We start from the raw sequence: 70,936 nt of genomic DNA, 5'->3' as shown, positions 1-70,936 counted from the left end.
GACACGTTACATCCACGTTTGATCTGTGACAATCTGAGCTCAAATCACTTTTTCAACATAAACCAGGGTAAGACAAACTGAACCAGTTCTCACTACTGGCCCTGTGGAGTCCAGTTAGCCTGACCCCCGTTAGCCTGACCCCGTTAGCCTGACCCCAGCTTGTGTGAGGAGGACCAGCGCTGCTCATTATTTAACCTTCGTTCACTGAGCTCGTGTTTTCTTTCACAGCAGGTAGCAGCTGACCGACTGTCTGCAGAACCACAAAAAGCACTATTTATATTTTAAACACAGCAAAAACCACTACAGAAAATGTTCCAGGACTTAACCAGCATCAAGTGTGGTTTTTACTGAGATGAGTCTGAGACCAGAGTCCACTGTGTCTCTCTGTGGACTCAGTGTTTGTAGGTGTCCACCTGGGAGCTGAGTGTGAAGGTGAGGACCTTCCCACCCTGTGCAGTTTGACCATCATTCATGGACATGTCCCTGTCTGCTGCCTGTTCCAGAGGACGACCAGCTGCTAAACGGACTGACCCTGAATCAGCCTGTCAGGACACACAGACTCATCTGTCTGGAGAAAATCAGGCTTCGTGTCTGAAATGGAAGAGCTTGTTAAAATATCTGGCAGTGATAAACCTCCACGTTTCCTGACTCTGAACAGTTTGGGAATGTGGGTCCTGGAAACCACCTGGCAGCTGAAACAGGAAACTTCGTCCGTCCTCGCTCATCGCTGAGAGTCCAGGACTGAGCACTGAGTCACCGTCGCTCACCACTTTACTATTTGATTTTAGCAGCGAAAGAAAACCATCTGTCATAAAAATGATTAACGTTAATTAATCATGAAAGAAATCCATAATTTCACACCTTGATAAAGTGAAAATTCAGAGATTCTGTCCTGGTTGTAAACGTCAGTCAGCTGATCCCAAATTGAAGATCAAGCTCTGAATTTCTCAAACTGTTTGACCTGAATCATTTTAAGGTGTAAAATAAAGGCTGAATGTAATTTCACATTAGTTCATTATCATTTGTGAAATTCATATTTTAGTGTTTTTCCTCAGACTCTGACCCAGACCCTCCACTTCTCCTGAAGCAAAGACCTTCATCAGGGATAAAAAGGTTTATTTTTATTTCTACAGGCTGGACGTCTGAGCTGTGACTGATCAAATCGATTTTGAACTGGCCTGAACAGATTCAGCTACAGAAACAACAACCTGGAGTCCAGAAAGGGCCAAAGCCAAACCAGACTGGTCTACCTGGTCTTTGTTCAACCTGAAGCTGTGATAGACCTGAACCAGAGGAGCCACATCATGACCCCAGCTTCATCCTGCTGCTGTGAATCAACCAGCAGCTCCGACGTCTTCACCGGCTCTGAAACTTTCTGGAAGCTGAAACTGTGACGGTTCGTAGTTTTCCCCTGACGTCAGATTTCACAGTAAGTTTATCAGCTGCTTCTCTGCTCAGTCTGACTGAAGTGACAAGTCTCTGCTGTGACCTTTGACCTCTGCTTCTAACAGTCTGGTTCAGCGATGAAGCTGAAGCCGCAGCAGAATAAATCTTCAGGGATTTGAAGAGAATCCTGAGAGTTTGTCAGAACGTAACATCGAGAAACTGAGAATAAAACCAGCTTTTGTTCCTTTAGTTTTCATCTTAAATAAACAAACCAACCAGTTTAACAGAACCTCCACTATATGAAGGGCTTTTATTTTGAAGAGAACACAATGCTCCTGATGCACTTCCTCTTGTGCAGCTGATTTTGGTTTGAATCAACTGAAGAAGAAAAATATAAAAATAAAAACTATGTGAAAACTGAAATCCAACAGTGACTCGTTCTTGTTACTGATTAAATTAACTGAAAATATTAAATTATTATCAGATGATGGTTAAAGACTAACAAACTCAGGAAACAGTTTAAATTAAACAAGTGTCAACAAAAATAAAATAAATACACGAACAGACCAGCTGCTGCGCACTGATCCGAGGATTATGGTCCTTGTAGTTCATCAGCCCAACAGAGCTGATTGTGCTGCGTTCAGGTTCCATCAGTCACATTTCATAAACAAGTGAATCATAATTATTCGTAACGAAGATCAGCAGCAGCCTGGGAACCATCCAGGACTGAAGACGTGTCAGTCAAACAGAAACTAAACAGAGCGGTTAATGTGAAGTCCGGAGCCGCTCCAGTCTGTGTTTCAGCTCTCGACTCCTCTTCCTCAGCTCGTCCTTCATCTTCAGCAGCCTCCTCTCGTCCTCCCTGACCTCCGTGATGAACTCCACCGCCTTCTTCAGGATCACCACCTTGGCTGCTTTGTCGTTTTTGGCCACCGCTGGGATTTCGTCCCTCAGAGCCAGGAAGCTCCTCTTCAGCTCGTTTCGCCGCTGCCTCTCCAGCACGTTGTGAGTCCTGCGCTTGTTGTCGCTATCGTCGCCGTCTGACCGCGGACTCCAGCACCTGTTGCCGCCGCCCGACCTCAGAGTCAGGCAGCTGAGCTCTGCTTTGATGCGTTTCACGGCAGGCGGCTGCTCGGGGCTCGCCGAGGGCTGCTGGGCGGCGTAGTTATGCTGGTGGATGTTGATGTGGGAGCGTTTCAGGACTACTGGGGAGGGGTCCGCCCGCCGAGACGCTTTCCGCCTGTCCACCGTCACCACGTCGATCTCGTCATCATCATCATCATCTTCCTCCTCCTCTTCTTCTTCTTCTGAGGAAAAGAAGGAGACCTGGAGTCAGTGCTGGTGCTCAGTAAAACTGGTACAACCGACTGTTGACATATTTCTGAATAATGAGAATTCCTGCAGCACTTTAAGGTTACACAGTTTTAGCTTTGAACATGTGAGGCAAAAGGAAAATGCACTGTGTCCTTTACAAACAAGAAGCTTTTTGTGTTTTAAACTGCTGGTTCGATAACGATGAGTGTGTCCTAGTGAGAATCTAAAGGAGTAAAGCTGCCACAGGATTTTTATAACATCAGCACCTGAGCACACAGAACCACGCAGGACTGAAATGTTTGAAAATCTGCTCTGGTTGTGTTTTAAAGAGGAAGGGATCACTCGGCCCCTGCTGTGGTTCTGTACTCCAGCCCTGGTCTGACCGCTCGGGTTCATTCACCTGTTCGTCACCGGTGACCTCACTGTGTTTGCAGGAGTCCGTAATGAAAGGGACCGACAGCCATGGACTACTGAGGAATCTCGAGTTCTGGGTCAAACTCAAAACACTGGATCCCAGAATGAACCAGGTGACCCAGATTGTTTATCTTGGAGCCTGAGCTGACACGACTTTACGGAGTCATCAGGGTTATTTTGGCGTCAACAGCCTCAGGAGACATTTCTGCTGTTTTACTGAGCGTGACGACAAACTGCCTGTAGTGTGTCAAACCTGGTGGACTGTCCCTTTAAACTGCAGTGGTGTTAGTGTTATAGAATACACTGGACTAAAAAAAGTGACTTTCCAAAATAAAAGTCTGTTCCCACCTGATTCACTGTCACTGCTGCTGAGCGGGGGCGAGTCCAGACCCAGCTCGGACGGCACCTCCATCTCTGATCCATCGCTGCTCTTCTCGTTCAGCGTGGTGTAGGGAAACACCACAGAGGGGTCGATGCAGTCTGTCACGGCAGCGTGGAGGTCCTGCAGGTACCCCGTGTTCGCCTGAGACCTGCTCCCCCGCTCATCAGCTGGTCCGTCTGTGCTGCTGTTATTGTTGGTGGAAGCGCAGGTGTCCTGACGGGCCCGGAGCGACGCCAGCCTCTCAGACACCACCTTCTCCAACTTGGTGGCAGCAGCGAAGCTACTGCTCCACATGCAGTCCTGGATGATGAAGGACTGCAGGAAGGCAGCGGAGGGGTTGCAGTCCTCATCCAACAGCTCAGAAACAGCCTCTAGGTGGTCGGCGGCGGACAGTGGGACGTCAGACGGGGACAGTGTCCGGATGGGGGACAAAGGGGGCGTTGGCAGCAGCTCAAACTTCTTCCAGATGTCCTCGCCGGGTCCTGGGAGGTGGTGGCTGCGAGGAGGAGGGTAGAAGTCCTCTTCCTCACCGTCCATGAAGAAGTACGACTGGGCCATGTCAGAGTCAAAATCCAGGGTTGTGCTGGATGTGGATAACACCGGCGGCATTCTGGCGGCCTGGAGACAGACACAACATGAGGTCAGGCTCAGCAGCTTTCACTGGACAGGACTGTGATGGTGCTACGTTTGAGGGACACCTTCAGTTACTCAGAAATGTTGTACTTGATTAACGTTTCTCAACACATTAGAAAGAAATATTTAAATCTCATCCTGGTCACAGAGACATGCAGCTGAACACAATGAGCTGAGAGTCACTGGAGTCTGAAATGACTGAGCACACAAGTATTTGCATATACAGGGAGATCCCACACAGCTGCCAGGGCGAGGCTCCTGTGTGAACGCTTAGCAGGACAGAAAGGATTTCAAAATAAAATGCTTCAATGCGAGCTGATGCTGCAGAGAAAAGATTTGAAACCACTAAACTAAAGTCTGAGATCACAAAGTCCCAGAGTGTGTTGCATGGAGGGCCTGTTACACCAAACTCCATTCAAGAATCAGGCATTTTAACGTTGTTTACACAGTGTTATCACTTTAACAGGAGGCTTTAATTGGTGTGTAAATAACCAGGGAGTAGTTCATGGTCATGATGTGAACTCAGGTTGTTAAAGTGTCCAAACGTCATGAAAAGGCAAAGTGTGAGACGACAGCAGGAAGTAAACAAACTGAATAAACTGGTCATTTAGGTTTATCTGATTATTGCTCCAGGTTAATGAAATAAATTCTATTCTGTAGAAAGAACCAAACACCACAGCCCAAAAGTAAAACCCTTAAAAGGTCCATATGTTCTAAACCTGGAGCTCAGGGAAACTGGAAAAACCACAACATTTAAAAAAAAACTGTTAATGATTAAACGTCTCAGGTGTTATCAGGTAAAACTGAACTCAGTGACCCTGCACAGTGTGGAGAGACGGGCTACTGACAGGCTACTGACAGGCTACTGACAGGCTACTGACAGGCTACTGACAGGTACCTCAGCTGTGAAACTGCTTGAACAACAATGACGGTTTTTACCGAAAAGTGCCGGAAAGCGGTTCGTGACCTTGGTATAAACTAAAGTGTAACTTGAGCAAAGAGCCACAGTACAGAGACCACACCAAACCTCATTCATGAAAAACTAGTTTATGGATTGTTTTGGCTGTTTGAGGTGAGGACTATCAAACGGGACTTAAATATAAAGTGTAATTATTAGTGGAGGACACTCGACACTTCGGCATATAAAGTGTGACTGTGTGTTAATGAATTCCTCGACAGCTCCTGCTCTTGTTCCATATGGACGAAACTCTAACCAACATTTCATGTTAAAAAAAGTCCCACTGTTACTAAAAAAGGTCGTTTCTGTTAAATATAGTTTGGTGTTTCTGTCAGTTTCAGAGACACGTGATTTCAGGGTCAATCACTTCCCAAATAATGATTGTTTCTCTGCACAAACACTACCCGCCGCCAGTCTCCGTTATCGAAACACTCAATTCTACATTGAAACTAAAAATGTATGAAACTAACTACAGTTATTCAAATAACATTGACGGATATTGTGTAAACTACCTGCAGCTGTAAATTCGGCATGAGTTTAAAGTGGTTTGGAGATAAACTACAGGAGAGAAAAGTCCTAAAATGAAGCAACGAGCAGAACAACCGTCCAACAACCGTTAGCTGCCATTGAAACTCACCGTTATGACTCAGAATAAAGTTGACGAGTCAAATCCAAACGTCCCGGAGACCGAAGCTGCAGGTTCGGACTGATTTTTATCCAAAGTCCCGTTTGTCTTCTCCCAATCAACAACCGGCACAGTGATCGATCAAACTTCAGTATCGATCCCTGCTCCCTGACGTCTCAGCGTGACTCGGTTCGAGCAGCTGCTGCCCGGACCTTTAATACCCGCGTCTTCATCCGCGCTCACAGACATTTTCGCGCCAAACAAACAAACGCGCCAAGCTACGTAGAATCACATCTTCACGTGCTACCGCCAGCGCGAACAATAACGGAGACTTGTTTTAATGTTAGATCATTAATATCGATTTAATCACTTTAATCAATACTTTGAGTTAAAACGGTGCCATGAGGCGAGTTTGATCGGGGGACTATTTTACTCCGCGGATGAAGATCTAGGGAAGCGATGTAGCGCTGACAGTAAATGATGCTGAGGAACAAAGTTCCGGGAATTCAGCTCAGCGCAGTGATTAGGTCATGTAAACAACAACAACACAACAACAACAAAACATAAACAAAACAACAACTAAACAAAACGAAACAGATCATTTCTAAGGCTAATTAATGGAAATGTAAATATTATTATTGAAATTGTATCATCAATTAAACAGAAACTGAATAAATGTAAATATTAAAATAAACATAATAAAAATAAACCCGTACAGAAATAAGAATAAAATAAATCAACAATAAACCAATAATAATAATAAGAATAATAATAATAAATCAATTAAATTAAAATAATTAAATGAAATAGTAAAACGTATTGGAAGAATGAAAAAAATCTATTTAAAAAACAATAATCAATTAAAATATAACTAAACAAATTAAGAAATCACTCCAGAAATTCCTAATGACATAACCATAAAGCTGAGGGGGTGGAACACAGGTTCTAAAACTCAAACACAGACTGATATAAAACCAGATCAATTAGAAACAACATAAGTGGATCATGTAAAACACCCTACTAACATAAAAACATGGCTGCAGTGGAACAACCTGGTATCTGACCATAAACACCAACAAACAGGTAAATCTGAACTGTTTGTCTGTGACAGAGTTAAATCAGATATTTTCAGCAGGATCAGCTGACACATAAACACATCACAGTTTAAATCTGTTACCTCTGCTGTTTGAAACAGTCTGAACACCTGCTGAATCTGCCAGGTGTATTTCTTTATTTTGTCCTGTTCATGTTTCTGGGTGCTGGACACACATTCACCCACATGACACTGACTTTACCTTCAATCAAATGTGCCACAGCAGAATGACTTGACTTCTGCTGCCCCCTGCTGGCTGCAGGGACACACTGCTCCACACCTGGAGTGGTGGTACAAGCAGCAGTAGTACTAGTAGCAGTAGTAGTAGTAGCAGTAGTAGTAGTAGTAGTGGTAAAAAAAAAAAAAAGTATTGGCAGCAGTGGACAAAGTATTCACATTCTTTTCTTAAGTGACATTAAGTACTGATGTTATAGTGTAAAAATACTCCAAGAAAAAAAGGTTGAGGCCCCACCAAAGGGTCACCAGATAAGTCTGAGGGGTCGTCACATGATTCCTGGGAAAGGGAGGAGGAAGAAACATGGTCCTGATTCATTCATCTGTTTCCAGTTCCTGGACTTTCGTCTGATTTTTTTTTATTTTTCTTTGATTAATTTCATAAAACCAGGGAGCAACAGCAGATTTCAGTTTATCAGCTCACATTTTTCAAGAAAACTGAATCAAATCAGTCACAGAAATAAGGAAACAACATGAGGAACGACATGAGGAGAGTGAGGCAGGAACATCAGTCAGTGTTTGGTGTGTTGGCACATTTAATTTGAAGGTGTAGGGCAGAAGATACAACAAAGAAACTACTAAGAGAAAAAGTTCCCTCCCCCTGGGATGAGTGTGACCATCCAGCATTCAGCATCAGGCCCAGGTGTGACCTGTACTCACATCCTATACTTAAGTACAAGTACAGATACAGTACATGTAAAAGTAGAAGTACTGACTCAGCTCCTTTAACTCCTTTATCCAGTAAAAGTAAGAAGGTTCAGGGTCTGAAATGTACTTAAGTAAAAAGTTAAAATGTTTTTTGTCGTCAGTGACCCACAAAACATCTTTAGGTAACTCAGCAAAACTAAAAAGGTTCCACACAAAAAAAGGGACATTCTTCTTTTATGAACAACCTGCTCAGAGCTGGTACAGGGAACAAAACACATGCACCCTGAATCATTTTTGAACAGGTCTTTAAACACGACCGTGGATGGGGAATGTCTGGCTTTTCCCAAACTGCTGCATCGTCGTCGGACTCGGCAACACTCCCTGGATCCCTTTGTTCCACTTCTACAATTAAAATCTACATCATGCTGCCTTGATATTTTACCAACAAATTTTTTTAAAAATGTTTTTAACAGCTTAGCTCCAGATGTATTGCAGATTGTCAATAGTTCTCTTCAGTCAGGGCAGTTTCCTCAGGCCTTAAAAACTGCTGTTATAAAACCTCTTCTTAAAAAGCCTAATCTAGATGCTTCAGCAGTAAGTAACTACAGGCCAATATCAAATCTTCCATTTCTGGGAAAAATAATTGAAAAAGTAGTTTTTCAACAAATTCACAGTTTTATGGTGCAAAACAATCTTTTTAATGCACTTCAGTCTGGATTTCGCGCTCACCACAGCACAGAGACTGCACTTATTAAAATTTTAAATGATTTACATTTAAATAATGATGAATCCAAAACCTCTGTTTTAGTACTACTGGATCTCAGTGCTGCATTTGACACAGTTGATCATGATGTGCTGCTTGATAGACTAGAAGCTTGGGTGGGAGTTACTGGCTCAGTGTTAAATTGGTTAAAATCTTACTTACAAGATAGAGACTATTTTGTCTCACTTGGTAACTATGAGTCTGAGCGAACAAAAATGAAATGTGGGGTTCCTCAGGGGTCTATTCTTGGTCCTCTCTTATTCAATATTTACATGCTGCCCCTTGCTCAGATTATGGAATACTACAACATTGACTACCATACCTATGCAGATGACACCCAACTTTATATATCAGTATCATCTCATGATTATAGTCCTCTAATTTCATTATGTGAGTGTATTAATCAAGTCAAAGAATGGATGTGCCAGAATTTTCTCCAGCTCAATACAGACAAGACAGAAGTGATTGTTTTTGGCCCCAAAAATGAAAGGTCAAAGGTCATTGCTCACCTTGACTCCATGTCATTGAAAGCTACAAATCAAGCCAGAAACCTTGGTGTAATCATTGACTCAGACCTGAATTTTAACAACCACATAAAATCCATCACTAAATCTTTCTATTACCACCTGAAAAACATTGCTAGAATAAACAGTTTTCTGTCATTAGATTATTGTAATGGCTTGTTCACAGGTCTTAGCAAAAAGTCAATCAGGCAGCTGCAGCTAATCCAGAATGCTGCTGCCAGAGTCCTTACAAACACCAAGAAACTGGACCATATCACACCAGTTCTCAGATCACTACACTGGCTTCCCGTTAGTCAAAGGATAGATTTTAAAATCTTATTGCTAGTTTATAAAGCACTAAATGGTTGTGGACCAAAATATATCCAAGATGTATTAGTTCCCTATGAGGTTTCCAGACACCTCAGGTCATCTGGGACAGGTCTACTGTGTGTTCCCAGAACCAGAACCAAACAAAGTGAAGCAGCATTCAGTCACTATGCTCCTCACTTGTGGAACAAACTTCCTGAACACCTGAGGTCTGCTCCAACTGTCAGCTCATTCAGATCAGGACTGAAAACCCTGTTGTTTCCTGCTGCCTTCGAATAACTGTTCATCCTTGTTTTCTTAATGTGCTTTGACATCTTATTTTAATCTATTATCTATTATTTGATTTAAATTTTTTTTATTTTAAATGTCTTTGTTTTTAAAATGCTATTTTACATGCTTTTAATGTAATTATCCATCCATCTTCTATACCCACTTTTCCTGGTCCAGGGTCACGGGGATCTGCTGGAGCCTATCCCAGCTCTCTCTCGGGTGGAAGGCAGGGGTACACCCTGGACAGGTCACCAGTCTGTCACAGGGCCACATAGAGACACACAAAGACAGACAACCTCACACACTCACACTCACTCCTACGGGCAATTTTTAGAGTCACCAATCAACCTGACATGCATGTTTTTGGACTGTGGGAGGAAACCGGAGTACCCGGAGTAAACCCACACAAGCACAGGGAGAACATGCAAACTCCACACAGAAAGGCCGGGATGCGAACCCACGACCTTCTTGCTGTGAGGCAACAGTGCTAACCACTCAGCCACCATGCTGCCCTTTAATGTAATTATATGCCTTGTAAATCAGTTTGAATTGCGTAGTGTATGAAAGGTGCTATACAAATAAATTTGCCTTTGTTCCTCCATGTCTCACAGTTTTCTCTCTATCATAACCTGAACACACCTGAACATTTCCCTCTAGTTAGTTACGTCTTTACGTCGTGTCGTCAACCACAGAGGCTGAAAAGGTAACGAGCCTGTTTAATGTAAGAAGTAAAAAGTACAGATATTTGTGTTTAAATGTAGGGAGGAAAAGTAAAAAGTCCTCAGAGAAATAAATACTTAAAGTACAGATACCTGGAAAATCTACTTAAGTACAGTAACAAAGTATTTGTACTTCGGTACCTCCCACCTCAGGTGACCAGTCCTGCAATGGAAAGATGACAAGATGAAAATGAGAAGTTTAGAGGAGCAATATGTCTTTGCTGAACATCTGAAATCTCCCACATGGACTGTGTTTGACACTTTGACTCAAAAGTTGTATTTTTGTAAGTGAAGTTTTTATATTCGAAAAACTAAACGTCAAACAGAAGTACTGCATTCAATGACTTCCATTTAAAGGACAGGGCACTCATTTGAAGACAGTGATGTTTATATTTGGAAAGAGAAGATAGTTGGTTTGAGAGAGGGATCAGAGAAGCTAAATATGTGTCCAAGTGGAAAAACTTTAAGCCTTAACAGGTGGAGGGCTCAGACATAACCTGTCCTCAATCTACCAGGCTGCTCTTTCATCTGTTCCCAGGAAATTAAGGAACACATCAAAAGTCTTCCAGGGAGGACACACTCTGCAGCCAGTTGGTGAATCAGAGGAGTCACATGAGTCCACCTAATAGATCCTAAGGACCCTCACCTGAGCTCACTCCATTTGTTCACCTAACGAGCCTATTCAGATCAGGTGTGAAGTGAAACCAACTCAGGAGTGTGGGTCTAAGGACCCTCACCTGATTTACATAGTCCACCTAATGAGCCTATGGGACTAGGGGTGGAGTGAAACCAACCTGGGAGATAAATTGGAGTTTCCATACCAGCTTTTCCTTAGACCGATGAAGCCACTTGGATTAGTGGTGAAACGTTTCAACGTTAAAAAAGTCTAGATGTCATGACTCAGCCTCTAGATTAGTTGTAGTAGTTTATAGGAGCCACCAGGGGGAGGCAGAGTAACAGAAATAACCTGACAGCAGCAGTGAGTTTCCATGGTGACACGTTGTCAACAGGAAGAGCAGCTCGTTTGTCCAAGTGTGTTCATTCATCGACACGTCAGACAGGAAACGACTGTTGGCAGCAGTAACAGTAGTAGTAGTACATGGTAATACTAGCAGTAGTGTCAGCAGTAACAGTAGTAGTACATGGTAATACTAGCAGCAGTGTCAGCAGTAACAGTAGTAGTACATGGTGATACTAGCAGTAGTGTCAGCAGTAACAGTAGTAGTAGTACATGGTAATACTAGCACTAGTGTCAGCAGTAACAGTAGTAGTACATGGTAATACTAGCAGTAGTGTCAGCAGTAACAATAGTAGTACATGGTAATACTAGCACTAGTGTCAGCAGTAACAGTAGTAGTACATGGTAATACTAGCAGTAGTGTCAGCAGTAACAGTAGTAGTACATGGTAATACTAGCACTAGTGTCAGCAGTAACAGTAGTAGTAGTACATGGTAATACTAGCAGTAGTGTCAGCAGTAACAGTAGTAGTACATGGTAATACTAGCAGTAGTGTCAGCAGTAACAGTAGTAGTACATGGTGATACTAGCAGTAGTGTCAGCAGTAACAGTAGTAGTAGTACATGGTAATACTAGCACTAGTGTCAGCAGTAACAGTAGTAGTACATGGTAATACTAGCAGTAGTGTCAGCAGTAACAGTAGTAGTACATGGTAATACTAGCACTAGTGTCAGCAGTAACAGTAGTAGTACATGGTAATACTAGCAGTAGTGTCAGCAGTAACAGTAGTAGTACATGGTAATACTAGCACTAGTGTCAACAGTAACAGTAGTAGTACATGGTAATACTAGCAGTAGTGTCAGCAGTAACAGTAGTAGTAGTACATGGTAATACTAGCAGTAGTGTCAGCAGTAACAGTAGTAGTACATGGTAATACTAGCAGTAGTGTCAGCAGTAACAGTAGTAGTAGCACATGGTAATACTAGCAGTAGTGTCAGCAGTAGCAGAAGTAGTACATGGTCTTGGCAGCAGAGGGCAGCAGTGTGAAGGTTTTCCTCCTGACAGTACAAACAGTTTGTATTTTGTGAAGTTCAAATGAAACTATATTAAAAAATGTATTAAATAATCTTCAATATGTATAACACGAAATACTATATATATTATACAATATTATACCCTCTTCAGTAATACTATTAAATATTTTCTACAAAACAGGAAGGAGATAAATTTGCTTTCCTCAGTCAAAGAAAACAGATTATTTCTAATATAAAACTTTAGATACTAAGATGTTTTAGTTTATTGTGACTTTTTATGACATAATATTAAACATTAAAATTGATGATGAAATAGTAATTATTTAGAAATAAGCTTTTGTGAGAATTATAATTATTTTTAAGTTAATATTAGAATATTTTATTTAAAAACACCTTGAGACAAAGAAAAACAAACTCCAACATATAAACTTTTTTTATTCATATAAAACTTTTTAAACAAATTTCTTTCTTTTCTTATCAGTAGACAGACAAAATTTTAAATTACCAGACATTCAGCAGAAAAGGAAAAGGGAAAAATATAAATATTTAAACATAATAAATATGCAAAGTGTTGTAAGTTAACCAAAAATATTCAAATAGGAATAAAACTATTTATATTGTACAAAATATTTGAAAGATAAAGGTAAAAATAAAATTCAATGTTGATTTTTCTTCATTTTACGTCCAACTTTCAAATTAAAATTTACATAATCAGTTTTAAATTAATATATGAATTTAATGATCTCTGGAATTTAGTATTTAAAAATATACTGGAAAAGTATTGTAGTGACGTAGCAGTTTATTATATTTATGAAAAATAGGCAGAATGGAAAAAAAATATGATGGGATTTGACACCTGAGCTGTAGAGTAAACAAATAACTAAACCACCAACCTCAGTGTGTTTGTGGAAACATTTTTATATCTCTCGATCACTGCACCACTGAGAGCTGAGCTGTCAATCAACAGCTGCAGCCTCATCTGTGGGCCCCAGGGGCTGATGGGAGGTCTGAGGACCCGCTAGAAACCACGTGGTCCTCGTCTGATCTCACAGCTCGTCCTTGTTTGGCCTCAGCTGCATCAGAGCGCCACTTCTCCCCAGGTTCACCAGAGGAAACACCACTGCACAAAATGCTTTTCCTCCCAGCTGCTGCTCTGTGCTGTCTGTGTTCAGGTGAGTGTTTCCAGCCAATCAGGAGCCAACAAACTCCACCTGTAACAAACACTGTCACACTGACCTTCATCTGTCTGTTTCTCTACAGCGCTGGTTGTCATGGCAGCAGAGCTGACCCAGGACCAGTTATCTCTGACCAGGAGAGTTAATCAAACTGTCTCATTCAGCTGTGCAGGAACTGACCAGTGTGACTATCCTTATGTTTTCTGGTACCAGAAGAAAGAGACAGAAACATTCATAGTGATTCTTGATATTCACAGGAATAATGGTGCCATAGATAAAAGGTACAACCATCCTCAGAAAGATGATTTTTCAGCTGTGAAGAAACAGAACGGCTGTGAGCTGCAGATTCAGAAAGTTAAACCCTCTCATGCAGCCACCTACTACTGCTCCTGTTGGAAGGATGACTCCCACAGTGAGAAATGATCCCTGCAGCCTGAACAAAAACCAACAGATGTCAAACAGTGTTTGTGACAGGAAGAGAGCAGTAAACCACAGCCCAGGGTCACATGTTTCACCTCCATCTCAGCCACAGTCATAATGATTCTGATGACAAAATAATAAAAATTATTTTTTATCCAACAAGAACAAAACATCTAATATTAGGAAAATAAGAGATAAAAGCCAAACAGTCCAACTCCACATATAAACTGAAATGAGCCCTCAGAATAAAACTCTGTCTGTTGTGTGTCTGTGTAACAGGAATAAAACATTTACATATTTTACATTTGTTTCTGAACTTCAGACTTCAGGCAGTCTGAGGTTTATTGTCCATATTCCAAGACAAACCACCTGGTTTGAATCATTTAGCAGATTTTAATAAATGTAAACAACAGTTAATTACTGTGAACATGACAAACTGTAACTCTAATAAAAATATACCAGTGTGGCAACATGTTTACTAATGTCACCTGGTTCTTTCATAATAACGTAGATCAAATCAAATTTATTTATAAAGCACTTTCCACTGAAACAAATCACACAAAGTGTCAAATAATTAACATCAATGGATAAAAACAAATCAGTAAGGAGCAGAATAAAGCAGAAACCAGCTGAGCGGCAGAGTTTTGGACTGACTGAATAATCCAGAACAAATGTCTTTCAGTGTCGTCCTTTGTGGCCCCGGCTGCTTTGGCAGGAAATGTTGATGAGTTTTTGTGTGGGTACGTAACACAGAGCTGAACTGGACAGCCGAGCTGAGGATAATCGACTCAGACTCCCCACTGGAGGCGTAGGGAGACCAGCTCCACTTGAGTCCACCCGCCACCCACAGATCCCTCTTTCTCCCTGTTCCTCCTCACCTCAGGGCAGCAGTGGGGAAATCAATCACAGACTTTCTGTAGTTTAAAGGATGTTTCCAACAAGCTGTGATTTAGTCTGAGCAGTCCTCCACTGTGTCTCGTCTGGTTTAGATGTGAACTCACTGGTTTGTATTGCTGCTGTGAGGGAAAACTTCACCTCAACAGACAGTACGTCTGCTACCTCCCCGTGTGAATCTACAAAGACGTTTGACACTGCTTTGTGTTTCAGTAGGACGCAGACGAAAGGACAGGTAGTCACACAGACGTGCTAATCATATTACTGACCACTGTGTATTCACTTCTATGTTGCCATGCCGACGTGATTTACATGTGACTGACTGATGTGTAAATTGAAACAACTGAGCTGATATAAAAGTTTGTCATTTCCTTTGTCCTGGATCAATCGGTATCGACCGGTTGTGCAGAACGAATGCTCTGCTGTGACTCTGCTGCTTTTGTCTATTAAACTTCCAACTTATAACCTGAGATTCGTCTCCTAGTAATTTTTGCCACATGCGTGTATGGATTGAATATGTGCAGCTGTTGTCACACAGCAGCCTTATCTGAGGATCTGTGGACAGCACCACAGCACTGAGAGCTGAGCTGTCAATCAGCAGCTGCAGCCCTATCTGTGAGCCCCAGGGGCTGATGGGAGGTCTGAGGACCCGCTAGAAACCACGTGGTCCTCGTCTGATGTCACAGCTCGTCCTTGTTTGGCCTCAGCTGCATCAAAGCACCACTTCTCCCCAGGTTCACCAGAGGAAACACCACTGCACAAAATGCTTTTCCTCCCAGCTGCTGCTCTGTGCTGTCTGTGTTCAGGTGAGTGTTTCCAGCCAATCAGGAGCCAACAAACTCCACCTGTAACAAACACTGTCACACTGACCTTCATCTGTCTGTTTCTCTACAGCGCTGGTTGTCATGGCAGCAGAGCTGACCCAGGACCAGTTATCTCTGACCAGGAGAGCTGGTCAAACTGTCTCATTCAGCTGTGCAGGAACTGACCAGTGTAGCAGTGATTATGTTTACTGGTACCAGAAGAAAGAGACAGAAACATTCACACTGATTCTTGATATTCACAGAAATACTGGTGCCCTAGATAAAAGTTACAACCATCCTCAGAAAGATGATTTCTCAGCTGTGAATAAACAGAACGGCTGGGAGCTGCAGATTCAGAAAGTTAAACCCTCTCATGCAGCCACCTACTACTGCTCCTGTTTGAAGTCTGGCTCCCACAGTGAGAAATGATCCCTGCAGCCTGAACAAAAACCAACAGATGTCAAACAGTGTTTGTGACAGGAAGAGAGCAGTAAACCACAGCCCAGGGTCACATGTTTCACCTCCATCTCAGCCACAGTCATAATGATTCTGTGAAAACTTAGACCAGAGTTTAACCCTGAGCTGAGAGAAACTTTTCTGGTCCAGGAACAGAGATCACTGAAAGTCCCAGTAAGTGACTCTGGGAAACTAACCTGCTCTCTGGCAGCTTTTCTCCAAGAAACTCAGAGTTTTTCTGTCTCCTCCTGTCAGTCTGCAGAAACTGTCAGGCCACTTCATGTCCTCGTTCATACGGTTCATATGGACGCTCTGATCGGAGTGCGTTCATTTTCACGTTTGTGTGTTGGGAGAAGCTGATAAAAGTCCTGATCAGACAGTTGCCAATAACTGATCTCTACGGCCGTGACCGTGTTTACGATCAGTCAGTCAGTGTAAGGACAGAGATCTCCCCTCACAGCTACAGCCTGGATTTATCCTCATGTCAGAATAAAATCTATAGGCTGCACAGTCTTTATCACACTGACACTGTGGGGCCAGGCCTGTTAGAACAACTCTCATGTTCATCACATCTCCTCCTGTCAGATCTCCACATATGATGGAGCATTAGAGCTAGAAGGGAAGATTTGATTTTTCATGTTGACAATAAAGTGGAGACATTGAGAATAAAAACTAATTATAATGTTCATGTATAAATAACCTGCCAGCCAGCAGGTTAGTTTCACTGAAGAATAGTTTGTGGTAACTGACTGAGTTTAAATAATCGGAGTTTCCCTCAACTCAGGGTTCAACTATTCTGAGTCTGTCCTGAACCTGCTTTCTGGAATACCCCTGTTTTGTTTGGGGTTTTCGGCTCTAGTCTGAGAACTGTTGACCAATAAAGTTGTCAAACTGAGAGAACATTCATAGCCTGTTCTTTGAGGGACGCTCGATTATTTATAAAGTGCTTTCCAGCGATACAAGTCACACAAAGGCCAGACTAGTAATTAAAACACCAGGTAAAAGAAATCAGTGAGGAGCTGTCAGGAAACCACCAGGTGAGGACCCAAATGCAGACAAAGAACCCAAGAGACGAGACAAGACAGTCTGGGGACGCTGAATTTATTAAAGTCCAGTGAAGACAACACTGACCAGCACTGAAGACAATAAAGTCCAGGATGGAGGGAAGATCCACGTACAGGTGGAAAAGAAAAACACAACAGACAACACACTGAACCAACAACTAAAGGCAGAATGACTGAGACTGAAATACTATACAAGACACACTAACAAGACACAGCTGAACCTAATCAATACACTAACGACAAAGGTAAAACAAACAGCGGTCAGGAAGGACAGTGACTGCAACCAGCCACCAGGGGGCCATCGACTTACGACTTCACCTCTGGGAGCTGTCAGGGCGGCCATCTTTGTTTTGCAATGTCATATTAGTCAATCATATTAAATTAGTGTTTTATGATTTTCCTATGGCAAAGTTTGGTTTGGTCACAGAAACAACTTGGCTAGTTCCCTCAGTTCCCTTATTTTATTGCTGCTCAGTCCTTGTTTGACCTGAAGTCAATGACAGTGAGATTCACCAAAGGATCAAATCTGTAATATTCACCATCAACAACACGACACATTTATTTCATGTTTCTGTTGATGAGGTTTATGTGGAGCTGGATTTTAAATAATTAGCATCAATACAAATGTCAGTGTCATTTTCAATGAGTTCTTAGTTTAGCGTGTTAGCATGCTAACACTTGCTAACATGCACATTTCTCCTAAAAACACGTAACAACAAAAGGTGATGTGAATGTCATTGGTGCTGCAGGTATTTGTTGATAAACCAAAGTGTTGGACACATTCAAATGTCGACCTGATGGTGGCGCTGGATGAAAAGTCCGAGGATCAGCAAAGTTATTACGGTTCATCCTGAGGGGAACATGAACGTGTGAAGCAGCTGAAATAGTTGTTGAGATGTTTCAGTCTGGACAATAAAGAGAAGAAAAGCAGAGACAGTCGTGTTGATCTGAACATTAGAGAAACACATGATGGAGCTGAAACATGAAACTGGTTCATAATCTGGACTGGTTCACCTCAGCTGACACATTCAGCTGCACCAGGTTTTTGTTGCACTCTCTCTCACTGTGGGGGGATATGGGTACCGCATCTTTGGCTCTGGAACTAAACTGGTTGTAACAGGTAAGAACAAACTTTTCTTTCCCTTCAGTTGTTTTATTGTGAAGTGTAAAATGTGTTTAAAGTCAGTTTCTGCTGCTTCAGACTTTCCATGTTAGTTGTCCATCATTAGTCCAGAGTTCCTTCTGCAGCCGTTCTTAAATGAAAAAGTTCAACAACATGTGAACAGATGTTTAAATGTCAGTGCACACCAGAAGGAATTCTTGATTTCTGCAGGAGCTCAAAGAGTTTTAAGAGTCCAGAAAGTTTTCTATTGGAACTGGGCTGTGGATTCTCATCAGCTGCTGTTTAATGAAGGCTCACACTGCTTTTCTTTTCTCTCTTCTCTCTCCTGAAAGAAATGAAATTCCACATGAATGATTGTGGAGGATTTTCCTGCTCAGTTGACTTTTTGAACAAAATCTGGAATTAATCAAAGTGAATTTCAGTGATGAGCAGGATTCTTCACATTCACTCTCAGTCTTTACAGTATTTAAATGTTATTTTACTATGAAGGAAATTATACTTCAATATAGTCTTGGAATAAACATCTTTAAAAAAATGTACAAATTTTAATATTTTACATTGTAAATATTGATTTAGTAATAAAAATATTAATCTACAGGAAAAATCAGTATTGTGTATAATAACACACATATCTGTGTAATGAACATTAAAAAGTTTAGTAATTAACATTATTAATAAACGTAAAGTGTATATAATACATTGTGTATTAGTTCTACAGTATAACACTCATATATATGATTCTGTTTTACAATTTAAATATTTTATAAAAGGTTAATCATGTATATCTGATGAATGAACCTCAATTTATGGAAGAGTGAAAATGTGGAAAATACTTTAATAATGAGGAAAAATATTTTAAATCAAGACAAAATTTAATTGTATTGAGCTTTAACTCTAACGACTGTTTCCTGAAGTGCAAAGCAAAAACTACAAAAATAAATGATTAAATAAAATGCAAAGTAAATTACAGTATAAAAAACTATATATGTATATACCTGCCTGAACAAAGCAGCAGGTTCAATATCCAAACAACTTGCAGACAAAATATATGTATTTTCTTAATTACATATGTTTTCCAGTTATAACTGTCCAATACAGACTTTCTAACATTTATTGAACTACACCATGACTTTACTATAATGTAGAGTTTATTCAGATTTTAATGATGGTAAAAAACACTAAGTTGAGATTTTATTATATTTAGTACAAAATGGAATTTAGTGTAAATATAAAACATTTTGTAACTGAGGTTTATACAGAGAAATTAAAGCTGTGTAGAAAAGAAAATATAAAAACATGTTGACACTAGTTTAGTCAAACCAAATCTATTGTAGAAAAATGTGTTTGTATTTTTGTTAGGAATAAATTCTTTAATACGACAGTAAACCCTCGAAATTCACAGGGGTTACATTCCTAAAGCATCTGAGAATTGTGAAAAACTGTGAATTTTGGATGTGGTCAAAAAAAAAAAAAAAGCCTATAAATGCCTAAACCCTAAATATGTCCCCAGACATGCTCCCAAAACACTTTAATTTCATTTCAAACTCAGATTAATACATTATTAGTAAATAACAGAAATTAGTAAATTGTGCTTAATAATTTAGCTCTAAAATCCATGAAAAATTATATGTTGCCATGAAAAAAGCCATAAAAAACTGTGGAGGATATTTGTGGTTTCTGCAAACAACTGTTAGTTAGGTTCTAAGTAAAAATCCATGAACGATGGAGACAGTGAACTCTGAACCGCGACTTCACGGGGTCGACTGTATTTATATCAGGAAATATCTGTTCATGCTGTTAATCTTCTGACTGTCAGTGGATTTTAAAAACAGTCAAATATGTGATTTAAACTATTGCAGATATATTGATATAATATTGTGCTGATACATATATTCTCATCTTCTGATATTTAGATGTTAAATTGAAATGGACAGAGTTGAAATATTGCTGCCATCTTTGTCTTTGCTGTTGTTGCTGCTGTCAAACTTCAGATGAGCAGGTAGTGAAGCCTGTGGTGAGCGTGTACCCAGCAGCATCCAGAGCCCACCTGGAGGGGAACAGCTCCCTGCTGTGTCTGGCCTCAGCCATGTTTCCTCCTCTGGTCCGGTTCTCCTGGAAAAGACAGAAGGAGAACGGCCAGCTGGAGGAGCTGCCCCCTGCTGAGGGAGAGCAGCTGGAGCTCAGGGAGTCGGGACACACCGCCGCCATCCTGCTGGTCCATCAGCCAGAGAACAGCAGGTATAAATACCGCTGCTACGTGGAGCACGAGGGGGGCAGAGTGGAGGCCCAAACAGAACAAGGTAATGGAGGCTTGGTGACTGTGTTCAGCAGTGATTCAGCTTCATGTGGAGACGCTGTCAAACAGAGCAGAGCAGCAGAGGACTGACATTTGTCACTGCAGCTCCAAACATTTGACTCCTTTTCTGTTTCAGAGGTTCCAGCTCCAGCAGCCTCCTGTCCTCCAGAGAGAGAGCCAGCAGACCTGCCAGCTGTGCAGCAAGCTGACTGTAAGAGCAGCTGCTGCCTCTCTGCATGGACAGCTCCAGTGTTGTGCTGCAGTTAGGGCTGCATATCAGTCTGTTGACTTTCTGCTCAGCATTGAAGCACTGACACATATACTAATATAGACTACACTAAACCTGGGCCTTTGAGGCTGCTACAACAACTTTAGGGACTAGATCTCAAAGCTCCACTGATTCATCTTTCTACATTCAGAATGAATCTAATGACTGTGTGTGAAGTCAAAGGGCAGACAGGAGTTTGTTCACTTGGTGTGGAGTTCTTCTGCCCCCAAGTGGCTGCACAAACACAATGTATGAGTCCAGCATCAAACTCATAATAACCTGTGTCTGTTTCAATCCTTTTCTGTTGCAGTGGTTCCCCTGGATCCTCTGGATCCTGTCCAGTCTGAGTGCAGGGTGAAGCTGCTCTGTCTGCTGTACACAGTGCTGATAGTGAAGAGTCTGCTGTACTGCTGTGGACTCTCTCTGCTGATGAGCCTCAGAAACAAGGGACCGTCCACCTGCTGCTCACATGCTGACTGACTGTTTTCTGCTCGCCTTTTCTCACCGTCACATCTCATCCCTTCATCTCATTCATCACTTTCAGCACTTTTCACAAATGTCACTTATATCATGTTGTGTTGCTTTGGACAATGTTTCTCTATATGCACATGTTTGATACAGTCATTGGAAAAATGATTTTGAAGCTTTTCTTCTTTCCTGCTTTTAATTGTGACCTGAACTGAAAATAAAGCTTAATTATCAGGTGTGTGGCAAATATTTTACTGTTTGTATGATTTTTGCTGTTATTGTGTTTCTTTTTCATACATTATGCAGAGAGTGGCAGGTTTGTCAAATTCTTTCAGTGTAACATTCTCAATAAACTGAAAAATCAGTGTCTGTGTTAAATAAACATATTTGTTTTTTGGCTTTAAGTTTGATTTTAGAGGAAGAAAATAGAAATGGATTCAACTGTGTCAGTGAATTCACTTTGTTCAGAAATATTTCTAAAAATATCCATCCATCCATCTTCTATACCCGCTTTTCCTGGTTCAGGGTCACAGGGATCTGCTGGAGCCTATCCCAGCTCTCTCTCGGGTGGAAGGCAGGGGTACACCCTGGACAGGTCCCCAGTCCATCACAGGGCCACATAGAGACAAACAACCTCACACACTCACACTCACTCCTATGGGCAATTTAGAGTCACCAATCAACCTGACATACATGTTTTTGGACTGTGGGAGGAAACCGGAGTACCCGGAGTAAACCCACGCAAGCACAGGGAGAACATGCAAACTCCACACAGAAAGGCCGGCATGCGAACCCACGACCTTCTTGCTGTGAGGCAACAGTGCTAACCACTCAGCCACCATGCTGCCCATTTCTAAAAATATTTTTAATAAAATGCAAAGAACAAAAAAATTATTAGGAACATGAATCTGTGATATATGGTCCAGTAGATGTGGGTGTTGTCAGAAGGATCCATGTTGTGTTTGTTATTTAGCACATTTACCATATTTTCCAACTGTGTCAGTGTTGATGTCAAACTCTACGCTGATGACACTGTTGTTTACACACATGAATAAAACACCATGGAAAGGTAAATAATATTTTTATACAGTATCAATTAATTTACACCATATTTCAAATGTATATTAAGTCACATATACAGTATGAGTGATTTTCTAGACACTGAAAGTCTGTTTAAATTTATATATATACTAGGACGTTATTTACAAGCTGCTTAAAAATTACTGCTGTGAGGAAAAACATAATTTATACTGAAAATAAAACTTTAGTAGATGTTAAACATGATACGATTGAGTTTAATTTAGAAAATGACCAAGGAAACAAATGACCGACAGCAGGGCCACACTCTCCTGTTAGGACCCCAGAGCAAAGGCAGCTGTGGACCCTGCTCAGGCCCAACACAACTTTACAGAGGTGTTTATTTTCATCACAGCAGTTCAACATGAAATGATCATTTTCTCTGTGGCTGATGGCGTCCTGGTACAAAACCCGACCTGAGACCAGGCACTTTGAACACATGCTGACACTTTAATAAACAGCAATAAATAACTACACACAGTAACAACAACAATATCAACAATCCTGCAGGTGAGTGATGCTTTTTTCACAGACTTCAGAAATGATTATGCTTCGATTTCTGTCCTGGTTGGACAGTTCAGGTTAACTTCTCTAGACCAGTGTGTGACACAGTGTGTTTTACTAAACTCACCACCAACCTCAATGTGTCTGTGGGAACATGAATGTCTTTTGTATTTCTGCATCTTCGTGACCCAGATTTTTTATTTTCCATCAGATTCAAATCAAGATGCAGAAACTTTTCCCTGAACAAGTTCAACGAAACAGAAAAGTATGTGGGAAAGAATCATTTAGAAAAGACGTGGAAATAATGAACTTTTAATTCTTTAGTTTTCCTGCCATGAAATGATCATTTTCACTGTTAAACTCAACAGTTTGTTATTTTTCTTTCTCATTTAAAACCTCAGACTCAACAGAAAACCACACCACTGAGAGTTGAGCTGTCAATCAACAGCTGCAGCCTCATCTGTGGGCCCCAGGGGCTGATGGGAGGTCTGAGGACCTGCTAGAAACCACGTGGTCCTCGTCATGATCTCACAGCTCGTCCTTGTTTGGCCTCAGCTGCATCAGAGCGCCACTTCTCCCCAGGTTCACCAGAGGAAACACCACTGCACAAAATGCTTTTCCTCCCAGCTGCTGCTCTGTGCTGTCTGTGTTCAGGTGAGTGTTTCCAGCCAATCAGGAGCCAACAAACTCCACCTGGAACAAACACTGTCACACTGACCTTCATCTGTCTGTTTCTCTACAGCGCTGGTTGTCATGGCAGCAGAGCTGATCCAGGACCAGTTATCTCTGACCAGGAGAGCTGGTCAAACTGTCTCATTCAGCTGTGCAGGAACTGACCAGTGTGACCTTAGTTATATTTTCTGGTACCAGAAGAAAGAGACAGAAACATTCACAGTGATTTTACGTTTTGATAAAAGCAATCGTCAAATTTATTCAGGCTACAACCATCCTCAGAAAGATGATTTCTCAGCTGTGAAGAAACAGAACGGCTGTGAGCTGCAGATTCAGAAAGTTAAACCCTCTCATGCAGCCACCTACTACTGCTCCTGTTGGAAGTTAAGCTCCCACAGTGAGAAATGATCCCTGCAGCCTGAACAAAAACCAACAGATGTCAAACAGTGTTTGTGACAGGAAGAGAGCAGTAAACCACAGCCCAGGGTCACATGTTTCACCTCCATCTCAGCCACAGTCATAATGATTCTGATGACAAAATATCATCTTCCTTTTAAACTCATCTTTACTTAATACAATTAAAATAAACAACATGCAGAACTACAACTGATCCAATATGAAGAAACTGATGTTTCATGAGTGTCTGAACTTCAGGACAATGTCTGAGGTTTATTGTCCATATTCCAAGACCAACTGAAAACACTGCAGCACCTGGTTTGAATCATTTAGCAGATTTTAATAAATGTTAACAAGTCATTGTCATGAACACAACAATGTGTTGGGGTCTTCCAGAAAGCAGGTTTAGTGAGAACTTAGACCAGAGTTTAACCCTGAGCTGAGGGAAACTTTTCTGGTCCAGGAACAGAGATCACTGAAAGTTCCAATAAGTGACTCTGGGAAACTAACCTGCTCTCTGGCAGCTTTTCTCCAAGAAACTCTGAGTTTCTGTGTCTCCTCCTGTCAGTCTGCAGAAACTGTCAGGCCACTTCATGTCCTCGTTCATACGGTTCATATGGACGCTCTGATCGGAGTGCGTTCATTTTCACGTTTGTGTGTTGGGAGAAGCTGATAAAAGTCCTGATCAGACAGTAGCCAATAACTGATCTCTACGGCTGTGACCGTGTTTACGATCAGTCAGTCAGTGTAAGGACAGAGATCTCCCCTCACAGCTACAGCCTGGATTTATCCTCATGTCAGAATAAAATCTATAGGCTGCACAGTCTTTATCACACTGACACTGTGGGGCCAGGCCTGTTAGAACAACTGTCATGTTCATCACATCTCCTCCTGTCAGAGCTCCACATACGATGGAGCATTAGAGCCAGAAGGGAAGATTTGATTTTTCATGTTGACAATAAAGTGGAGACATTGAGAATAAAAACTAATTATAATGTTCATGTATAAATAACCTGCCAGCCAGCAGGTTAGTTTCACTGAGGAAGTGACTGTGGGAACTGACTGAGTTTAAATAATCGGAGTTTCCCTCAACTCAGGGTTCAACTATTCTGAGTCTGTCCTGAACCTGCATTCTGGAATACACCTGTTTTGTTTGGGGTTTTTGGCTCTAGTCTGAGAACTGTTGACCAATAAAGTTGTCAAACTGAGAGAACATTCATAGCCTGTTCTTTGAGGGACACTCGATTATTTATAAAGTCCTTTCCAGCGATACAAGTCACACAAAGGCCAGACTATTAAAAACACCAAAAGAAATCAGTATGAGTAAAAAGAAATCAGTGAGGAGCTGTCAGGAAACCACCAGGTGAGGACCCAAACAAAGACAAAGAACCCAAGAGACAAGACAAGACAGTCTGGGGACGCTGAATTTATTAAAGTCCAGTGGAGACAATACTGACCAGGACTGAAGACAATAAAATCCAGGATGGAGGGAAGATCCACATACAGGTGGAAAAGCAAAACACAACAGACAACACACTGAACCAACAACTAAAGGCAGAATGACAGAGACTGAAATACTATACAAGACACATTAACAAGACACAGCTGAACCTGATCAATACACTAACGACAAAGGTAAAACAGACAGCGGTCAGGACAGACAGTGACTGCAACCAGCCACCAGGGGGCCATCGACTTACGACTTCACCTCTGGGAGCTGTCAGGGCGGCCATCTTTGTTTTGCAGTGTCATATTAGTCAATCATATTAAATTAGTGTTTTATGATTTGACAGTCCTATGGCAAAGTTTGGTTTGGTCACAGAAACAACTTGGCTAGTTCCCTTATTTTGTTGCTGCTCAGTCCTTGTTTGACCTGAAGTCAATGACAGTGAGATTCACCAAAGGATCAAATCTGTAATATTCACCATCCACAACACGACACATTTATTTCATGTGTCTATTGATGAGGTTTATGTGGAGCTGGATTTTAAATAATTAGCATCAATACAAATGTCAGTGTCATTTTCAATGAGTTCTCAGTTTAGCATGTTAGCATGTTAGCATGCTAACACTTGCTAACATGCACATTTCTCCTAAAAACACGTAACAACAAAAGGTGATGTGAATGTCATTGGTGCTGCAGGTATTTGTTGATAAACCAAAGTGTTGGACACATTCAAATGTCGACCTGATGGTGGCGCTGGATGAAAAGTCAGAGGATCAGCAAAGTTATTACGGTTCATCCTGAGGGGAACATGAACGTGTGAAGCAGCTGAAATAGTTGTTGAGATGTTTCAGTCTGGACAATAAAGAGAAGAAAAGCAGAGACAGTCGTGTTGATCTGAACATTAGAGAAACACATGATGGAGCTGAAACATGAAACTGGTTCATAATCTGGACTGGTTCACCTCAGCTGACACATTCAGCTGCACCAGGTTTTTGTTGCACTCTCTCTCACTGTGGGGGGAGATTGGTACTACCCTATCTTTGGCTCTGGAACTAAACTGGTTGTAACAGGTAAGAACAAACTTTTCTTTCCCTTCAGTTGTTTTATTGTGAAGTGTAAAATGTGTTTAAAGTCAGTTTCTGCTGCTTCAGACTTTCCATGTTAGTTTTCCATCATTAGTCCAGAGTTCCTTCTGCGGCCGTTCTTAAAAGAAAAAGTTCAACAACATGTGAACAGATGTTTAAATGTCAGTGCACACCAGAAGGAATTCTTGATTTCTGCAGGAGCTCAAAGAGTTTTAAGAGTCCAGAAAGTTTTCTATTGGAATTGGGCTGTGGATTCTCATCAGCTGCTGTTTAATGAAGGCTCACACTGTTTTTCTTTTCTCTCTTCTCTCTCCTGAAAGAAATGAAATTCCACATGAATGATTGTGGAGGATTTTCCTGCTCAGTTGACTTTTTGAACAAAATCTGGAATTAATCAAAGTGAATTTCAGTGATGAGCAGGATTCTTCACATTCACTCTCAGTCTTTACAGTATTTAAATGTTATTTTACTATGAAGAAAATTATACTTCAATATAGTCTTGGAATTAACATCTTTAAAAAAATGTACAAATGTTCTTATTTTACATTGTAAATATTGATTTAGTAAGAAAAAATATTAATCTACAGGAAAAATCAGTATTGTGTATAATAACACACATATCTGTGTAATGAACATTAAAAAGTTTAGTAATTAACATTATTAATAAACATAATGTGTATATAATACATTGTGTATTAGTTATACAGTATAACACTCATATATATGATTCTGTTTTACAATTTAAATATTTTATAAAACGTTAATCATGTAGATCTGATGAATGAACCTCAATTTATGGAAGAGTGAAAATGTGGAAAATACTTTAATAATGAGGAAAAATATTTTAAATCAAGACAAAATTTAATTGTATTGAGCTTTAACTCTAACGACTGTTTCCTGAACTGCAAAGCAAAAAGGAGAAAACTACAAAAATAAATGATTAAATAAAATGCAAAGGAAATTACAGTATAAAAAACTATATATATATATATATATATACCTGCCTGAACAAAGCAGCAGGTTCAATATCCAAACAACTTGCAGACAAAATATATGTATTTTCTTAATTACATATGTTTTCCAGTTATAACTGTCCAATACAGACTTTCTAACATTTATTGAACTACACCATGACTTTACTATAATGTAGAGTTTATTCAGATTTTAATGATGGTAAAAAACACTAAGTTGAGATTTTATTATATTTAGTACAAAATGGAATTTAGTGTAAATATAAAACATTTTGTAGCTGAGGTTTATACAGAGAAATTACAGCTGTGTAGAAAAGAAAATATAAAAACATGTTGACACTAGTTTAGTCAAACCAAATCTATTGTAGAAAAATGTGGTTGTATTTTTGTTAGGAATAAATTCTTTAATACGACAGTAAACCCTCGAAATTCACAGGGGTTACATTCCTAAAGCATCTGAGAATTGTGAAAAACCGTGAATTTTGGTTGTGGTCAAAAAAAAAAAAAAGCCTATAAATGTCAAAACCCTAAATATGTCCCCAGACATGCTCCCAAAACACTTTAATTTATTCTCAAACTCAGCTTAATACATTATTAGTAATAAATCAGTGACGGAAGTTCGTAAATTATATTGTTCTTAAAAATTTAGCGTTAAATCGCTTAAAAAATTATATGTTGCCACAAAAAAGGCCATAAAAAACTGTGGAGGATATTTGTGGTTTCTGCAAACAACTGTTAGTTAGGTTCTAAGGAAAAATCCATGAACGACGGAGACAGTGAACTCTGAACCGCGACTTCACGGGGTCGACTGTATTTATATCAGGAAATATCTGTTCATGCTATTAATCTTCTGACTGTCAGTGGATTTTAAAAACAGTCAAATATGTGATTTAAACTATTGCAGATATATTAATATCATATTGTGCTGATACATATATTCTCATCTTCTGATATTTAGACATTAAATAGAAATGGACAGAGTTGAAATATTGCTGCCATCTTTGTCTTTGCTGTTGTTGCTGCCGTCAAACTTCAGATGAGCAGGTAGTGAAGCCTGTGGTGAGCGTGTACCCAGCAGCATCCAGAGCCCACCTGGAGGGGAACAGCTCCCTGCTGTGTCTGGCCTCAGCCATGTTTCCTCCTCTGGTCCGGTTCTCCTGGAAAAGACAGAAGGAGAACGGCCAGCTGGAGGAGCTGCCCCCTGCTGGGAGAGAGCAGCTGGAGCTCAGGGAGTCGGGACGCACCGCCGCCATCCTGCTGGTCCATCAGCCAGAGAACAGCACGTATAAATACCGCTGCTACGTGGAGCACGAGGGGGGCAGAGTGGAGGCCCAAACAGAACAAGGTAATGAAGGCTTGGTGACTGTGTTCAGCAGTGATTCAGCTTCATGTGGAGACGTTGTCAAAAACAACAGAGCAGCAGAGGACTGACATTTGTCACTGCAGCTCCAAACATTTGACTCCTTTTCTGTTTCAGAGGTTCCAGCTCCAGCAGCCTCCTGTCCTCCAGAGAGAGAGCCAGCAGACCTGCCAGCTGTGCAGCAAGCTGACTGTAAGAGCAGCTGCTGCCTCTCTGCATGGACAGCTCCAATGTTGTGCTGCTGTTAGGGCTGCATATCAGTCTGTTGACTTTCTGCTCAGCATTGAAGCACTGACACATATACTAATATAGACGACACTAAACCTGGGCCTTTGAGGCTGCTACAACAACTTTAGGGACTAGATCTCAAAGCTCCACTGATTCATCTTTCTACATTCAGAATGAATCTAATGACTGTGTGTGAAGTCAAAGGGCAGACAGGAGTTTGTTCACTTGGTGTGGAGTTCTTCTGCCCCCAAGTGGCTGCACAAACACAATGTATGAGTCCAGCATCAAACTCATAATAACCTGTGTCTGTTTCAATCCTTTTCTGTTGCAGTGGTTCCCCTGGATCCTCTGGATCCTGTCCAGTCTGAGTGCAGGGTGAAGCTGCTCTGTCTGCTGTACACAGTGCTGATAGTGAAGAGTCTGCTGTACTGCTGTGGACTCTCTCTGCTGATGAGCCTCAGAAACAAGGGACCGTCCACCTGCTGCTCACATGCTGACTGACTGTTTTCTGCTCACCTTTTCTCACCATCACATCTCATCCCTTCATCTCATTCATCACTTTCAGCACTTTTCACAAATGTCACTTATATCATGTTGTGTTGCTTTGGACAATGTTTCTCTATATGCACATGTTTGATACAGTCATTGGAAAAATGATTTTGAAGCTTTTCTTCTTTCCTGCTTTTAATTGTGACCTGAACTGAAAATGAAGCTTAATTATCAGGTGTGTGGCAAATATTTTACTGTTTGTCTTATTTTTGCTGTAATTGTGTTTCTTTTTCATACATTATGCAGAGAGTGGCAGGTTCGTCAAATTCTTTCAGTGTAACATTCTGAATAAACTGAAAAATCAGTGTCTGTGTTAAATAAACATATTTGTTTTTTGGCTTTAAGTTTGATTTTAGAGGAAGAAAATAGAAATGGATTCAACTGTGTCAGTGAATTCACTTTGTTCAGAAATATTTCTAAAAATATTTTTAATAAAATGCAAAGAACAAAAAAATGATTAGGAACATGAATCTGTGATATATAGTCCAGTAGGTGTGGGTGTTGTCAGAAGGATCCATGTTGTGTTTGTTATTTAGCACATTTACCATATTTACCAACTGTGTCAGTGTTGATGTCAAACTCTACACTGACGACACTGTTGTTTACACACATGAATAAAACACCATGGAAAGGTAAATAACATTTTTATACAGTATCAATTAATTGACACCATATTTCAAATGTATATTAAGTCACATATACAGTATGAGTGATTTACTAGCAACTGAAAGTCTGTTTAAATTTATATATATACTAGGACGTTATTTACAAGCTGCTTAAGCAGTTCAACATGAAATGATCATTTTCACTGAGGCTGATGGCGTCCTGGGGGATCTCCTCCCAGACCTGGATCTAACACCTATGCTGACTGGCACCCCACTAGATCAGTGTGTGACACAGTGTGTGTTACTAAACTCACCACCAACCTCAATGTGTCTGTGGGAACATGAATGTCTTTTGTATTTCTGCATCTTCATGACCCAGATTTTTTATTTGCCATCAGATTCAAATCAAGATGCAGAAACTTTTCCCTGAACAAGTTTAATGAAACAGAAAAGTATGTGGGAAAGAATCATTTAGAAAAGACGTGGAAATAATGGACTTTTAATTCTTTAGTTTTCCTGCCATGAAATGATCATTTTCACTGTTAAACTCAACAGTTTTTCTTTCTCCTTTAAAACCTCAGACTCAACAGAAAACCACACCACTGAGAGCTGAGCTGTCAATCAGCAGCTGCAGCCTCATCTGTGGGCCCCAGGGGCTGATGGGAGGTCTGAGGACCCGCTAGAAACCACGTGGTCCTCGTCTGATCTCACAGCTCGTCCTTGTTTGGCCTCAGCTGCATCAGAGCGCCACTTCTCCCCAGGTTCACCAGAGGAAACACCACTGCACAAAATGCTTTTCCTCCCAGCTGCTGCTCTGTGCTGTCTGTGTTCAGGTGAGTGTTTCCAGCCAATCAGGGGCCAACAAACTCCACCTGTAACAAACACTGTCACACTGACCTTCATCTGTCTGTGTCTCTACAGCGCTGGTTGTCATGGCAGCAGAGCTGACCCAGGACCAGTTATCTCTGACCAGGAGAGCTGGTCAAACTGTCTCATTCAGCTGTGCAGGAACTGACCAGTGTGGGGCTTATGTTTACTGGTACCAGAAGAAAGAGACAGAAACATTCACACTGATTCTTGATATTAACAGGTATTCTGGTGCCATAGATAAAAGGTACAACCATCCTCAGAAAGATGATTTCTCAGCTGTGAAAAACCAGAACGGCTGTGAGCTGCAGATTCAGAAAGTTAAACCCTCTCATGCAGCCACCTACTACTGCTCCTGTTTGAAGTCTGGCTCCCACAGTGAGAAATGATCCCTGCAGCCTGAACAAAAACCAACAGATGTCAAACAGTGTTTGTGACAGGAAGAGAGCAGTAAACCACAGCCCAGGGTCACATGCAATAATAATGATGGTGCTGGATGAAAAGTCAGGATCAGCAAAGTTCATCACCAAAACACTGAACTTTGTCATGAGAGGCTGCTGTTCATTTCCAGTCTCCACCAGAGAATCACTGTTGGTTTTGTTTTAAAGCTTCACCACCATCTTTCCCTGACATTAACCTGAGTGTTGCTGTAACCATGGCGATGACTCTGTCTAACCTTAACTGTTTATTTTAACCAAACTATGATCTGTCCCTAAATCTAACCCGACATTATTCTAAGTGTTGTCACATAACACCCTGAACTGTTCATGAAGATGGATGACACGTCATCACTTCCTGTCACTGTGAAAACCTGAAGCCAAAATATTGTGAACGCAGCAGCTGCCATCTTGTTTTTGTGACACATTTTCCAACCAGATTCTGACCAGTACTGACCAGAGGTGGAGCCATCAGACCGCCAATCACAGCTGTCAATCACCTGAAATCCACCAGTTTTTATAATTTATTGAAAACAAACTGATCAGAAAAATGACACTTGTTCACAAATCAGTGTGATAACATCGACCTAAAATGACAGAAATCAGCTTCAGGAAATATGTGTTTGATTTGCACTTTGAGTTTTTAGTTTGGCTCATGTCCCGTCTGCTAAAATGGAGGGAGCGGGGTTTATGGCCTATACTGCAACCAGCCACCAGGGGGCGATCGACTTACAGGGACATCACCTCTGGGAGCTGTCAGGGCAGCCATCTTTGTTTCCAGTGTCTGCATTAAACCAAGTCCAGTAAACTAAACGACCACATCACTGGTTGGTCTCTGATGTTTTCTGAATAAAGTCCGACAGCAGCAGGAGCCCGTTCTCATTCCCAGAGTCCAACACTGACGCTTCATCAACTTCACTGCTCAGAACAATGAAGGGAACACTTCAATGACAGGGTGGCTCCACATCAACAAACTACTCATGGTGAAAATCTTTACTAGTGTATGTTGTATAATTAGTTCAGAACAAAATGACATAACAGAGGCTGTTTTCAAAATCTTGTGATGCTTAAATAGTTTTTTCACAGACTTCAGAAATTGTTATGCTGAGATATCTGCCCTGGTTGGACAGTTCAGGTTAACTTCTCTAGATCAGACTCAGTTTAGACTCATCACTCAGGACTATTTAATTCAACTAACAGCTTCCACTTATGGTGGTTTCACTACTTTCTTTGAGTTTTGACACAGTGTGTGTTACTAAACTCACCACCAACCTCAACGTGTCTGTGGGGACATGAATGTCTTTTGTATTTCTGCATCTTCGTGACCCAGATTTTTTATTTTCCGTAAGATTCAAATCAAGATGCAGAAACTTTTCCCTGAACAAGTTTAATGAAACAAAAGTATGTGGGAAAGAATCATTTAGAAAAGACGTGGAAATAATGGACTTTTAATTCTTTAGTTTTCCTGCCATGAAATGATCATTTTCACTGTTAAACTCAACAGTTTGTCATTTTTCTTTCTCCTTTAAAACCTCAGACTCAACAGAAAACCACACCACTGAGAGCTGAGCTGTCAATCAGCAGCTGCAGCCTCATCTGTGGGCCCCAGGGGCTGATGGGAGGTCTGAGGACCCGCTAGAAACCACGTGGTCCTCGTCTGATCTCACAGCTCGTCCTTGTTTGGCCTCAGCTGCATCAGAGCGCCACTTCTCCCCAGGTTCACCAGAGGAAACACCACTGCACAAAATGCTTTTCCTCCCAGCTGCTGCTCTGTGCTGTCTGTGTTCAGGTGAGTGTTTCCAGCCAATCAGGAGCCAACAAACTCCACCTGTAACAAACACTGTCACACTGACCTTCATCTGTCTGTTTCTCCACAGCGCTGGTTGTCATGGCAGCAGAGCTGACCCAGGACCAGTTATCTCTGACCAGGAGAGCTGGTCAAACTGTCTCATTCAGCTGTGCAGGAACTGACCAGTGTACCACTGATTATGTTTACTGGTACCAGAAGAAAGAGACAGGAACATTCACAGTGATTCTAAATATTAATAAGAGAAATGGTCGAGTTAATTCAGGCTTCAACCATCCTCAGAAAGATGATTTCTCAGCTGTGAATAAACAGAACGGCTGTGAGCTACAGATTCAGAAAGTTAAACCCTCTCATGCAGCCACCTACTACTGCTCCTGTTGGAAGTCTGACTCCCACAGTGAGAAATGATCCCTGCAGCCTGAACAAAAACCAACAGATGTCAAACAGTGTTTGTGACAGGAAGAGAGCAGTAAACCACAGCCCAGGGTCACATGTTTCACCTCCATCTCAGCCACAGTCATAATGATTCTGATGACAAAATATCATCTTCCTTTTAAACTCATCTTTACTTAATGCAATTAAAATAAACAACATGCAGAACTACAACTGATCCAATATGAAGAAACTGATGTTTCATGAGTGACTGAACTTCAGGACAATGTCTGAGGTTTATTGTCCATATTCCAAGACCAACTGAAAACACTGCAGCACCTGGTTTGAATCATTTAGCAGATTTTAATAAATGTAAACAGTTCATTATTGTGAACATGACAAACTGTAACTCTAATAAAAATATACCAGTGTGGCAGCATGTTTACTAATGCCACCTGGTTCTTTCATAATAACGTAGATCAAATCAAATTTATTTATAAAGCACTTTCCAGTGAAACAAATCACACAAAGTGTCAAATAATTAACATCAATGGATAAAAACAAATCAGTAAGGAGCAGAATAAAGCAGAAACCAGCTGAGCGGCAGAGTTTTGGACTGACTGAATAATCCAGAACAAATGTCTTTCAGTGTCGTCCTTTGTGGCCCCGGCTGCTTTGGCAGGAAATGTTGATGAGTTTTTGTGTGGGTACGTAACACAGAGCTGAACTGGACAGCCGAGCTGAGGATAATCGACTCAGACTCCCCACTGGAGGCGTAGGGAGACCAGCTCCACTTGAGTCCACCCGCCACCCACAGATCCCTCCTTCTCCCTGTTCCTCCTCACCTCAGGGCAGCAGTGGGCAAATCAATCACAGACTTTCTGTAGTTTAAAGGATGTTTCCAACAAGCTGTGATTTAGTCTGAGCATTCCTCCACTGTGTCTCGTCTGGTTTAGATGTGAACTCACTGGTTTGTATTGCTGCTGTGAGGGAAAACTTCACCTCAACAGACAGTACGTCTGCTACCTCCCCGTGTGAATCTACAAAGACGTTTGACACTGCTTTGTGTTTCAGTAGGACGCAGACGAAAGGACAGGTAGTCACACAGACGTGCTAATCATATTACTGACCACTGTGTATTCACTTCTATGTTGCCATGCCGACGTGATTTACATGTGACTGACTGATGTGTAAATTGAAACAACTGAGCTGATATAAAAGTTTGTCATTTCCTTTGTCCTGGATCAATCGGTATCGACCGGTTGTGCAGAACGAATGCTCTGCTGTGACTCTGCTGCTTTTGTCTATTAAACTTCCAACTTATAACCTGAGATTCGTCTCCTAGTAATTTTTGCCACATGCGTGTATGGATTGAATATGTGCAGCTGTTGTCACACAGCAGCCTTATCTGAGGATCTGTGGACAGCACCACACCACTGAGAGCTGAGCTGTCAATCAGCAGCTGCAGCCTTATCTGTGAGCCCCAGGGGCTGATGGGAGGTCTGAGGACCCGCTAGAAACCACGTGGTCCTCGTCATGATCTCACAGCTCGTCCTTGTTTGGCCTCAGCTGCATCAGAGCGCCACTTCTCCCCAGGTTCACCAGAGGAAACACCACTGCACAAAATGCTTTTCCTCCCAGCTGCTGCTCTGTGCTGTCTGTGTTCAGGTGAGTGTTTCCAGCCAATCAGGAGCCAACAAACTCCACCTGGAACAAACACTGTCACACTGACCTTCATCTGTCTGTTTCTCTACAGCGCTGGTTGTCATGGCAGCAGAGCTGATCCAGGACCAGTTATCTCTGACCAGGAGAGCTGGTCAAACTGTGTCATTCAGCTGTGCAGGAACTGACCAGTGTGATACTTATGTTTACTGGTACCAGAAGAAAGAGACAGAAACATTCACACTGATTCTTGATATTGACAAGAGTAATGGTGCCGTAGATAAAAGTTACAACCATCCTCAGAAAGATGATTTCTCAGCTGTGAATAAACAGAACAACTGGGAGCTGCAGATTCAGAAAGTTAAACCCTCTCATGCAGCCACCTACTACTGCTCCTGTTGGAAGTCTGGCTCCCACAGTGAGAAATGATCCCTGCAGCCTGAACAAAAACCAACAGATGTCAAACAGTGTTTGTGACAGGAAGAGAGCAGTAAACCACAGCCCAGGGTCACATGTAATAATAATGATGGTGCTGGATGAAAAGTCAGGATCAGCAAAGTTCCTACAGTTCATCAACAAAACACTGACATTAACCTGAGTGTTGCTGTAACCATGGCGATGACTCTCTAACCTTAACTGTTTATTTTAACCAAACTATGATCCGTCCCTAAATCTAACCCGACATTATTCTCAGTGTTGTCACATCATAACACCCTGGACTGTTCATGAAGATGGACGACACGTCATCACTTCCTGTCACTGTGCAAACCTGAAGCCAAAATATTGTGAACGCAGCAGCTGCCATCTTGTTTTTGTGACACATTTTCCAACCAGATTCTGACCAGTACTGACCAGAGGTGGAGCCATCAGACCGCCAATCACAGCTGTCAATCACCTGAAATCCACCAGTTTTTATAATTTATTGAAAACAAACTGATCAGAAAAATGACACTTGTTCACAAATCAGTGTGATAACATCGACCTAAAATGACAGAAATCAGCTTCAGGAAAAATGTGTTTGATTTGCACTTTGAGTTTTTAGTTTGGCTCATGTCCCGTCTGCTAAAATGGAGGGGGCAGGGTTTATGGCCTATACTGCAACCAGCCACCAGGGGGCGATCGACTTACAGGGACATCACCTCTGGGAGCTGTCAGGGCAGCCATCTTTGTTTCCAGTGTCTTCATTAAACCAAGTCCAGTAAACTAAACGACCACATCACTGGTTGGTCTCTGTTTCCTGAATAAAGTCCGACAGCAGCAGGAGCCCGTTCTCATTCCCAGAGTCCAACACTGACGCTTCATCGACTTTACTGCTCAGAACAATGAAGGGAACACTTCAATGACAGGGTGGCTCCACATCAACAAACTACTCATGGTGAAAATCTTTACTAGTGTATGTTGTATAATTAGTTCAGAACAAAACGACATAACAGAGGCTGTTTTCAAAATCTTGTGATGATTAAATAGTTTTTTCACAGGCTTCAAAAATTGTTATGCTGAGATATCTGCCCTGGTTGGACAGTTCAGGTTAACTTCTCTAGATCAGACTCAGTTTAGACTCATCACTCAGGACTATTTAATTCAACTAACAGCTTCCACTTATGGTGGTTTCACTACTTTCTTTGAGTTTTGACACAGTGTGTGTTACTAAACTCACCACCAACCTCAATGTGTCTGTGGGGACATGAATGTCTTTTGTATTTCTGCATCTTCGTGACCCAGATTTTTTATTTTCCGTAAGATTCAAATCAAGATGCAGAAACTTTTCCCTGAACAAGTTTAATGAAACAAAAGTATGTGGGAAAGAATCATTTAGAAAAGACGTGGAAATAATGGACTTTTATTTCTTTAGTTTTCCTGCCATGAAATGATCATTTTCAGTGTTAAACTCAGTTTGTCATTTTTCTTTCTCCTTTAAAACCTCAGACTCAACAGAAAACCACACCACTGAGACCTGAGCTGTCAATCAACAGCTGCAGCCTTATCTGTGGGCCCCAGGGGCTGATGGGAGGTCTGAGGACCCGTTAGAAACCACGTGGTCCTCGTCTGATCTCACAGCTCGTCCTTGTTTGGCCTCAGCTGCATCAGAGCGCCACTTCTCCCCAGGTTCACCAGAGGAAACACCACTGCACAAAATGCTTTTCCTCCCAGCTGCTGCTCTGTGCTGTCTGTGTTCAGGTGAGTGTTTCCAGCCAATCAGGAGCCAACAAACTCCACCTGTAACAAACACTGTCACACTGACCTTCATCTGTCTGTTTCTCTACAGCGCTGGTTGTCATGGCAGCAGAGCTGATCCAGGACCAGTTATCTCTGACCAGGAGAGCTGGTCAAACTGTCTCATTCAGCTGTGCAGGAACTGACCAGTGTGGGGCTTATGTTTACTGGTACCAGAAGAAAGAGACAGAAACATTCACACTGATTCTTGATATTGATAAGAGTAATGGTGACATAGATAAAAGGTACAACCATCCTCAGAAAGATGATTTCTCAGCTGTGAAGAAACAGAACGGCTGTGAGCTGCAGATTCAGAAAGTTAAACCCTCTCATGCAGCCACCTACTACTGCTCCTGTGAGAAGTCTGGCTCCCACAGTGAGAAATGATCCCTGCAGCCTGAACAAAAACCAACAGATGTCAAACAGTGTTTGTGACAGGAAGAGAGCAGTAAACCACAGCCCAGGGTCACATGTTTCACCTCCATCTCAGCCACAGTCATAATGATTCTGATGACAAAATATCATCTTCCTTTTAAACTCATCTTTACTTAATACAATTAAAATAAACAACATGCAGAACTACAACTGATCCAATATGAAGAAACTGATGTTTCATGAGTGTCTGAACTTCAGGACAATGTCTGAGGTTTATTGTCCATATTCCAAGACCAACTGAAAACACTGCAGCACCTGGTTTGAATCATTTAGCAGATTTTAATAAATGTTAACAAGTCATCGTCATGAACACAACAATGTGTTGGGGTCTTCCAGAAAGCAGGTTTAGTGAAAACTTACACCAGAGTTTAACCCTGAGCTGAGGGAAACTTTTCTGGTCCAGGAACAGAGATCACTGAAAGTCCCAGTAAGTGACTCTGGGAAACTAACCTGGTCTCTGGCAGCTTTTCTCCAAGAAACTCTGAGTTTCTGTGTCTCCTCCTGTCAGTCTGCAGAAACTGTCAGGCCACTTCATGTCCTCGTTCATACGGTTCATATGGACGACGCTCTGATCGGACAACAACAGACAACACACTGAACCAACAACTAAAGGCAGAATGACTGAGACTGAAATACTATACAAGACACAATAACAAGACACAGCTGAACCTAATCAATACACTAATGACAAAGGTAAAACAGACAGCGGTCAGGACAGACAGTGACTGCAACCAGCCACCAGGGGGCCATCGACTTACGACTTCACCTCTGGGAGCTGTCAGGGCGGCCATCTTTGTTTTGCAGTGTCATATTAGTCAATCATATTAAATTAGTGTTTTATGATTTTACAGCCCTATGGCAAAGTTTGGTTTGGTCACAGAAACAACTTGGCTAATTCCCTCAGTTCCCTCATTTTATTGCTGCTCAGTCTTTGTTTGACCTGAAGTCAATGACAGTGAGATTCACCAAAGGATCAAATCTGTAATATTCACCATCAACAACACGACACATTTATTTCATGTTTCTGTTGATGAGGTTTATGTGGAGCTGGATTTTAAATAATTAGCATCAATACAAATGTCAGTGTCATTTTCAATGAGTTCTTAGTTTAGCGTGTTAGCATGCTAACACTTGCTAACATGGATGTTGTGGCCATTTATCATTCACCAAGTTGTCCACATATAGCTTGTTCAAATGGCCACTGAGGACCGTCAAACTTTACGCAGGTCAAAAAAAATGAATGAATGTTCATACCGAGAGATACAATTTCGTGATGATTTATTTACACATCGATCAGCAAGCTTACAGATGACAAACGTGCATGCATCCTCTCTGTTCCTGGTAAAAAACCATGTGCCCTCGGTCCCTCCAGACCCTCCCACTTTGACCTACTTATCAATTCACCGGCACACCTGTACCAAATGAACTAAACTAAACAATAAACACAAATAGCTCCAACAACCCAGCCCCTAATTGTGCAAATATAAATCTCAATTACTAACATTAGCATATGCATATGGAGCTATTTCCAAACCTATCCCATATACACTACAAATCTTCATGACCTCCTTTTCTTCTCGACTTCCTGAAAGAAAATAGCTGGATGGACAACAAAGATAGAGTGAGTTACACTATCAAGTGATGGCCTCCAGCAGGAGACAGAGCTTAGTAACAGGTCTCTCCAAAATGCTGGTCTTTGTCCGAACCCTCTCAGAACGAACCAACCCTCTAGAGTCAGCTGTTGTACTCAAGATTCTGCCCATCATCCAGGAACCTCTATGAGCTGTGGCATCAGCAATTATGACAATGTCTCCTACAGAGAAGCTCCTCTTTGGCCTCACCCACTTGTGTCTTTCTTGCATCACCAGTAAGTACTCAGCTGTCCACCTCTTCCAAAACAGCTCAGCAATATACTGCACTTGCCTCCATCTTCTCTTGATGTACAGTGGGTACGGAAAGTATTCAGACCCCTTTAAATTTTTCACTCTTTCTGTCATTGCAGCCATTTGCCAAAATCAAAAAAGTTCATTTTATTTCTCATTAATGTACACTCAGCACCCCATCTTGACAGAAAAAAACAGAAATGTAGAAATTTTTGCAAATTTGTTAAAAAAGAAAAACTGAAATATCACATGGTCATAAGTATTCAGACCCTGTGCTCAGTATTGAGTAGAAGCACCTTTTGAGCTAGTACAGCCATGAGTCTTCTTGGGAATGATGCAACAAGTTTTTCACACCTGGATTTGGGGATCCTCTGCCATTCTTCCTTGCAGATCCTCTCCAGTTCTGTCAGGTTGGATGGTGAACACTGGTGGACAGCCATTTTCAGGTCTCTCCAGAGATGCTCAATTGGGTTTAGGTCAGGGCTCTGGCTGGGCCAGTCAAGAACGGTCACAGAGTTGTTCCGAAGCCACTCCTTTGTTATTTTAGCTGTGTGCTTAGGGTCATTGTCCTGTTGAAAGGTGAACCTTCGGCCCAGTCTGAGGTCCTGAGCACTCTGGAAGAGGTTTTCTTCTAGGATATCTCTGTACTTGGCCAAATTCATCTTTCCTTCAATTGCAACCAGTCGTCCTGTCCCTGCAGCTGAAAAACACCCCCACAACATGATGCTCCCACCACCATGTTTCACTGTAGGGATTGTATTGGGCAGGTGATGAGCAGTGCCTGGTTTTCTCCACACATACCGTTTAGAATTAACACCAAAAAGTTCAATCCTGGTCTCATCAGACCAGAGAATCTTATTTCTCATAGTCTGGGAGTCCTTTATGTGTTTTTTGGCAAACTCTATGTGGGCTTTCATGTGTCTTGCACTGAGGAGAGGCTTCCGTCGGGCCACTCTGCCATAAAGCCCCGACTGGTGGAGGGCTGCAGTGATAGTTGACTTTGTGGAACTTTCTCCCATCTCCCTACTGCATCTCTGGGGCTCAGCCACAGTGATCTTTGGGTTCTTCTTTATCTCTCTCACCAAGGCTCTTCTCCCACGATTGCTCAGTTTGGCTGGACGACCAGGTCTAGGAAGAGTTCTGGTCGTCCCAAACTTTTTCCATTTGAGGATTATGGAGGCCACTGTGCTCTTAGGAACCTTGAGTGCTGCAGAAATTCTTTTGTAACCTTGGCCAGATCTGTGCCTTGCCACAGTTCTGTCTCTGAGCTCCTTGGGCAGTTCCTTCGACCTCATGATTCTCATTTGCTCTGACATGCACTGTGAGCTGTAAGGTCTTATATAGACAGGTGTGTGCCTTTCCTAATCAAGTCCAATCAGTTTAATTAAACACAGCTGGACGCCAATGAAGGAGCAGAACCATCTCAAGGAGGATCAGAAGAAATGGACAGCATGTGAGTTAAATATGAGTGTCACTGCAAAGGGTCTGAATACTTATGACCATGTGATATTTCAGTTTTTCTTTTTTAATAAATTTGCAAAAATTTCTACATTTCTGTTTTTTTCTGTCAAGATGGGGTGCTGAGTGTACATTAATGAGAAATAACATGAACTTTTTTGATTTTGGCAAATGGCTGCAATGACACAAAGAGTGAAAAATTTAAAGGGGTCTGAATACTTTCGTACCCACTGTACATGTCAGATGGTTCAAACAAACCTGGTGGCAAAATAGGTTTGCCTTTTAACAAAAGAATATGGTTTGGAGTAAGTGCCTCCAAATCATTGGGATCGTGTGAAGCCTTAGTGATTGGCCTGTCATTTAATATTGCCTCCACCTCACAAAACAACGTCTGCAGGCCTTCATCATCCAGTACTTGCTGTCCGACAACAGAAGTAAAAATACTTCACACTGAGCGTATCAAGCGCTCCCAAACTCCACCCTGGTGCGAGTGTTAAAGCTCCATTTCACTCCCTCCTGGACAAAGGTTCTCTCCATCTTAACATGATCCAAGGCTGCCAATGCCTGCCTCAGCTCTTTCTTCGCACCAGTAAAATTTGTGCCATTATCTGATCTTATGCTCACCACGGGTCCTCTTCTGCAAATAAATCTCCGCACTGCATTGATGCAGGAGTCTGTGTCAAGTGAGTGCGCCACCTCTAGGTGCACTGCACGACTGCTCAAACAGGTGAAAATTACTCCATACCTCTTTAAGGCAGTTCTTCCTCTCTTCACATCCAATGGTCCAAAATAATCCACTCCCAATATTTTCTGTTCTCCCAATTTTCCTTTGTATCTTCTACACACTATACACTCTGATATGATCTTTCTGGCTGCTGAGTTGGCGTTAATAATCCAATACCTTTGTCTTAATCTATGCAGCATGTGATTGCGTCCAGCATGTCCCAGTTGTTGATGGATATGACGCAATATCAACTGAGAAACATGCATGTCCTTTGACAGAATCATCGGATGCTTTACCTCCAACGGCATAGCAGATTTAGACAGGCGACCACGAACTCTAAGGATGCCGTCTTCCAAAAAGGGTTCCAGACGGTACAGAGGACTGTCCTTAGACACATTCTTCAAGCCTTGTTTTAGTGATGATATTTCACTGCTGAATCTTTGTTTCTGTACAAACTGAATTATCGCCTTTTCAGCCTCTTCACAGCGTTCTGTTGTCAAACCAAATTTTCCAAGCGTGACCTTAACCTCTGAAGCTCCAGGTTCACATTCACACTTTGCTTCGCCACCAATTCATTTCTTTTTTGGCTCAAAAGCACAAGTCTCTCCTTTAACTCCAACAGCCAGGCCACTGATGTTCTGAGTTTCCTCCAGGATGAAAAATATTGAATGAGAAGACTGGTGGAATTGTCACTACACACACTGATGATATTTACTCGTAGCTCTTTCCTCACCTCTGGATGATCAGCAAGAGTGGAAGAGGAGTCTATATGAAATGTTGGCCACTCATTTTCAGGCAAATGCAAAAAATCCGGTCCCTTTATCCATTTTCCCTTTACAAACTCTTCAATTGTCAGGCCACGAGATGCTTCATCTGCAGGATTATCCTTTGTATTTACATATCTCCATTGATCAATATCTGTGGCCTTTCTTATGGCAGCGACACGATTGGCAACAAAGGTGTGAAAGCGCTTGTTTTCATTAAAAATGTACTTTAGAACAGTAGTACTATCGGTCCAAAAAACAGACTTCTCCAATGGCAGCTGTAGCTCCTTTGACAACATTATATCCACTCGAACAGCAAGTGCAGCTGCAGCAAGCTCAAGGCGAGGGATGGTAATTTGTTTCAACGGAGCAACACAAGCCTTCCCCATTGTGAACGAGACATGTACACTATCAACATTCTCCAATCTCAGGTAGGAAACTGTGCCATAACCTGTTTGACTGGCATCTGAGAAATGATGCAACTGCGCCTTCACAGGTGTTCCAAAACTCTGAGGTTTAATGCATCGCTCCACTTTAAATCCACTCATCTGCTGGAGGTCAGACAGCCACTCATGCAGCTGGAACTGGTTCATCCCACTTCAGGTTCCTCCTGCAGAGCTCTTGTAACAACGACTTGGCTGGTATAATAAAAGGAGACAAAAAACCCAACGGGTCATAGAGAGAGTTCACCACAGATAAAATGCCCCTCCTAATGTGTGGATGCTCCTGTACTGCAGTTCTAAAACTGAAAGTGTCTCTATGAACACACCATTGCATCCCCAACGCTCTTTCCATAATGTGCTGGTCTCTATCCAAATCCATGTCCTCCAAAGCTGGTCTGATGCTACATGGAATCAATGCAAACGCATTTGGTCTATTTGTGACCCACTTCTGAAGGAAAAAGCCACCTTTTCTACAGGTCAATCCATCTATCAACTTTACTGCATTTTCTTCTGTTGCAGTAGACTTAAGACAGTCATCTACATAAAAATTGTTGTTGACTGTACTGTTGATGTCCGCTGAATACTCCAGTGCATTGTCCTCTGCTGTTCTTCTCAGGGCATAATTAGAGCAACTTGGAGAAGACACAGCTCCAAACAGATGCACACACATTCTGTATTCTTTGGGCTCCTTTGTAGTATCTCCATTGGGCCACCAGAGGAAGCGCAAGAAGTTGACATGCTTGCGTGGGACCCTAACCTGATGAAACATGGCATAGATGTCAGCCATGATAGCAACAGGCTCTTCTCTGAACCGAAGGAGAACACCAATGAGCGTGTGGGTTATATCTGGACCCTGTAGAACTGGCTGTTTAAGGATGTACCCTTATATGGGGGAAAACAATGTTTTTAACACACTAAATTTAGCTCTTTTAAATTTCAGGTCTTTGGTAGGCAAATCATTTTTAATCAATGATTTTATTATTAAGCACAAGCTTGATTTTATGTTTTTAACCGAAACATGGTTAGGACAAGATAATAATGCTGCAGTTCTTATTGAATCAACCCCTCCAAATTTCAGTTTCATGAGTGAAACAAGAATACATAAGAAAGGAGGTGGAGTTGCTGTTTTATTTAGTGATAGCCTCAAATGCAAAAACATATCATATGGAAAGTTTGACTCCTTTGAATATGTTGCTCTTCATACCAAATCCTCCTGTCGAGCAATATTTGTAACTATTTATAGACCCCCAAAGTACAATGCACATTTTTTTGACGAGTTTGCTAAATTACTATCTATTGTATGCATTGATTTTGATTGTATTGTTTTAGTGGGTGACTTTAACATTCATGTTGATAATCTCAATGATGCAAGTGCAAATGAACTCTTGAACATCCTGGACAACTTTGGGCTTTCTCAGCATGTAACATATCCAACACACATCAAGGGACACACACTGGATCTAATAATCTCTAAAGGTCTTAATATTTCTGAGGTGGTGGTGACCAATGTTGCTCTTTCTGATCATTACTGTGTTTTTTTTAAAACAACCACCCCTGCTGTTTTGAACACAGGTGAAACAGAGGTAGTCAAAAAGCGGAATATTAATGAGAAGCGCTGTGCATTATTCATTCAGGCTTTTGCACCATCACCAACCATGCCATCAGCCTCTGTTAATGATCTTGTAAGCAGTTTCAGTTCCAAAGTTATGACTGTTATTGATTCCATTGGCCCAATTAGGACCAAGGTATTGTCAGCAAGAAAAAAGTCAAAGTCACCTTGGAGAAAAGCCACAGTGGTTAAAATTCAGAAAAGAATATGCAGACAAGCAGAACGCAAGTGGCAAAAAACCAAACTCCAGGTACATTTCGACTTGTACAAAGAGAGTCTTCACAACTATAACCAAAAACTAAAAAATGCAAGGCAATCATTTTTCTCAGAGGTTATCAATAGAAACAGCAATAATGCCCGCACATTGTTTTCTGTTGTAGACAGACTCACAAACCCAGCACCCTCTCTTCCTTCTGAACTGCTGTCCAAAAAGTCATGCAATGATTTTGCAGCCTTTTTCACAGACAAAATATCAAAGATAAGATAAACTATATCTAGCTGCAGTCCTAGGAACACGACAATATCACCTGTGCCTCCTTGTTCTCCAGTGAATCTAGAACATTTTGATCTCCTTGATCACAGAGCTCTGGCAGAAACGCTTCTACAATTAAAATCTACATCATGCTGCCTTGATATTTTACCAACAAATTTTTTTTTAAATGTTTTTAACAGCTTAGCTCCAGATGTATTGCAGATTGTCAATAGTTCTCTTCAGTCAGGGCAGTTTCCCCAGGCCTTAAAAACTGCTGTTATAAAACCTCTTCTTAAAAAGCCTAATCTAGATGCTTCAGCAGTAAGTAACTACAGGCCAATATCAAATCTTCCATTTCTGGTAAAAATAATTGAAAAAGTAGTTTCTCAACAAATTCACAGATTTATGGTGCAAAACAATCTTTTTAATGCACTTCAGTCTGGATTTCGCGCACACCACAACACTGAGACTGTACTTATTAAAATTTTAAATAATTTACATTTAAATAATGATGAATCCAAAACCTCTGTTTTAGTACTACTGGATCTCAGTGCTGCATTTGACACAGTTGATCATGATGTGCTGCTTGATAGACTAGAAGCGTGGCTGGGAGTTACTGGCTCAGTGTTAAATTGGCTAAAATTACTCACTTGGTAACTATGAGTCTGAGCTAACAAAAATGAAATGTGGGGTTCCTCAGGGGTCTATTCTTGGTCCTCTCTTATTCAATATCTACATGCTGCCCCTTGCTCAGATTATGGAATACCACAACATTGACTACCATACCTATGCAGATGACACCCAACTTTATATATCAGTATCATCTCATGATTATAGTCGTCTAATTTCATTATGTGAGTGTATTAATCAAGTCAAAGAATGGATGTGCCAGAATTTTCTCCAGCTCAATACAGACAAGACAGAAGTGATTGTTTTTGGCCCCAAAAATGAAAGGTCAAAGGTCATTGCTCACCTTGACTCCATGTCATTGAAAGCTACAAATCAAGCCAGAAACCTTGGTGTAATCATTGACTCAGACCTGAATTTTAACAACCACATAAAATCCATCACTAAATCTTCCTATTACCACCTGAAAAACATTGCTAGAATAAAAGGTTTTCTGTCTAAAAAAGATGCAGAAAAACTTGATCATGCATTTATCTTCAGTAGTTTAGATTATTGTAATGGCTTGTTCACAGGTCTTAGCAAAAAGTCAATCAGGCAGCTGCAGTTAATCCAGAATGCTGCTGCCAGAGTCCTTACAAACACCAAGAAACTGGACCATATCACACCAGTTCTTAGATCACTACACTGGCTTCCCATTAGTCAAAGGATAGATTTTAAAATCTTATTGCTAGTTTATAAAGCACTAAATGGTTGTGGACCAAAATATATCTAAGATATATTGGTTCCCTAGGAGGTTTCCAGACCCCTCAGGTCATCTGGGACAGGTCTACTGTGTGTTCCCAGAACCAGAACCAAACAAAGTGAAGCAGCATTCAGTCACTATGCTCCTCACTTGTGGAACAAACTTCCTGAACACCTGAGGTCTGCTCAAACTGTCAGCTCATTCAAATCAGGACTGAAAACCCTGTTGTTTCCTGCTGCCTTCAAATAACTGTTCATCCTTGTTTTCTTAATGTGCTTTTATGTTTTATTTTAATTTACGTTACTTGATTTAAATTTATTTTATGTTAAATGTCTTTATTTTTAAAGCTCTTTTCAATGCTTTTAATGTAAGTATATGCCTTGTAAAGCAGTTTGAATTGCATAGTGTATGAAAGGTAAGCAACAGTAGTAGTAGTACATGCTAATACTAGCAGTAGTGTCAGCAGTAACAGTAGTAGTAGTACATGGTAATACTAGCAGTAGTGTCAGCAGTAACAGTAGTAGTAGTACATGGTAATACTAGCAGTAGTGTCAGCATTAACAATCGTAGTAGTACATGGTAATACTAGCAGTAGTGTCAGCATTAACAATCGTAGTAGTACATGGTAATACTAGCAGTAGTGTCAGCAGCAACAGTAGTTGTAGTACATGGTAATACTAGCAGTAGTGACAGCAGCAACAGTAGTAGCACATGGTAATACTAGCAGTAGTGTCAGCAGCAACAGTAGTAGTAGTACATGCTAATACTAGCAGTAATGTCAGCAGTAACAGTAGTAGTAGTACATGGTAATACTAGCAGTAGTGTCAGCAGTAACAGAAGTAGTAGTACATGGTAATACTAGCAGTAGTGTCAGCAGCAACAGTAGTAGTAGTATATGCTAATACTAGCAGTAGTGTCAGCAGTAACAGTAGTAGGAGTAGTACATGCTAATACTAGCAGTAGTGTCAGCAGTAACAGTAGTAGTAGTAGTACATGGTAATACTAGCAGTAGTGTCAGCAGCAACAGTAGTAGTAGTACATGCTAATACTAGCAGTAGTGTCAGCAGTAACAGTAGTAGTAGTACATGGTAATACTAGCAGTAGTGTCAGCAGTAACAGAAGTAGTAGTACATGGTAATACTAGCAGTAGTGTCAGCAGCAACAGTAGTAGTAGTATATATTATATATATATATAGGGCTGTTTAGCGTTTTTGTTATTTGATCTTTTGTTTGATTGATATCGTAGGGCTCACGGAGCGTTTTTGTTTGAGTAGGGCTAAATTAGCGTTTTGCTTGTGTTGTACATTCTGTATTGTATTCTGTATTTTGACAGAATAAATATTCTTGTTAATTGTAGTTCATCTAGTGTTTGTTGAGAGTGGAAGAGGTTTGGAGGAAAACTCCACAATCGTGTTACACTCCGGCAACCCCTAGGCTGGGGCGTAACATAGATTTGGGGGCTCGTCCGTCGCGTTTTCCGTGCCATCCCCAAATCATAGATTTGGGGGCTTGTCCGTTTTTTTTTTTCTCGTGTTCGTCGTCCGTCCTTTGCCGGATTCGTCAACGAGATACGTGAGTGTTAACTCTTCTGTCTGTTTCGCAGTTTTTTCTTTTTGTGGTGGTGGCAGCATGAGTAAGGAATTTAAATTGGAGGACTTTACTATGGATCCAACTTTACATAAGTTGGATAGGTGCCGCAAGGCCGATTTGGTGTTGATCGCTAATTTTTTTGACGTGCATGTGCCATTAAATGCAAAGAAGGAGGAGATTAAACAACTCCTCATATCAAAGCTGACGGAAAGAGGGTCAGTTGGTGGGCCAACTCCTACAAATGGAGTCGGGCCGGGTGATCTGGCTGGTATTCCTACCCCACCTAAGGACCTCCCAGTCCAAACTGAACGAACAACAGAGGAGCTAGAACTCACTCTGCGAATTCGGGAGGTGGAACTGCAGAACAAAAGGTTGGAGGTGGAAGCCATGCACCTAAAGGTAAGGGTTCTGGAGTTGGAGCAGGGAGCTGCTATCGCTGCCAGTCCCTCCTTTCAGTCACCTATTTCACGACCCCACGAAGGCTTTGATGTTAGTAGGCACATTGCTTTGGTACCACCATTTAGAGAGTCTGAAGTGGACTCTTATTTCAGCGCATTCGAACGTATAGCTGCCACCTTAAATTGGCCACGGAATGTATGGTCTCTATTGCTTCAATGCAAATTTGTTGGGAAAGCCCAAGAGGTATGTGCATCGCTATCTATAGACGATAGTTTAGATTATGATACAGTTAAAACCACAGTCCTCCGTGCTTATGAACTAGTGCCAGAGGCTTATAGACAAAAATTTAGAAACTGTGAAAAAACTGCTACACAGACATATGTAGAGTTTGCACGAGAGAAGGGCGTTCTCTTTGACAAGTGGTGTCAGGCTAGTAAAGTTACAACATTAGAAAATTTGCGTGAGCTAATGTTATTGGAAGAATTCAAAAATCGGTTGCCAGAGAAAATAGTACTTTATTTAAACGAACAGAAAGTTACATCTCTGGATAATGCTGCTGTTATGGCTGACTAGTTTGCCGTAATGCATAAAACCGTCTTCGTTCCACCCGTCAGGCATGACTTGAGTTTCGTTGAAAGGAAAAATCCCTCTCCAAAAAGTTTCCGCCATAACTTCCCAGTCACCGCTGAAAAACGCCAGTGTTTCTACTGCCATGAGCAGGGTCACCTCATTGCTGTGTGTCCCATACTGAAAAAAAAAGAGCAGAATAAAACTTTCAAATCTGCTAAGTCATCATCTCCAGTGGCTCTTATACAAACCCCGCCACCTACCCTGCCACCTGTGGGCATGGATGGAAATAACAAAGTGGACAATGCATTTAAGCCATTTGTTACAAAAGGGTTTGTTTCCTTAAAAAATGAGTCAACTCAAGTACCAATTACTATCCTGAGAGATACTGGTGCAAAGCAGTCTTTGTTACGTAATGACGTACTACATTTCTCGGCCCAGTCTTACTGCGGGTCCGACATCTTAATGTGGGGAGTTGAAATGAATGTGGTACGTGCCCCATTACACTTTGTTCAACTGTCATCCCGATTTATGTCGGGCAAAAGTCCGAAAGTCCGATCGCTTCCGCATGTGTTTCAGATGACTCTGTGTTAAACTCACCTGTAGTATTTCCCATGTGTGCTGTAACCCGTGCTCAAGCACGAAAGTTTGGAAACTTGGTGGATCTCAGTGATACTTTCGTGAGCACTTCTGATCCGCCAAGTCTACCTACAAAATGTGAAAAAGAAGAATCTGTGTGCGTTGAACTACAACCTGATGACAAAACACTGTCTCTGTCGGTGGACAGAGACCAGCTAATTAAGGCACAACAAGCTGATGTTACGTTGTCTTCCTGTATGTCATTGTTAAAAAGTCAACAATGTAATCGAGGTGTGTCGTACCTTATGAATGATGGTGTGTTGATGCGACGTTGGACTCTGAGCTCTGGTGATGTGCATGACTCTGTTTGTCAGGTAGTAATACCCCAACCCTTTCGTTTCCAAATTTTGACATTAGCACATGATCACAGTATGGCAGGACATTTGGGAATACGAAAAACATATGATCGTATTCTTCGTTACTTCTTCTGGCCCGGACTCAAGTCCGATGTGGTAAAATTCTGTCGTTCGTGCCATACTTGTCAAGTGTCAGGTAAGCCCAACCAGGTAATTCCTGTTGCCCCATTGAAACCAATTCCTGTAATTGGGGAACCATTTGAACACGTCATTATTGACTGTGTTGGTCCGTTGCCAAACACCAAATCCGGAAATCAATACATCCTTACGATAATGTGTGCTGCCACTCGATACCCCGAGGCAGTGCCACTCCGAACATTAAAAGCTCGTGCCATAGTCAAGGCACTTGTAAAATTTTTCTCCACATTTGGCTTGCCCAAGTATATTCAGAGTGATCAAGGATCAAATTTCATGTCGAAAGTTTTCGCTCAGGTCATGGCAGAGCTCAAAGTCACACACCGCACGTCTAGTGCATATCACCCCGAGAGTCAGGGTGCACTGGAAAGGTTTCATCAAACATTGAAAAGTATGTTACGAAAGTTTTGCTCCGAGTCAAGTCGAGAGTGGGACGAAGGCTTACCATTATTGTTGTTCGCTGTGAGAGAAACTTGCCAAGAGTAGCTAGGATTTAGTCCAGCTGACTTAGTTTTTGGTCACACTGTGCGTGGACCGTTACGTTTGCTCCGTGAAACATGGCTTTCAGAGAAGCCAAGCCCTGAAAATAATATTTTGGACTATGTTAGTTCATTCAGAGAAAGACTACATCATGCTTGTGATGTAGCTCGTGAGTCCTTGTCAAAGGCACAGTCCAAAATGAAGGACCATTATGACAAAAAGTCGGTTACACGGACTTTTCAGCCAGGTGACCGCGTGTTGGTTCTGTTGCCCGTTGTTGGTTCCGGTTTACAAACCAAATTTTCTGGCCCTTACGTAATTGACCGAAAGCTTAGCGAGACTGACTACGTAATTCAGACTCCAGACCGAAAGAAAACCACTCATGTCTGTCACGTCAACATGCTGAAACAGTATGTTGGTCGAAAGGAAGAACTTTCGTCTCCTAAACCAGTTCCTGTTACCCCCGTGTCTGTCACTCGCCCATCATACAAACCCAGTGATGACGGGTTAAGCGACAAACATGATTCTGTCCCCTGTGTTCGTTTTCAGAACTCGGAAATTTTGAACCAGTTAGACAGTCACTTAGCGTATTTGCCAGAACCCGCCCGAGCTGACATTCGTAAGCTCATTAACAATAACCTAGCACTTTTCAATGACATTCCCACCCAAACTAATGTGTTAAGTCACGATATTGATGTTGAAACTCATAAGCCCATTAAGCAACATGCTTACCGTACTCACCCAGAAAAACGTGCAATAATGCGTCAGGAGGTAAACTATCTTCTAGACCATGGTTTCGCTATTCCAAGCACTAGTTCTTGGAGTTCGCCATCTCTGTTAGTTCCAAAGCCTGATCAAACTTTCCGGTTTTGTAATGACTACCGAAAGGTAAACGCCGTTACAAAACCAGACTCGTTCCCGTTGCCACGTATGGATGACTGTATCGATCGTGTGGGTGCCGCGAAATTTGTCACAAAGTTGGACCTGCTAAAAGGTTACTGGCAAGTTCCTTTGACACCTCGTGCTTCAGAAATTTCGGCATTTGTGACTCCGGACCACTTTTTGCAATACACAGTCATGCCATTTGGATTAAGAAATGCACCAGCCACTTTTCAGCGGCTAATGAATATAGTACTGTCAGGTGTGGACAATTGTGAAGTGTACTTAGACGACATTGTAGCATATTCTGACACCTGGTCCGCACATTTAGAAACGCTAACAAAAATTTTTGACAGGTTAAAACAGGCATCACTTATACTCAACTTAGCTACATGTGAATTCGGCAAAGCAACAGTTTCCTACCTTGGAAAACAGGTTGGCCAAGGCCATGTTTCTCCCATTGCTACCAAAGTGCAAGCAATCCTTGATTTCCCAGCCACTCTGACACGCCGTGAGCTCCGCCGTTTTTTAGGAATGGCTGGATATTATCGTGCATGTTGCAAAAACTTTTCTGAAGTAGTAGCTCCTCTCACGAGCTTAGTAAGTCCGAAAACTCCGTTCCAGTGGTCAGAGAAATGTCAGTCTGCTTTTGAGGCCGCCAAGGCTCTCCTCTGTAGTGCTCCTGTTCTTGCTGCCCCAAACTTCGCCCGTCCATTTAAGTTGGAGGTGGACGCTAGTGCTCTCGGAGCAGGTGCTGTACTCCTACAGGAGGATGATGTGGGCATAGACCATCCAATCAGTTATTTCTCAAAGAAATTAAAAAAACACCAGCTACATTACAGCACCATTGAGAAGGAGGCATTAGCCTTATTGTTAGCATTACAACACTTTGAGGTGTATGTTGGTTCAAATTCACAGCAGACCCTCGTCTTCTCTGACCACAACCCTCTCATCTTTTTGACTCGAATGCAAAACAACAATCATCGTCTTATGCGCTGGTCCTTATTGTTTCAGGACTACAATATGGAGATCCACTATAAAAAAGGATTAGAAAATGTGATGGCTGATGCACTATCCCGATGTTAAAAATAGAAAAAAAAAAAAAAAAGAGACAAACATTTTCTTGTGAAAATGTTTGACTTTGGGGGGGAGGTGTTATGACCCTAGGGGTCATTATGTGGTTGTGTATTATTGGCCCTCCCTATTTCGTGTGTGTGTCGGATGCTGGAGTGGGCGTGGACTCGAGGACCGTGGATTGGACTTCCGGGATTGGTCCAACACTTCCCGGAAGGACTATAAGAAGCCCACGGACTGCTGTTCGAGAGAGCTATTCTCCCACCTTTGCCATTCCCAGCTATTTGTTAAAGATTTCGATTTCGAGTGAATTAGTTAGTGATTAGATTTTTGTTTCGATTTTGTAAGTTTAGTATTGCTAGGATTTTCATTAGTTAGATTAGAAATACTTAGATATTTAGGCTACGTTTGTGTTTTGTTTTCTCCTGTTTGTTTTAGGAGTTTCCAGGCTAGCGACCTGTGATTTTGTGTTATTTCTTTTGATTAGCTATTATAGGGCTGTTTAGCGTTTTTGTTATTTGATCTTTTGTTTGTTTGATATCGTAGGGCTCACGGAGCGTTTTTGTTTGAGTAGGGCTAAATTAGCGTTTTGTTTGTGTTGTACATTCTGTATTGTATTCTGTATTTTGACAGAATAAATATTCTCGTTAATTGTAGTTCGTCTATTTCGTGTTTGTTGAGAGTGGAAGAGGTTTGGAGGAAAACTCCACAATCGTGTTACGCTCCGGCAACCCCTAGGCTGGGGCGTAACAGTAGTACATGGTAATACTAGCAGTAGTGTCAGCAGCAACAGTAGTAGTAGTATATGCTAATACTAGCAGTAGTGTCAGCAGGAACAGTAGTAGTAGTAGTACATGGTAATACTAGCAGTAGTGTCAGCAGTAACAGTAGTAGTAGTAGTACATGGTAATACTAGCAGTAGTGTCAGCAGTAGCAGTAGTAGTACATGGTCTTGGCAGTAGAGGGCAGCAGTGTGAAGGTTTTCCTCCTGACAGCAGCTCACTGGGAACAGTTTGTATTTTGTGATATTTATAAGTTCAAAGTTCAAATGAAACTATATTAAAAAATTTATTAAATAATCTTCAATAAATTCATATGTATAACACGACATACTATATATATTATACAATATTATACCCTCTTCAATAATACTATTAAATATTTTCTACAAAACAGGAAGGAGATAAATTTGCTTTCCTCAGTCAAAGAAAACAGATTATTTCTAATATAAAACTTTAGATACTAAGATGTTTTAGTTTATTGTGACTTTTTATGACGTAATATTAAACATTAAAATTGATGATGAAATAGTAATTATTTAGAAATAAGCTTTTGTGAGAATTATAATTATTTTTAAGTTAATATTAGAATATTTTATTTAAAAACACCTTGAGACAAAGAAAAACTAACTCCAACATATAAACTTTTTTTATAAACCACCAACCTCAGTGTGTTTGTGGAAACATTTTTATATCTCTCGATCACTGCACCACTGAGAGCTGAGCTGTCAATCAGCAGCTGCAGCCTCATCTGTGGGCCCCAGGGGCTGATGGGAGGTCTGAGGACCCGTTAGAAACCACGTGGTCCTCGTCTGATCTCACAGCTCGTCCTTGTTTGGCCTCAGCTGCATCAGAGCGCCACTTCTCCCCAGGTTCACCAGAGGAAACACCACTGCACAAAATGCTTTTCCTCCCAGCTGCTGCTCTGTGCTGTCTGTGTTCAGGTGAGTGTTTCCAGCCAATCAGGAGCCAACAAACTCCACCTGTAACAAACACTGTCACACTGACCTTCATCTGTCTGTTTCTCTACAGCACTGGTTGTCATGGCAGCAGAGCTGATCCAGGACCAGTTATCTCTGACCAGGAGAGCTGGTCAAACTGTCTCATTCAGCTGTGCAGGAACTGACCAGTGTGATACTTATGTTTACTGGTACCAGAAGAAAGAGACAGAAACATTCACAGTGATTCTACGTTTTCAAAGAAATAATGGTGACATAGATAAAGGCTACAACCATCCTCAGAAAGATGATTTCTCAGCTGTGAAGAAACAGAACGGCTGTGAGCTGCAGATTCAGAAAGTTAAACCCTCTCATGCAGCCACCTACTACTGCTCCTGTTTGAAGTCTGGCTCCCACAGTGAGAAATGATCCCTGCAGCCTGAGCAAAAACCAACAGATGCCAAACAGTGTTTGTGACAGGAAGAGAGCAGTAAACCACAGCCCAGGGTCACATGTTTCACCTCCATCTCAGCCACAGTCATAATGATTCTGATGACAAAATATCATCTTCCTTTTAAACTCATCTTTACTTAATACAATTAAAATAAACAACATGCAGAACTACAACTGATCCAATATGAAGAAACTGATGTTTCATGAGTGTCTGAACTTCAGGACAATGTCTGAGGTTTATTGTCCATATTCCAAGACCAACTGAAAACACTGCAGCACCTGGTTTGAATCATTTAGCAGATTTTAATAAAATGTTAACAAGTCATTGTCATGAACACAACAATGTGTTGGGGTCTTCCAGAAAGCAGGTTTAGTGAAAACTTAGACCAGAGTTTAACCCTGAGCTGAGGGAAACTTTTCTGGTCCAGAAAAAGAGATCACTGAAAGTCCCAGTAAGTGACTCTGGGAAACTAACCTGCTCTCTGGTTTGTGTGTTGGGAGAAGCTGATAAAAATCCTGATCAGACAGTGACTGCAACCAGCCACCAGGGGGCCATCAACTTACGACTTCACCTCTGGGAGCGGTCAGGGCGGCCATCTTTGTTTTGCAGTGTCATATTAGTCAATCATATTAAATTAGTGTTTTATCATTTTACAGTCCTATGGCAAAGTTTGGTTTGGTCACAGAAACAACTTGGCTAGTTCCCTCAGTTCCCTTATTTTATTGCTGCTCAGTCCTTGTTTGACCTGAAGTCAATGACAGTGAGATTCACCAAAGGATCAAATCTGTAATATTCACCATCAACAACACGACACATTTATTTCATGTTTCTGTTGATGAGGTTTATGTGGAGCTGGATTTTCAATAATTAGCATCAATACAAATGTCAGTGTCGTTTTCAATGAGTTCTTAGTTTAGCGTGTTAGCATGCTAACACTTGCTAACATGCACATTTCTCCTAAAAACAAGTAACAACAAAAGGTGATGTGAATGTCATTGGTGCTGCAGGTATTTGTTGATAAACCAAAGTGTTGGACACATTCAAATGTCGACCTGATGGTGGCGCTGAATGAAAAGTCCGAGGGTCAGCAAAGTTATTACGGTTCATCCTGAAGGGAACATGAACGTGTGAAGCAGCTGAAATAGTTGTTGAGATGTTTCAGTCTGGACAATAAAGAGAAGAAAAGCAGAGACAGTCGTGTTGATCTGAACATTAGAGAAACACATGATGGAGCTGAAACATGAAACTGGTTCATAATCTGGACTGGTTCACCTCAGCTGACACATTCAGCTGCACCAGGTTTTTGTTGCACTCTCTCTCACTGTGGGGGGATATGGGTACCTCATCTTTGGCTCTGGAACTAAACTGGTTGTAACAGGTAAGAACAAACTTTTCTTTCCCTTCAGTTGTTTTATTGTGAAGTGTAAAATGTGTTTAAAGTCAGTTTCTGCTGCTTCAGACTTTCCATGTTAGTTTTCCATCATTAGTCCAGAGTTCCTTCTGCGGCCGTTCTTAAATGAAAAAGTTCAACAACATGTGAACAGATGTTTAAATGTCAGTGCACACCAGAAGGAATTCTTGATTTCTGCAGGAGCTCAAAGAGTTTTAAGAGTCCAGAAAGTTTTCTATTGGAACTGGGCTGTGGATTCTCATCAGCTGCTGTTTAATGAAGGCTCACACTGTTTTTCTTTTCTCTCTTCTCTCTCCTGAAAGAAATGAAATTCCACATGAATGATTGTGGAGGATTTTCCTGCACAGTTGACTTTTTGAACAAAATCTGGAATTAATCAAAGTGAATATCAGTGATGAGCAGGATTCTTCACTTTCACTCTCAGTCTTTACAGTATTTAAATGTTATTTTACTATGAAGAAAATTATACTTCAATATAGTCTTGGAATTAACATCTTTAAAAAATGTACAAATTTTTTTATATTATAAATATTTTACATTGTTGTAAATATTGATTTAGTAAGAAAAAATCATCTACAGGAAAAATCAGTATTGTGTATAATAACACACATATCTGTGTGATGAACATTAAAAAGTTTAGTAATTAACATTATTAATAAACGTAATGTGTATATAATACATTGTGTATTAGTTCTACAGTATAACACTCATATATAATGATTGTTTTACAATTTAAATAGTTTGTAAAACGTTAATCATGTATATCTGATGAATGAACCTCAATTTATGGAAGAGTGAAAATGTGGAAAATACTTTAATAATGAGGAAAAATATTTGAAATCAAGACAAAATTTAATTGTATTGAGCTTTAACTCTAACGACTGTTTCCTGAAGTGCAAAGCAAAAAGGATAAAACTACAAAAATAAATAATTAAATAAAACGCAAAGGAAATCACAGTATAAAAAACTATATATATATACCTGCCTGAACAAAGCAGCAGGTTCAATATCCAAACAACTTGCAGACAAAATATATGTATTGTCTTAATTACATATGTTTTCCAGTTATAACTGTACAATACAGACTTTCTAACATTTCTTGAACTACACCATGACTTTACTATAATGTAGAGTTTATTCAGATTTTAATGATGGTAAAAAACACTAAGTTGAGATTTTATTATATTTAGTACAAAATGGAATTTAGTGTAAATATAAAACATTTTGTAACTGAGGTTTATACAGAGAAATTAAAGCTGTGTAGAAAAGAAAATATAAAAACATGTTGACACTAGTTTAGTCAAACCAAATCTATTGTAGAAAAATGTGTTTGTATTTTTGTTAGGAATAAATTCTTTAATACTACAGTAAACCCTCGAAATTCTCAGGGGTTACATTCCTAAAGCATCTGAGAATTGTGAAAAACTGTGAATTTTGGATGTGGTCAAAAAAAAAAAAGCCTATAAATGTCAAAACCCTAAATATGTCCCCAGATATGCTCCCAAAACACTCAAACTCAGCTTAACACATTATTAGTAAATAACTCAGTGACAGAAATTAGTAATTACATTGAGTTTAAAAATTTACCGTTAAATCGCATAAAAAAATAATATATTGCTATGAAAAAAGCCATAAAAAACTGGAGGATATTTGTGGTTTCTGCAAACAACTGTTAGTTAGGTTCTAAGGAAAAATCCATGAACGATGGAGACAGTGAACTCTGAACTGCGACTTCACGGGGTCGACTGTATTTATATCAGGAAATATCTGTTCATGCTGTTAATCTTCTGACTGTCAGTGGATTTTAAAAACAGTCAAATATGTGATTTAAAATATTGCAGATATATTGATATTATATTGTGCTGATACATATATTCTCATCTTCTGATATTTAGACGTTAAATAGAAATGGACAGTTGAGATATTGCTGCCATCTTTGTCTTTGCTGCTGTTGCTGCTGTCAAACTTCAGATGAGCAGGTAGTGAAGCCTGTGGTGAGCGTGTACCCAGCAGCATCCAGAGCCCACCTGGAGGGGAAGAGCTCCCTGCTGTGTCTGGCCTCAGACATGTTTCCTCCTCTGGTCCGGTTCTCCTGGAAAAGACAGAAGGAGAACGGCCAGCTGGAGGAGCTGCCCTCTGATGAGAGAGAGCAGCTGGAGCTCAGGGAGCCGGGACGCACCGCCGCCATCCTGCTGGTCCATCAGCCAGAGAACAGCACGTATAAATACCGCTGCTACGTGGAGCACGAGGGGGGCAGAGTGGAGGCCCAAACAGAACAAGGTAATGAAGGCTTGGTGACTGTGTTCAGCAGTGATTCAGCTTCATGTGGAGACGCTGTCAAACAGAGCAGAGCAGCAGAGGACTGACATTTGTCACTGCAAACTCCAAACATCTGACTCCTTTTCTGTTTCAGAGGTTCCAGCTCCAGCAGCCTCCTGTCCTCCAGAGAGAGAGCCAGCAGACCTGCCAGCTGTGCAGCAAGCTGACTGTAAGAGCAGCTGCTGCCTCTCTGCATGGACAGCTCCAATGTTGTGCTGCAGTTAGGGCTGCATATCAGTCTGTTGACTTTCTGCTCAGCATTGAAGCATCGACACATATACTAATATAGACGACACTAAACCTGGGCCTTTGAGGCTGCTACAACAACTTTAGGGACTAGATCTCAAAGCTCCACTGATTCAACTTTCTACATTCAGAATGAATCTAATGACTGTGTGTGAAGTCAAAGGGCAGACAGGAGTTTGTTCACTTGGTGTGGAGTTCTTCTGCCCCCAAGTGGCTGCACAAACACAATGTATGAGTCCAGCATCAAACTCATAATAACCTGTGTCTGTTTCAATCCTTTTCTGTTGCAGTGGTTCCCCTGGATCCTCTGGATCCTGTCCAGTCTGAGTGCAGGGTGAAGCTGCTCTGTCTGCTGTACACAGTGCTGATAGTGAAGAGTCTGCTGTACTGCTGTGGACTCTCTCTGCTGATGAGCCTCAGAAACAAGGGACCGTCCACCTGCTGCTCACATGCTGACTGACTGTTTTCTGCTCGCCTTTTCTCACCATCACATCTCATCCCTTCATCTCATTCATCACTTTCAGCACTTTTCACAAATGTCACTTATATCATGTTGTGTTGCTTTGGACAATGTTTCTCTATATGCACATGTTTGATACAGTCATTGGAAAAATGATTTTGAAGCTTTTCTTCTTTCCTGCTTTTAATTGTGACCTGAACTGAAAATGAAGCTTAATTATCAGGTGTGTGGCAAATATTTTACTGTTTGTATGATTTCTGCTGTTATTGTGTTTCTTTTTCATACATTATGCAGAGAGTGGCAGGTTCGTCAAACTCTTTCAGTGTAACATTCTCCATAAACTGAAAAATCAGTTTCTGTGTTAAATAAACATATTTGTTTTTTAGCTTTAAGTTTGATTTTAGAAGAAGAAAATAGAAATGGATTCAACTGTGTCAGTGAATTCACTTTGTTCAGAAATATTTCTAAAAATATTTTTAATAAAATGCAAAGAACAAAAAAAATGATTAGGAACATGAATCTGTGACATATAGTCCAGTAGGTGTGGGTGTTGTCAGAAGGATCCATGTTGTGTTTGTTATTCAGCACATTTACCATATTTTACAACTGTGTCAGTGTTGATGTCAAACTCTACGCTGATGACACTGTTGTTTACACATATGAATAAAACACCATGGAAAGGTAAATAACATTTTTATACAGTATCAATTAATTTACACCATATTTCAAATGTATATTGTCACATATACAGTATGAGTGATTTACTAGAAACTGAAAGTCTGTTTAAATTTATATATATACTAGGACGTTATTTACAAGCTGCTTAAGAATAACTGCTGTGAGGAAAAACATCATTTATACAGAAAATAAAACTTTAGCAGATGTTAAACATGATACGATTGAGTTTAATTTAGAAAATGAACAAGGAAACAAATGACTGACAGGAGGGCGACACTCTCCTTTTAGGGCCCCAGACCAAAGGCAGCTGTGGCCCCTGCTCAGCCCCAACACAACTTTACAGAGGTGTTTATATTCATCACAGCAGTTCAACATGAAATAATTATTTTCACTGTGGCTGATGGCGTCCTGGGGGATCTCCTCCCAGACCTGGATCTAACGCCTATGCTCACTTGTACCACACAACATACACTGACTGAATTACAGGCCCAGTTCTAGGTTCAGTGGGACTGGGGGAACAAGTACAAAACCCGACCTGAGACCAGGCACTTTGAACACATGCTGACACTTTAATAAACAGCAATAAATAACTATACACAGTAACAACAACAACATCAATATCAATATCTGCATCTTCGTGACCCAGATTTTTTATTTTCCATCAGATTCAAATCAAGATGCAGAAACTTTTCCCTGAACAAGTTCAATGAAACAGAAAAGTATGTGGGAAAGAATCATTTAGAAAAGACGTGGAAATAATGGACTTTTAATTCTTTAGTTTTCCTGCCATGAAATGATCATTTTCACTGTTAAACTCAACAGTTTGTCATTTTTCTTTCTCCTTTAAAACCTCAGACTCAACAGAAAACCACACCACTGAGAGTTGAGCTGTCAATCAGCAGCTGCAGCCTTATCTGTGGGCCCCAAGGGCTGATGGGAGGTCTGAGAACTCTCTAGAAACCACGTGGTCCTCGTCTGATCTCACAGCTCGTCCTTGTTTGGCCTCAGCTGCATAAGAGCGCCACTTCTCCCCAGGTTCACCAGAGGAAACACCACTGCACAAAATGCTTTTCCTCCCAGCTGCTGCTCTGTGCTGTCTGTGTTCAGGTGAGTGTTTCCAGCCAATCAGGAGCCAACAAACTCCACCTATAACAAACACTGTCACACTGACCTTCATCTGTCTGTTTCTCCACAGCGCTGGTTGTCATGGCAGCAGAGCTGATCCAGGACCAGTTATCTCTGACAAGGAGAGCTGGTCAAACTGTGTCATTCAGCTGTGCAGGAACTCACCAGTGTAACAGTGATTATGTTTACTGGTTCCAAAAGAAAAAGACAGAAACATTCACACTGATTCTACGTTTTCAAAGAAATAATGGTGCCATAGCTAAAAGGTACAACCATCCTCAGGAAGATGATTTCTCAGCTGTGAATAAACAGAACGGCTGTGAGCTGCAGATTCAGAAAGTTAAACCCTCTCATGCAGCCACCTACTACTGCGCCTGTTGGACGGATGACTCCCACAGTGAGAAATGATCCCTGCAGCCTGAACAAAAACCAACAGATGTCAAACAGTGTTTGTGACAGGAAGAGAGCAGTAAACCACAGTCCAGGGTCACATGTTTCACCTCCATCTCAGCCACAGTAATAATGATTCTGTGAAAACTTAGACCAGAGTTTAACCCTGAGCTGAGAGAAACTTTTCAGGTCCAGGAACAGAGATCACTGAAAGTTCCAATAAGTGACTCTGGGAAACTAACCTGGTCTCTGGCAGCTTTTCTCCAAGAAACTCTGAGTTTCTGTGTCTCCTCCTGTCAATCTGCAGAAACTGTCAGGCCACTTCATGTCCTCGTTCATACAGTTCATATGGACGCTCTGATCGGAGTGCATTCATTTTCACGTTTAAAAAAGTGTGTTGGGAGAAGCTGATAAAAGTCCTGATCAGACAGTTGCCAATAACTGATCTTTACGGCCGTGACCGTGTTTACGATCAGTCAGTCAGTGTAAGGACAGAGATCTCCCCTCACAGCTACAGCCTGGATTTATCCTCATGTCAGAATAAAATCTATAGGCTGCACAGTCTTTATCACACTGACACTGTGGGGCCAGGCCTGTTAGAACAACTGTCATGTTCATCACATCTCCTCCTGTCAGAGCTCCACATATGATGGAGCATTAGAGCTAGAAGGGAAGATTTGATTTTTCATGTTGACAATAAAGTGGAGACATTGAGAATAAAAACTAATTATAATGTTCATGCATAAATAACCTGCCAGCCAGCAGGTTAGTTTCACTGAGGAAGTGACTGTGGGAACTGACTGAGTTTAAATAATCGGAGTTTCCCTCAACTCAGGGTTCAACTATTCTGAGTCTGTCCTGAACCTGCATTCTGGAATACCCCTTTTTTGTTTGGGGTTTTTGGCTCTAGTCTGAGAACTGTTGACCAATAAAGTTGTCAAACTGAGAGAAAATTCATAGCCTGTTCTTTGAAGAACTCTAGATTATTTATAAAGTGCTTTCCAGCGATACAAGTCACACAAAGGCCAGACAATTAAAAACACCAGGTAAAAAGAAATCAGTGAGGAGCTGTCAGGAAACCACCAGGTGAGGACCCAAACAAAGACAAAGAACCCAGGAGATGAGACAAGACAGTCTGGGGATGCTGAATTTATTAAAGTCCAGTGAAGACAACACTGACCGGGACTGAAGATAGTAAAGTCCAAGATGGAGGGAAGATCCACGTATAGGTGGAAAAGCAAAACACAACAGACAACACACTGAACCAACAACTAAAGGCAGAATGACTGAGACTGAAATACTATACAAGACACACTAACAAGACACAGCTGAACCTAATCAATACACTAACGACAAAGGTAAAACAAACAGTGGTCAGGACAGAGAGTGACTGCAACCAGCCACCAGGGGGCCATCGACTTACGACTTCACCTCTGGGAGCTGTCAGGGCGGCCATCTTTGTTTTTCAGTGTCATATTAGTCAATCATATCAAATTAGTGTTTTATGATTTTACAGTCCCATGGCAAAGTTTGGTTTGGTGACAGAAACAACTTGGCTAGTTCCCTCAGTTCCCTTATTTTATTGCTGCTCAGTCCTTGTTTGACCTGAAGTCAATGACAGTGAGATTCACCAAAGGATCAAATCTGTAATATTCACCATCAACAACACTTCTTCTTCTTCTTCTCCTTTCGGCTGCTCCCTTCAGGGGTCACCACAGCCAATCATCTGCCTCCATTTAACCCTATCTTCTGTATCCTCCTCACCCACACCAACTATCCTCATGTCCTCCTTCACTACATCCAAGAACCTCCTCTTTGGTCTTCCTCTAGGCCTCCTTCCTGGCAGCTCTAACATCAGCATCCTTTTACCAATGTATTCACTGTCTGTGCTGAAGGCAGGATTGTAATGCCCAGAACGGCCACGAGGGGCGCGGCCGGTTGTTGAGTAGTTTAGGGAACTGGAGTTTTACAAAAAGAAATAGCAGTGGGATGTTAAGTTCGGTGCCTACCGTGTGTTTAGTTAGTGTGCGTCCATAAGACAGAACCACACAAACACACACACCCACCTACGCTTCAATATTAAACCCCCTGCAAAGTTTCAACTGGTTCATCATTGTCTGGGTTCATATGTGCATTCTAACCGGTGCGTCTTCCGCGATTACACCAATCGCCGAACCAGCCACCAGTAATAGAGTCTACGTTACACTGTCCCTCCTCTGAACATGTCCAAACCATCTCAATCTGGCTTCCCTGGCTTTTTCTCCAAACCATCTAACATGAGCTGTCCCTCTGATGTCCTCATTCCTGATCCTATCCATCCTCGTCACTCCCAGAGAGAACCTCAACATATTCAGCTCTGCTACCTCCAGCTCTGCCTCCTGTCTTTTTCTCAGGGCCACTGTCTCTAAACCAGACAACATTGCTGGTCTCACCACTGTCTTGTCCACCTTTCCTTTCATTCTTGCTGACACTCTTTTGTCACACATCACACCTGACACTTTCCTCCACCCGTTCCAACCTGCTTGCACACGTCTCCACTTCTTTTCCACACTCTCTGTTGCTCTGGACTGTTGACCCTAGGTCCTTAAACTCCTCCACCTTCTTCACCTCTACTCCCTGTAACCTCACCGTTCTACTTGAGTCCCTCTCATTTACACACATGTACTCTGTTTTACTGCGGCTAACCTTCATTCCTCTCCTTTCCAGAGCAAACCTCCACCTCTCTAGATTTTCCTCCACCTGCTCCCTGCTCTCACTACAGATGACAATGTCATCTGCAAACATCATGGTCCACAGAGATTCCTGTCTCATCTATCAGCCTGTCCATCACCACAGCAAACAAGAAGGGGCTCAAAGCCGATCCTTGGTGCAGCCCCACCTCCACCTCGAACTCCTCTGTCACCCCTACAGCACACCTCACCACTGTCTTACAGCTCTCATACATGTCCTGCACCACTCGAACATACTTCTCTGCCACTCCAGACTTCCTCATACAACACCACAGCTCCTCTCTCGGCACCCTGTCATACACTTTTTCCAAATCTACAAAGACACAATGCAGCTTCTTCTGGCCTTCTCTGTACTTCTACATCAGCATTCTCAAAGCAAATATTGCATCTGTGGTTCTCTTTCTTGGTATGAAACCATACTGCTGCTCACAAATGCTCACTTCTGACCTCAGCCTGGCCTCCACTACTCTTTCCCATAACTTCATTGTGTGACTCATCAGCTTAATTCCTCTGGTGGCGCTGGATGAAAAGTCCGAGGGTCAGCAAAGTTATTACGGTTCATCCTGAGGGGAACATGAACGTGTGAAGCAGCTGAAATAGTTGTTGAGATGTTTCAGTCTGGACAATAAAGAGAAGAAAAGCAGAGACAGTCGTGTTGATCTGAACATTAGAGAAACACATGATGGAGCTGAAACATGAAACTGGTTCATAATCTGGACTGGTTCACCTCAGCTGACACATTCAGCTGCACCAGGTTTTTGTTGCACTCTCTCTCACTGTGGGGGGATATACGTACCGCATCTTTGGCTCTGGGACTAAACTGGTTGTAACAGGTAAGAACAAACTTTTCTTTCCCTTCAGTTGTTTTATTGTGAAGTGTAAAATGTGTTTAAAGTCAGTTTCTGATGCTTCAGACTTTCCATGTTAGTTTTCCATCATTAGTCCAGAGTTCCTTCTGCAGCCGTTCTTAAATGAAAAAGTTCAACAACATGTGAACAGATGTTTAAATGTCAGTGCAAACCAGAAGGAATTCTTGATTTCTGCAGGAGCTCAAAGAGTTTTAAGAGTCCAGAAAGTTTTCTATTGGAACTGGGCTGTGGATTCTCATCAGCTGCTGTTTAATGAAGGCTCACACTGCTTTTCTTTTCTCTCTTCTCTCTCCTGAAAGAAATTAAATTCCACATGAATGATTGTGGAGGATTTTCCTGCTCAGTTGACTTTTTGAACAAAATCTGGAATTAATCAAAGTGAATTTCAGTGATGAGCAGGATTCTTCACATTCACTCTCAGTCTTTACAGTATTTAAATGTCATTTTACTATGAAGAAAATTATACTTCAATATAGTCTTGGAATTAACATCTTTAAAAAAATGTACAAATTTTCTTATTTTACATTGTAAATATTGATTTAGTAAGAAAAAATATTAATCTACAGGAAAAATCAGTATTGTGTATAATAACACACATATCTGTGTGATGAACATTAAAAGGTTTAGTAATTAACATTATTAATAAACGTAATGTGTATATAATACATTGTGTATTAGTTATACAGTATAACACTCATATATATGATTCTGTTTTACAATTTAAATATTTTATAAAATGTTAATCATGTATATCTGATGAATGAACCTCAATTTATGGAAGAGTGAAAATGTGGAAAATACTTTAATAATGAGGAAAAATATTTGAAATCAAGACAAAATTTAATTGTATTGAGCTTTAACTCTAACGACTGTTTCCTGAAGTGCAAAGCAAAAAGGAGAAAACTACAAAAATAAATGATTAAATAAAATGCAAAGGAAATTACAGTATGAAAAACTATATATATATATATACCTGCCTGAACAAAGCAGCAGGTTCAATATCCAAACAACTTGCAGACAAAATATATGTATTTTCTTAATTACATATGTTTTCCAGTTATAACTGTCCAATACAGACTTTCTAACATTTATTGAACTACACCATGACTTTACTATAATGTAGAGTTTATTCAGATTTTAATGATGGTAAAAAACACTAAGTTGAGATTTTATTATATTTAGTACAAAATGGAATTTAGTGTAAATATAAAACATTTTGTAACTGAGGTTTATACAGAGAAATTAAAGCTGTGTAGAAAAGAAAATATAAAAACATGTTGACACTAGTTTAGTCAAACCAAATCTATTGTAGAAAAATGTGTTTGTATTTTTGTTAGGAATAAATTCTTTAATACGACAGTAAACCCTCGAAATTCACAGGGGTTACATTCCAAAAGCATCTGAGAATTGTGAAAAACTGTGAATTTTGGATGTGGTCAAAAAAAAAAAACCCTATAAATGTCTAAACCCTAAATATGTCCCCACATATGCTCCCAAAACACTTTAATTTATTCTCAAACTCAGCTTAATACATTATTAGTAAATAAATCAGTGACAGAAATTAGTAAATTACATTGAGTTTAAAAATTTACCGTTAAATCGCATAAAAAAATAATATATTGCTATGAAAAAAGCCATAAAAAACTGTGGAGGATATTTGTGATTTCTGCAAACAACTGTTAGTTAGGTTCTAAGGAAAAATCCATGAACGATGGAGACAGTGAACTCTGAACTGCGACTTCACGGGATCGACTGTATTTATATCAGGAAATATCTGTTCATGCTGTTAATCTTCTGACTGTCAGTGGATTTTAAAAACAGTCAAATATGTGATTTAAACTATTGCAGATATATTGATATAATAATGTGCTGATACATATATTCTCATCTTCTGATATTTAGACGTTAAATAGAAATGGACAGAGTTGAATTATTGCTGCCATCTTTGTCTTTGCTGCTTGTTGCTGCTGTCAAACTTCAGATGAGCAGGTAGTGAAGCCTGTGGTGAGCGTGTACCCAGCAGCATCCAGAGCCCACCTGGAGGGGAACAGCTCCCTGCTGTGTCTGGCCTCAGCCATGTTTCCTCCTCTGGTCCGGTTCTCCTGGAAAAGACAGAAGGAGAATGGCCAGCTGGAGGAGCTGCCCTCTGATGAGAGAGAGCAGCTGGAGCTCAGGGAGCCGGGACACACCGCCGCCATCCTGCTGGTCCATCAGCCAGAGAACAGCACGTATAAATACCGCTGCTACGTGGAGCACGAGGGGGGCAGAATGGAGGCCCAAACAGAACAAGGTAATGAAGGCTTGGTGACTGTGTTCAGCAGTGATTCAGCTTCATGTGGAGACGCTGTCAAACAGAGCAGAGCAGCAGAGGACTGACATTTGTCACTGCAGCTCCAAACATTTGACTCCTTTTCTGTTTCAGAGGTTCCAGCTCCAGCAGCCTCCTGTCCTCCAGAGAGAGAGCCAGCAGACCTGCCAGCTGTGCAGCAAGCTGACTGTAAGAGCAGCTGCTGCCTCTCTGCATGGACAGCTCCAATGTTGTGCTGCAGTTAGGGCTGCATATCAGTCTGTTGACTTTCTGCTCAGCATTGAAGCACTGACACATATACTAATATAGACCACACTAAACCTGGGCCTTTGAGGCTGCTACAACAACTTTAGGGACTAGATCTCAAAGCTCCACTGATTCATCTTTCTACATTCAGAATGAATCTAATGACTGTGTGTGAAGTCAAAGGGCAGACAGGAGTTTGTTCACTTGGTGTGGAGTTCTTCTGCCCCCAAGTGGCTGCACAAACACAATGTATGAGTCCAGCATCAAACTCATAATAACCTGTGTCTGTTTGAATCCTTTTCTGTTGCAGTGGTTCCCCTGGATCCTCTGGATCCTGTCCAGTCTGAGTGCAGGGTGAAGCTGCTCTGTCTGCTGTACACAGTGCTGATAGTGAAGAGTCTGCTGTACTGCTGTGGACTCTCTCTGCTGATGAGCCTCAGAAACAAGGGACCGTCCACCTGCTGCTCACATGCTGACTGACTGTTTTCTGCCCGCCTTTTCTCACCATCACATCTCATCCCTTCATCTCATTCATCACTTTCAGCACTTTTCACAAATGTCACTTATATCATGTTGTGTTGCTTTGGACAATGTTTCTCTATATGCACATGTTTGATTCAGTCATTGGAAAAATGATTTTGAAGCTTTTCTTCTTTCCTGCTTTTAATTGTGACCTGAACTGAAAATGAAGCTTAATTATCAGGTGTGTGGCAAATATTTTACTGTTTGTCTTATTTTTGCTGTTATTGTGTTTCTTTTTCATACATTATGCAGAGAGTGGCAGGTTTGTCAAATTCTTTCAGTGTAACTTTCTGAATAAATTGAAAAATCAGTGTCTGTGTTAAATAAACATATTTGTTTTTTGGCTTTAAGTTTGATTTTAGAGGAAGAAAATAGAAATGGATTCAACTGTGTCAGTGAATTCACTTTGTTCAGAAATATTTCTAAAAATATTTTTAATAAAATGCAAAGAACAAAAAAAATGATTAGGAACATGAATCTGTGATATATAGTCCAGTAGGTGTGGGTGTTGTCAGAAGGATCCATGTTGTGTTTGTTATTTAGCACATTTACCATATTTTACAACTGTGTCAGTGTTGATGTCAAAGTCTACGCTGATGACACTGTTGTTTACACACATGAATAAAACACCATGGAAAGGTAAATAACATTTTTATACAGTATCAATTAATTTACACCATATTTCAAATGTATATTAAGTCACATATACAGTATGAGTGATTTACTATCAACTGAAAGTCTGTTTAAATTTATATATATACTAGGACGCTATTTACAAGCTGCTTAAAAATTACTGCTGTGAGGAAAAACATCATTTATACTGAAAATAAAACTTTAGCAGATGTTAAACATGATACGATTGAGTTTAATTTAGAAAATGACCAAGGAAACAAATGACTGACAGGAGGGCCACACTCTCCTGTTAGGGCCCCAGACCAAAGGCAGATGTGGCCCCTGCTCAGCCCCAACACAACTTTACAGAGGTGTTTATTTTCATCACAGCAGTTCAACATGAAATGATCATTTTCACTGTGGCTGATGGCGTCCCGGGGTGATCTCCTCCCAGACCTGGATCTAACACCTATGCTGACTGGCACCCCACTAGATCAGTGTGTGACACAGTGTGTGTTACTAAACTCACCACCAACCTCAATGTGTCTGTGGGGACATGAATGTCTTTTGTATTTCTGCATATTTGTGACCCAGATTTTTTATTTTCCATTAGATTCAAATCAAGATGCAGAAACTTTTCCCTGAAAAAGATCAATGAAACAGAAAAGTATGTGGGAAAGAATCATTTAGAAAAGACGTGGAAATAATGGACTTTTAATTCTTTAGTTTTCCTGCCATGAAATGATCATTTTCACTGTTAAACTCAACATTTTTCTTTCTCCTTTAAAACCTCAGACTCAACAGAAAACCACACCACTGAGAGCTGAGCTGTCAATCAGCAGCTGCAGCCTTATCTGTGGGCCCCAGGGGCTGATGGGAGGTCTGAGGACCCGCTAGAAACCACGTGGTCCTCGTCTGATCTCACAGCTCGTCCTTGTTTGGCCTCAGCTGCATCAAAGCGCCACTTCTCCCCAGGTTCACCAGAGGAAACACCACTGCACAAAATGCTTTTCCTCCCAGCTGCTGCTCTGTGCTGTCTGTGTTCAGGTGAGTGTTTCCAGCCAATCAGGAGCCAACAAACTCCACCTGGAACAAACACTGTCACACTGACCTTCATCTGTCTGTTTCTCCACAGCGCTGGTTGTCATGGCAGCAGAGCTGATCCAGGACCAGTTATCTCTGACAAGGAGAGCTGGTCAAACTGTCTCATTCAGCTGTGCAGGAACTGACCAGTGTGGGGCTTATGTTTACTGGTACCAGAAGAAAGAGACAGAAACATTCACAGTGATTCTACGTTTTCAAAGAAATAATGGTGCCATAGCTAAAGGCTACAACCATCCTCAGAAAGATGATTTCTCAGCTTGGATGAAACAGAACGGCTGTGAGCTGCAGATTCAGAAAGTTAAACCCTCTCATGCAGCCACCTACTACTGCTCCTGTTGGAAGTCTGGCTCCCACAGTGAGAAATGATCCCTGCAGCCTGAACAAAAACCAACAGATGTCAAACAGTGTTTGTGACAGGAAGAGAGCAGTAAACCACAGCCCAGGGTCACATGTTTCACCTCATCTCAGCTACAGTCATAATGATTCTGATGACAAAATATCATCTTCCTTTTAAACTCATCTTTACTTAATACAATTAAAATAAACAACATGCAGAACTACAACTGATCCAATAGGATGAAACTGATGTTTCATGAGTGTCTGAACTTCAGGACAATGTCTGAGGTTTATTGTCCATATTCCAAGACCAACTGAAAACACTGCAGCACCTGGTTTGAATCATTTAGCAGATTTTAATAAATGTTAACAAGTCATTGTCATGAACACAACAATGTGTTGGGGTCTTCCAGAAAGCAGGTTTAGTGAGAACTTAGACCAGAGTTTAACCCTGAGCTGAGGGAAACTTTTCTGGTCCAGGAACAGAGATCACTGAAAGTTCCAGTAAGTGACTCTGGGAAACTAACCTGCTCTCTGGCAGCTTTTCTCCAAGAAACTCAGAGTTTCTGTGTCTCCTCCTGTCAGTCTGAAGAAACTGTCAGGCCACTTCATGTCCTCGTTCATACGGGTCATATGGACGCTCTGATCGGAGT

General features: G+C 41.2%; 5 protein-coding genes and 2 gene segments (V, D, J or C); 6 read left to right on the top strand and 1 right to left on the bottom strand.

Moving 5' to 3' along the window:
- Nucleotides 1-1,665: 1,665 nt before the first annotated feature.
- On the bottom strand, nt 1,666-5,913 carry LOC113134388 (transcriptional regulator Myc-like). 2 transcript variants are annotated; one of them, XM_026313761.1, is made up of 3 exons: nt 5,725-5,913; nt 3,463-4,114; nt 1,666-2,693 (listed from the first exon to the last, which is right to left on the bottom strand). In XM_026313761.1, the coding sequence occupies exons 2-3, from the start codon at nt 4,103-4,105 to the stop codon at nt 2,152-2,154; spliced, it is 1,185 nt and encodes a 394-aa protein (XP_026169546.1). In that variant the 5' UTR covers nt 4,106-4,114; nt 5,725-5,913; the 3' UTR covers nt 1,666-2,151. The 2 variants fall into 2 exon arrangements, with proteins under 2 accessions (XP_026169546.1, XP_026169547.1); XM_026313762.1 differs by having other exon boundaries at nt 1,666-2,690.
- Nucleotides 5,914-13,226: 7,313 nt separating this feature from the next.
- On the top strand, nt 13,227-13,956 carry LOC117152744 (probable non-functional immunoglobulin lambda variable 2-33). The segment is given in 2 exon segments: nt 13,227-13,433; nt 13,522-13,956. Coding segments are annotated over 2 exon segments (381 nt in total).
- Nucleotides 13,957-15,480: 1,524 nt separating this feature from the next.
- LOC113134400 (immunoglobulin lambda-1 light chain-like) lies at nt 15,481-21,610 on the top strand. The gene is made up of 6 exons (XM_026313777.1): nt 15,481-15,556; nt 15,645-15,967; nt 18,142-18,193; nt 20,188-20,496; nt 20,629-20,703; nt 21,071-21,610. Exons 1-6 carry the CDS (start codon nt 15,514-15,516, stop codon nt 21,238-21,240), a joined length of 972 nt encoding a protein of 323 aa, XP_026169562.1. The 5' UTR covers nt 15,481-15,513; the 3' UTR covers nt 21,241-21,610.
- A 1,732-nt stretch (nt 21,611-23,342) lies between these two features.
- Nucleotides 23,343-29,854, top strand: LOC113134436 (immunoglobulin lambda-1 light chain-like). The gene is made up of 6 exons (XM_026313815.1): nt 23,343-23,463; nt 23,552-23,878; nt 26,347-26,394; nt 28,417-28,725; nt 28,858-28,932; nt 29,300-29,854. The coding sequence occupies exons 1-6, from the start codon at nt 23,421-23,423 to the stop codon at nt 29,467-29,469; spliced, it is 972 nt and encodes a 323-aa protein (XP_026169600.1). The 5' UTR covers nt 23,343-23,420; the 3' UTR covers nt 29,470-29,854.
- A 1,058-nt stretch (nt 29,855-30,912) lies between these two features.
- On the top strand, nt 30,913-31,378 carry LOC113134996 (immunoglobulin lambda variable 3-1-like). The segment is given in 2 exon segments: nt 30,913-30,955; nt 31,044-31,378. Coding segments are annotated over 2 exon segments (378 nt in total).
- A 23,021-nt stretch (nt 31,379-54,399) lies between these two features.
- Nucleotides 54,400-59,665, top strand: LOC113134435 (immunoglobulin lambda-1 light chain-like). Its single transcript, XM_026313814.2, has 6 exons — nt 54,400-54,480; nt 54,569-54,881; nt 56,263-56,306; nt 58,311-58,619; nt 58,753-58,827; nt 59,195-59,665. Exons 1-6 carry the CDS (start codon nt 54,438-54,440, stop codon nt 59,362-59,364), a joined length of 954 nt encoding a protein of 317 aa, XP_026169599.1. The 5' UTR covers nt 54,400-54,437; the 3' UTR covers nt 59,365-59,665.
- A 218-nt stretch (nt 59,666-59,883) lies between these two features.
- On the top strand, nt 59,884-68,559 carry LOC113134440 (immunoglobulin lambda-1 light chain-like). The gene is made up of 6 exons (XM_026313819.1): nt 59,884-61,149; nt 61,238-61,571; nt 65,079-65,119; nt 67,137-67,445; nt 67,578-67,652; nt 68,020-68,559. The coding sequence occupies exons 1-6, from the start codon at nt 61,107-61,109 to the stop codon at nt 68,187-68,189; spliced, it is 972 nt and encodes a 323-aa protein (XP_026169604.1). The 5' UTR covers nt 59,884-61,106; the 3' UTR covers nt 68,190-68,559.
- Nucleotides 68,560-70,936: the final 2,377 nt, after the last annotated feature.

This window comes from Mastacembelus armatus, chromosome 17 (genome assembly GCF_900324485.2).
Source record: "Mastacembelus armatus chromosome 17, fMasArm1.2, whole genome shotgun sequence".
NCBI lineage: Eukaryota > Metazoa > Chordata > Actinopteri > Synbranchiformes > Mastacembelidae > Mastacembelus > Mastacembelus armatus.
This window is presented reverse-complemented; position numbering and strand designations above follow the sequence as displayed.

Coding starts and splice junctions, on each gene's coding strand:
- LOC113134436 (XM_026313815.1), top strand. CDS start 23,421: ATGCTTTTCCTCCCAGCTGCTGCTCTGTGCTGTCTGTGTTCAG. Junction 23,464..23,551: donor TCTGTGCTGTCTGTGTTCAG/GTGAGTGTTTCC, acceptor GTTTCTCTACAG/CGCTGGTTGTCATGGCAGCA. Junction 28,933..29,299: donor AGCTGTGCAGCAAGCTGACT/GTAAGAGCAGCT, acceptor TTTCTGTTGCAG/TGGTTCCCCTGGATCCTCTG.
- LOC113134435 (XM_026313814.2), top strand. CDS start 54,438: ATGCTTTTCCTCCCAGCTGCTGCTCTGTGCTGTCTGTGTTCAG. Junction 54,481..54,568: donor TCTGTGCTGTCTGTGTTCAG/GTGAGTGTTTCC, acceptor GTTTCTCTACAG/CACTGGTTGTCATGGCAGCA. Junction 54,882..56,262: donor TACTGCTCCTGTTTGAAGTC/TGGCTCCCACAG, acceptor TGTGGGGGGATA/TGGGTACCTCATCTTTGGCT.
- LOC113134440 (XM_026313819.1), top strand. CDS start 61,107: ATGCTTTTCCTCCCAGCTGCTGCTCTGTGCTGTCTGTGTTCAG. Junction 61,572..65,078: donor GATGACTCCCACAGTGAGAA/ATGATCCCTGCA, acceptor GGGGGGATATAC/GTACCGCATCTTTGGCTCTG. Junction 67,653..68,019: donor AGCTGTGCAGCAAGCTGACT/GTAAGAGCAGCT, acceptor TTTCTGTTGCAG/TGGTTCCCCTGGATCCTCTG.
- LOC113134400 (XM_026313777.1), top strand. CDS start 15,514: ATGCTTTTCCTCCCAGCTGCTGCTCTGTGCTGTCTGTGTTCAG. Junction 15,557..15,644: donor TCTGTGCTGTCTGTGTTCAG/GTGAGTGTTTCC, acceptor GTTTCTCTACAG/CGCTGGTTGTCATGGCAGCA. Junction 18,194..20,187: donor AACTAAACTGGTTGTAACAG/GTAAGAACAAAC, acceptor GTCAAACTTCAG/ATGAGCAGGTAGTGAAGCCT.
- LOC113134388 (XM_026313761.1), bottom strand. CDS start 4,105: ATGCCGCCGGTGTTATCCACATCCAGCACAACCCTGGATTTTGACTCT. Junction 2,694..3,462: donor CAGCAGTGACAGTGAATCAG/GTGGGAACAGAC, acceptor TCTTTTCCTCAG/AAGAAGAAGAAGAGGAGGAG.